The following is a 60,948-nucleotide window of genomic DNA, read 5'->3' as shown; positions in this document are numbered from 1 at the left end:
CTAAAATAACACAATTATTTTAATTTGTAATTTGCTGCCGCATGTATTTTAAAAGTTCAAGCTGTGTCCCTGAATGAAGAGAAAAGCATTTAGCAAAGCTCAGGGACAGAGTTTTCATCTGTGATAAGAGATGACAACAAGGAGTGGGAAAAATATGTCAGTAAATTTGTGATTAGCTGAGAAATCCTATTGTAGGAAAATTGATTTTTTCTGGGAATTTATTCTTCTGAGTAATTCTGGGAGAAAAAAGTGACACCATCTTTTGGAAATGTCAAAGCTAATAATTTTAACTTCAAAAAACAATACAGGATGTCTGTAATAAAAGACAATGGAATGAAGGTTGTAATAATCATCATGAAGATGGTCTGTTTTGCTGCTACATTCCAGGTTACAATGGTTTCTCAGGATGTGGAAGATGTAGCTTCACAAACCTATGGAGTGTACTCAGTGGCTGCATCTACACTGACAACACTTGTGACTATTGCTGGAATACCTACAGGTGTGACAAATCTGCAGGAGAAGATGTGTAGAGCAATTCAGATGTTGCGGAGAACATGGCTGTCCACGCTGTGAACCAGTCAGGGGACTTTTGCTTGACTAGCTCAGGTCTGGCCCTTTGGACAGCCTCTGTTAACACCTGAGTGCAATAGTAGTGTTCTTAAGCAGATTTTCCTGTTCAGTTTCATCCTATTCCATGCACTCCAGGGTTCTGGGATGCACGCTCTGGTAGGTGGCACCTGGCAGGTTATCAGTGAGGAGGTGCCCTCCTCCCATGAGCAAAAGGCATTGCAGGTGTAGATCTGCGCAATCACATCCTAAAGCAGGGTGCTGCAGGCCATGATGCTTCAAGCTGGGAGCAGACACTGTTGTTGTATTCAGGTGGTTACAAAACTGTACTTCAGTACCTACAAACTTGGTCTGGTTCCATCAACCTGAGCAAGTGAGAGCAGGAGACTTGAGAGGGTGGCTCTGTGTGACACCCTTTCTGTGAATGTTCAAGTCCCTCTACCCAGACCTCATGGAGAGATGAGGAGCCCATGCAGCAACCTGAAGCTGCCTCTTCAGTAACTTACTGAAGCACACTGCTGTCACCTGCTTTAACCACGTCCCCCTGCCGCTCCCATCTGGAGGCGCCTGAGCCATGAGGCGGCACCGGGGGCACTGCTGCTGTGGGGCTCCAGCCAGAGCATGGCTTCAACTCCTCAGGTGATTCCTGAGCCTTTCCTGGAGGGCTGTGAAGATGGTGAAGGGCCTTGAGGGGAAGCCATGTAAGGAGCGATTGAGGTCACTTGGTCTGTTCAGCCTGGGGGAGACTAAGGGGAGACCCCATTGCAGTTACAGATTGAGGGAAAGAGGAGGGGTAGGCACTGAGCTCTTCTCTGTGGTGACAGCGACAGGACTCCCAGGGAACAGCCTGAAGTTGTGTTGGGGAAATTGAGGTTGGATGTCAGGAAAAAAATCCTTTCCCCAGGGGGAGGCTGAGCCTGCACTGGAACAGGCTCCCCAGGAAAGTGGTCACCGAGCTCAAGAAGCATTTGGACCATGCTGACAGGCACAGGGTATGACTCTTGGGCATGTCCTGTGCAGGGCCAGAAGTTGGACTCAATGATCCTTGTGGGTCCCTTCCAACTCGGAATATGCTGTGATCTTACACAGGGTATGAAACCCGATGCCTGCCCAGATTTGACCTTATGTTGCCCGTACGGCTCTAAATCACAGGGAGGTGAGGACTCCGCAGTTACAGAGACGACTTCTGCTCCCTGCCCGGCCTCAGGGGCCCCGCACACTCGATGGGATCCCGGCGGATACCAGAGCACGCTGTCCCGGGAGCGCCCGGGAGCGCCCCCACGGGCGGCGGCGCGCGCTGCTCGCTCTCCGCCGTCCCCGCCGCGCGGGGGAGGAAGTCTCGCGAGCGCGGGCTCGCGGGGCGGCTCGCGCGCTGCTTGGCGGCTCCCGCCGGGACGGGCCGGGCCGGGCCTCGCTCCCTCCACCGGCCGCGCTCCAAGAACCGAGAACCGCAGGCCGCCGCCTCTGCCTCCTCCTCTGCCGGAATACCGGCTGCCGCCCTCGCCTGTCCGCAGCGCGCAGCCCGCCGGACGCCAGCCCAAGCCTCGGCGGAGCGCCGTTTCCTCACGGCGGGGATCATGTCCGCCGGGCAGCCGCCGCTGCCGCCGCAGCCGGACGAGCCGCCCGCTCCGCCGCTGCCACCAGGCGCCAACATCGGCGAGGCCGCGGGGACGGGGCCGCCCTGCGCCGCCGGCCTGGCCGGGGGCGACATGAAGATGGAGGTGAGTCGGTTTGGCCCGGCAGGGTCCCCCCGCTCCCCCGGCGGCAGGTGGGATACCCCGGGCCGCGTGGGGCCGCGGGAGACAATGGAGGAGCGGCCGTAGGGCCGCACCTGGCAAGGCCGGGCCGCGCTCCGCTCCCGCCGCCTTCCCTTCTACCCTCTCTCTCGCCCTGAGCGCGGCCCGGCGCGGTGGGAGGTGTCCGGGGGTGTCCCATCCCTCCGCGCCCCCTCCTCGCCGCGCAGGTGGTCGCGCTCATCCTGCCGCTGGGACACGGGGAAGAAAGCGCTGCGGCCGCGTCACGCCACTTATTTGTTTTCTAAACGGGGCAGCAGGAGCCCTCCGCGCACCCGCAGGCTTTCTGTCTGCTCCTGCTTCCCCGAGACCCTGCCCGGCCTTTGCGCTTCCTGCTCCAGCGGCGAGCCAGCCCGGCGTCTGAAACGCATGGGCGATGTTTGTCTGCTGAAGTGCTTCAAAACTTTTTTTTTTTTTTTTTTTTTTTTTTTTGAGTGGGAGGAAGACGGTGTGAGGGTTGTGAGAGGGGTTGTTTCGGCAACAGGTGCATATATTCCAGAAATTCCAAGGGGTTGGAAGTGATTGCCTGGAGATGCTAATTCTATCGTAGCATTTTTTCTTTAATGATAGCAGGAAACTGGTCGGTCCTGCTTTCAGCGCTGCCTATTTTGTACTCTTGAGTCACGCTGGGCTGTTCAACATGCTTGTTCTAAATGAATTTGCAAATGCCATGTTTGTCGGATGATCAAGTAGCCAAAGCACTGTGGGAAATAAATCTTGCTCGAACCTGCAGAAATAGGGCAGTTCCAGGCTGGAGTTTAGCGTGTGCAGGCTGGAAACTTGTGCTCTCGCGGTGCCCGTGTGCGAGGGCTCTCTGTGCTGCCAATTCCGTTCCTTTTTTACCTTGGGAAGGGATTTCCTAGCGTACAGTGAAGTTTGAGTTGGAATGCCTTGGAGCCCTGAGCATCTGAAGGACTGTTTTCTCTGGTCTCCAGCTAAATTGCAGGGTTCTGTCATCTGTGCAGCAGATGATGAGCTCGGATGGCCAGTGCCGCTCTGCTGCTGTGCTTTCCAGGTTAGGCATTGTGGGAGAAAGGGGAATTGCGAACAGAAGTTCAGGTGGTCTTCTGCTTGTGCTTACTGGGTGTTGGCTCAGTCCGGTGATGGATGAGTAAGAGGATTTGCTTATAACTTCAGAAAAGCTTTAGCCACAACTTCTTATGCTCAATTCTTTGTATTCCGACTTGTGAATTAAACATTTGTGTTAGGATTTTTCTGTTTCCACATGCCTCACCTGCCAGAGGCTTGTGAGGAAATACCCACTGACGAACATCCTGTGTCTTGCCAGCCTTTGTTTCATTTGTTCCTTACTTTTCCTGTTCCTTTGTTCTGTATTGGCCAGTAAAGATTGAATTTAGCCCCATACTTACTTAACTCAGTTAAATAAACGGTAAAAACACTTGAGAGCATCTCATTTGTTTCATTTTCTCACCCTTTCATGAGTCATTTTGTTATATGTTACCTTAGCATTGTTTATCAGGGAAGGATCATCTCACTGCTTTTAGTTTTAACAACAGAAGATGAAAATGCATATGGGGTGATGATGTGGAAAGAGTTAAGCTAAGGGCAGAAAAGACAAGGATAAAAAAGCCCTGATCCAAAAGAGTAATTGAAGGCAGTATGTTAAGGATTTGGCAGGAAGGGCATGAGGGAGGACTGCTCTCTCCTAGCCAGCTGTTTTTTCTGTTGTTAGCAGTACCATGGGTGATAAACATTATTTAATTTAGTAAACTACGTAGGAGAAAAATACAGTTTCCTAAACTCCTCCTCAGCTTTCAGGACAAAAGTGCAGTGTGGATTCTTGTTTAGATTTGTTCTTTTAATACAGAGTGATGAGGGATTGGGGTAATCTGGCAAAAACCTTGAAATTACATCAGAGCTGGTGGTTTCACAGTCTGTATCAGAGCCAGCTTCAGCTCAGCACCCTAGAAGTGGCATGCTGATCTCCTGGACCACAACTGTCTCCCTCATTCACATTGATGTGATGCTTTAATGATGGAATTAAATCAGATTACAGAGACCCAGCTCTGTCCCTCACCCTGTGGCAGGGATCTTCGATTCATCTCCAAGTAATTGCATAGGAAATAATAGAGAGCTGACTACTATCTATCCACATCAGGTGCTACAGCCAACTTTTGCTGCTTTGATAAAATGTGAAACAGGCGCGTTCTCCTTTAGATGGGTATCTTCCCTTTTTTAGAAATATTTCTTCTTAATTCTTTTTCATCTCAGGAGTCTTTTGATGATGCATCTCCGGCAAAGCAAAAAGAAATCCAGGAAACAGATCCTACATATGAAGAGAAAATGGTATGTAATATTTGGCACTGTGTACAGCTATTCATTAGTACTGAATTATTTAAAATAGATTGGATAAATAGTACTCCAATTATTTAAAATAGATTGGAGTTTTCTGTTTGCTTGTTTGAAATATCTTAAACGGATTTATAAAGATTTGTCTAGGGATTTAAAAATATTTAAGTAATTTGAAACAAAAAATATTCAGAAGAACACTCATGGGGCCATTCTCCTTTCCAGCATTTTAAAGTTACCTGCAGAGCAGTCCCTCCAAGGGGGATTATAAAGAGTTGAGCATTTAGCTTCTCAGTCAGAACTGGAAAGATTCTCTAGGAATCTCTTTATGAAGCTTTAATTAGAGTCTTCAGAAAGGAGAACATTTGTTATTTTCCTTGTTTTTTATTTTTTCATAGCTTTTATATATAAAATGCAAGAGATGGAGTTGTCTATTCCTCACCATCTCATTGCAGTTTCTTTCTCAGTTGCTCCCTGTTTGCCTTTCTCCCTGTTTGTAATTCCAGTGTCTGTGACTCCCTTCATAGGAAAGTGAAACTGATTCTTATAATTTGCTGCTTCCTCTGTTATTTCTTCTTTCCACTGAAAATAACCCTGTCATCTTCTGCATATTTCTTTGTGCTACTTTGTGGCACACTGAAGGATGTGAATTTGGAATCCTCTCCTTTAGTCTTTAGACAGACACAATAACAAGGGCAATTGTGTTTTAGAGATGCATTGAAAAAGAAAATGGGAAGAGCATCTCTGTTGGTATAAGGATAGCTCAGGGTTGCAGAGTACAGTTCTTTACTGTGTGCTGTCTAAAAGACATAGAGAATGTTTTTTAGTCCCTTAAAAGAGCATCCTCAAGTGCAGTGAAAGCAAGTGTGGGGATGTGTGTGCAGGGCCAAAGCTTGCAGAAGATTCCTTACTTAAATCTTAGAATGAGGAACCTTCTACAATGCAGTCTGCATCACTTCTACTTCTCTTTTGTACAGCCAGTAAAAAAAAAAAAAACTTAAAAATAAGGGTCAGCAATTTGGATGGTAGTGAGATCTTACCTAGTTTAAACCTCAGACATTCCTACAAAGTAAAGAAACAAAACCTATGAAGAATAGACATGAAAACTTCAGTTTTGTGGATGTGGATTGTAGCTCTGTCATTCAAGCTTAAAATACCCTTAGAGCGAGTCTGAGTCCTCTGTGGTACATCGAGATCTCTTTTGTGGTCTCTTTATTCTCTAACAGTTAGCCTTCCTGTCTCTTCCATAGTGCAGGATCTGCTCACACTAAGGAGGAAAACACTCACAGAGCTGCTATTGCTCTTGCAGAAGCCTGGAACATATGTTCCTTTTTACTAAGAAAACGGACTTCCTGTAGCTTTGCTGCAAGTTGCTAAATACCAGGTTATACTACCAGATGGCAGAATGTCAGAGTGGTTACTGTTAGCCTTAGTAGTTACTGAAGCTGGTTTTGGCTTGTTTGTCTGTTCAAAGTTTTGGTGTGGCCTTGGCAGGGTGTGTTGATTCCAAATGGAATCTGTCTCAGTGAAGCTGAACCTTTCAGATACTAATATTGTCTGCTGTAATTTTTCTTGCAGAGTAGAAATAGCAACTCCTATCAAAGGGGGCAGCCTGATGAGTTAGGCTGAGCATATCTAAGGTCTCTGCTACTGAAACAGATGTTCTGGCTTGTGGCTATGAGCTGTTCTGTCCTCACTGCCCCCTTTGATGCCAACTCTATTGCTTATCTGACAGCACAGGGATGTGCTGTATCTCACTAAGTAGGCAGGTCACCAGTGCAGTAGGGAGCAATTGTTGCCAGTTTGGTTAAAATGAATTAGTAGAATGAAGAATCCTGTGTGTGATGCATAGGGGAAAAATTCTAGGAGTGGGACTATCACTTTTGATTAGAGTAAGTTGTTAAAGGGAGTCTGGCCTCATCTAGTGAGACTTGTGCAATCTTTGTGCCAAAGTCAGATTTTAGTTTTGGCCACAGGTCTGTCTCACAGCTTTGATCTTGCTGCATAGCAAAGATGAACCTTGGCCTCACAAAAGAGTATTGAATCTGTCAGCAGCAGGTATATTGATGTTACTCATCTCTTCTTTGGTGTTGTAGTGATGTGTATAAAGTAAAGTGAATCGATATTGAAAAAATATTTGTTTGCTTTTTCTTTTGAATTAATACATACTCGAATGTCTCACACTTATTCCGTTTAATTTTCTTTTGTCACCAGCAAACAGACAGAGCAAACAGATTTGAGTATCTATTGAAGCAGACTGAGCTCTTTGCTCATTTCATTCAGCCTGCTGCTCAGAAAACTCCAACTTCACCTTTAAAAATGAAACCTGGACGTCCACGAATAAAGAAGGATGAGAAACAGAATTTACTGTCAGCTGGCGAGTGAGTGATGAGACATACTATAAATAAGATTTTATTGTACTTTAAAAGTGGAAGTTGAACTTGCTAAGCTTTTGTCCTGCGTCTGTGTGTGTACGCCTTTTTTTCAACTGCCCACCTGTAAGTTGAGGATTGCTTAAGGAGTTACAGGAGATTTGTGTTTATGCTTTCCAGCATGAAGAAAAGCAGGGGCAGAAAAGTAAGGCAGTCATGGCTCTAAATTGTAAGAGCTAATGGAGAGCATCACTATGCAACACCTTGCAGGCAGCTTGAAAATTGTAAGTCTAGAAATTTGGATTGCCTTCATTGCAGCTTATGTGGCTGCAGTGTTTGGCAGGTGCAGCAGAACTTAAATGCGGTGTTGTTCCCTGTCTTGTAGTTAAAAGGCCAGTACTGATGCACACATTAATCCCTGTCCAGTCAGTTTGGGCTGATATTTGAGCCTGCTGAACATGAATTCTAGTGAAGAATGTTGCTAGAAATTCATTTTTGTGTTAGCGTTCTGTATTGCAGTATATACATTGATGTACATTGTCACACTACGACACGGAAATAACTCGCGCACTCACTCTAAGATCCAAAAGAAGAAAAAGAGGAAGTTTTATTTCTGACCTCGCAATACATAGAATTCTGAAAGTGACAGTGGATTGGAGGATGAAATTGCCACCTCTCCAAGCACACTGGTCCAACGAACAGTCCATCAATTCTCTCCTCCCACAAAGAAGAATGCAAAACAGTCATTATTTACATGAACAGTACATGAGAAACTCTAGTAAAAATATGTAAATATCAGAAGGCATAGAAAACCTTTAAAAGAACTGTAAAACTTTTCAAAGAACAGGGCAACAATACATTAAATTTAATTTTGCAGCAACTTGATGTCTTTTCAGTTTGTCCACAAACTTTCTACTTTCTTGGACTTTTCCAGCTATCGGCACCGTAGAACAGAGCAGGAAGAGGATGAGGAGCTGTTAACAGAAAGCTCCAAGACAACAAATGTCTGCACTCGATTTGAAGAATCTCCATCATGTGTGTTTCCTTCCTTTTTTTTTTCTCACCCCTGTTCTTTTTCTTAAAAATGTTTAAAATAAACTTGATTTGCATACTCTCTAAGGATAATGAAATAACGTGGTGGGACAGGAGAGGGAGGAAAAAATCCAGCACTGAGCTAATGGTACAAAATGTATTATTGAGGAAATGCTTATTTTCATTCCAGCTAGAACGATGGTCCAGTGAGTCTTGTCCCTTAGAAATCCAGTTGCTATGTTTCAGTTAATAAGAAAGAGTTTTTAAGTCATCTTATTATTTTTACACGTGTAACCTATATTCTGATATAAAGCAGCTAACAGCTTCCAATTAATTTAATAGTACTCAGTGTTCTGTTGTTGTAATGTTTGACTGTGTTCTGATTTTGACAGCGATGATGGATTTAGAATTTCTATGTGCTTTGGGTTCTTGCAGAAAACAAACTGTTGCAGCAACTTGCAGAAACAAAATTAATATGTTGCTGTCTCCACTCTGCATTGTCCTTGAATTTATTACATGAATTTATTACTCGATTTTGTTCTGTAGCTTTGGTAATCACTATCAGTTAGCAGTCAACAGGTGGTGAAATTCTTTCTGAAGTTTTTGTGTATATTTTAGTCTATTCTTTGATGTCTTTTAGATGTGAAATGGGGAAAGCTGCGCGATTACCAGATCCGAGGACTGAACTGGCTTATTTCTCTGTATGAAAATGGCATCAATGGCATCCTGGCAGATGAAATGGTATGCACAGAGCCTGTGTTTAGGATCACTTAAGAACACATGCAATACAATGCCATTTTAGTCCAGCAGTGTGTATATATATGGGAGTTTTAATAACACAAAATGCAATATATAGTTAGCCAGTCTTATTTTTCTACTGTGTTTAAAATCATTAATTATAAAAGTATCAAAGGTATTTTAATTTAAATAAATAGTGCAGGCAGGTTTCGAAAATAGACATATGGAAAGGGAATCTGTCAACCTTTAGGAACATGAAGTTGGTGGAGGGGAGTTGTTCCACAGAACGACATGTCCTCTGTTTTCATTCTCTCTAAATTGCAGGTGTTTTGTTATGGTATTCTTCAGCTGCCCTTGTGAGGAGAGCGTCATATGAAAAGAGCATCAAACGTGGAAACAATTCCTATTTTTAGGGCCATGTGTAGAAACTAGCATATGAGTGTCCTCTATGGACTGATGTCCACAGAACAGCTACAGGAGTGGGAATTCTCTTGAAAAAATGATGCAAAGATAGACATAGCTAGAGAGCTGTGTTAAAATTTCTCATACATCATGACCATGGACATTTCAGTTGGCACTGGCCATAGTAGCTTTTGCCTGTGTTTTCTATTCTTTTTCCCGAAAGATAAGGGATGATTGCAGAAGAAATTGTAGTAGTTTCAATTGCAGGTGGTTTTGTCCCCTTAACAATTTTAGTTGTATCTCTTTTTCATAAGGAGTAGAAAAGAAGAAACAAAAGACTAAAATCTAATTAATTTCAGTGTATTGCATTTCCCATATCTTGTAATTTCTGTGTAATAAAACTTAAAGACAAAAGAGTTTAAATTACTGTTCAGTAACATGCTTCATTTTTAAATACATCAAGGTCTTTTTAAACATACATGCTTATGAATAGAGGATTTTTTTTGGCTAAGTGGAGAGGGTTGTTTTAACAAAAACACCTCAGAGGCTTTATAAGCCCTTGGATTTGTGGTATTCCAATATCCATTTTGTGTTAAAGAGATTAAATATTATTAAATATTTTTTTGTTTATTCTTAGGTATTAATTGTTTTGAAGTTATTAATGCATTTCACACAGCCTATAAACACTTTTCCACATCTTGTACCCGGTGCATTTTGGTTATTTTGAAGACAAAGGCTCGAACTTTAGAAACAGAAATGACTTGTGCTGATGGCGCTTGGGGTTTTTAATTCCCGTGCATTTGAATCATATTTTTGAATTACTTAAAGTATAGGAATGATCTGGTTTTTCAGTTTTTCCTCAGTTTTGTTTTATTGAAAATTGTATGTTGAAGATACCGTGTTATACCAGACTCTCAGTATTTGTTTTCTTCTTTGAGATATGCAGTTTTTTACACTGGTTTGGCTCTTTCCTCACAGGAACTGATGTAATTTCTGGCCTGTGGAAGCCTCCTTTTAAAAATTAATTAGAACATATTTACAATTATGAAGCATTAATAACATAATATATACAAAATATGACAGCATATATGACAGTATATAATATTGTGGTGACAGTGTTATTAATACTTAAGTAATTTAATAAATTAAAAATTCCTAAGGGTTCTTAATTTATTCACTTTATGTCAAGTTTAAGAGAATACCTAAGTCCAATTTTTAAAGTTTGACCTCTAAATAACCTGAGTACACCATAGTCTACGAAATAAAGTTTTGGGAAATAATGTTTCCTTGTACTTTTAACAAGTTGTCTTACTTGAAAGGTAAGGCAAAATTCTAACTTCATAATCCAAGGTTCCAAAATTATACTCTTGCTACTTTGTTATAATGAATTGTGGGAAGCCCTGCAAGCTTTTCCTAACCAAGACTTTGATACCCTTTTTGTATCTCCCTCATTCATTTGGGCTTCTGTGCCTTCCACACTGTGCTCAGAGCTCACTCTTGGGTTTTCTTGAAGGTTTTCTGAGAGGTTTTCTTTTTTCTAACACATTACTGTGTCTTACAGGGTCTTGGGAAGACACTGCAAACAATTTCTCTTCTTGGCTATATGAAACACTACAGAAACATTCCTGGACCTCACATGGTGTTAGTTCCTAAGTCCACTCTGCAGAACTGGATGAATGAATTCAAGAGATGGGTACCAACACTTCGAGCAGTTTGTTTGATTGGTGACAAAGACCAGCGAGTAAGTTGGGCTATGGTAGTTTTTTCTGTGTGTTCCTGTGTAAATCCAGCATGTGATCTTGCTGTCCTTTCCCTTTCCTTCCTGGAGAGGGATGTTACTTGGATTTGTAGTGGTTTAAGACTTACAATGCTGCCTACTTGGAGTATAACCAGCTTAGAATTCATGTGTGTGTTGCCCTGATAGTGCTTCATCACTTTATATTCATAATTTCTTTTTCAAAGATTTACAGTCTCCTTTTATGAAGGCAGGACACGGCCAGGAAAATTGTAACAGTGCTGCTGTGTTCTTTTTGCTTTAAATTTGACAAAGCTTCAGTAACCAGCTGTCACTTTGTTATCTAGGCTGCCTTTGTAAGAGATGTGTTGCTGCCTGGAGAATGGGATGTCTGTGTAACATCATATGAAATGCTTATCAAAGAGAAGTCAGTATTCAAAAAGTTCAACTGGAGATACCTTGTTATAGATGAGGCCCACAGGATTAAAAATGAAAAATCAAAGGTAATTTATTTTACACTGAAAAAGAGATCTGTGTGGCTTATTTAGGTGGTGGTGTGGGGACTAGTAATGTTTTATATTTGGTCGTGTCTCAATGTCCTTCAGTTATCAGAAATTGTGAGGGAATTCAAGACTACCAACCGGCTGCTATTAACTGGAACTCCACTTCAGAACAATTTACATGAACTCTGGGCACTTCTCAACTTCCTTTTGCCAGATGTCTTTAACTCAGCTGAAGTGAGTATTCATTTCTGCTAATCAAATTCATTTTGCTGGTTTTCCTGATTTGAAAATAGACCTGGATATGTATAGTTAGTGGTGTCAGTTACTTATAAGTGATAGATTGAGTTAGAAATACTTGTGTTATAAAGCTTTTTGTAAAATAGGCCAAATAGGGTAATTTGTTCTTTTACTTCCGGGCTATATGAGAGTTGTATTCGTTCACCATTGTGATGCTATTGCACCTTGAAAGGAAGCCTCTTAAAAACTGATGATTTTGTTGATACAGGATTTTGATTCGTGGTTTGATACCAACAACTGTCTAGGGGATCAGAAACTGGTGGAGCGCCTTCATATGGTGAGTCCTTTTGCCTTTTGTACAAGTGTTATGTTTACCTAAGTTAAATCCTAAGCAGTTCTTCTAATGCTTCTTATGACAGACTATTTGGATGAGAGAGATTATTCCACAAATTTTCAGTCAAGCAAAATTAAGTCAAAGGACACAGAATGATACGAAAAGTGATTTTGACCTAATCTTTGAGTCTTTCAAATAAAGCACATGTATAGCAAATAATTTCTCCATATAGGTTGTCTTTTTTCAGATTGTCTAATAATAGGTCTTGTATCTGTTATAGAGAATATCTGCTCTTTGACTTGTCCATTGACCTGATCAGTGTTTCAGTTTCCAAAATGCATGTAATGATTGACCTCTTTCAGGTGCTACGACCATTCCTTCTCCGTCGCATCAAGGCTGATGTGGAGAAAAGCTTGCCTCCAAAGAAGGAAGTTAAAATTTATGTGGGCCTCAGCAAAATGCAGCGAGAATGGTAATTAATGCATGTGCTCGACTGGGCTGTTGTTAAAGCTCAGAAGGAATGTGCTGTCTGTGACTTGAAGGTTGTGTGGAATTCGATTTATTCTCTGTGGTGTACTCCCAATTTATACCTATTTCTTTGTGACACTGCTATGACAGAACCGTGCATTTCAGGGAGATTTACCTGATTAAATGAAGGGTAGGGTGAGCTTTTGACAATTACTGTTGCTTAAAGACTTAAGGAAACTTGCTTAACTTCTTGCTTAAAGAAAAGGAGGCTCAGGAGGAACCTTTTGGCTCTGCACAATTCCTGGATGGGAGGGTGCAGCTAAGTGGGGTCGGCCTCTTCTCCCACGCAACTGGACAAGAGGAAATAGCCTCAAACTACACCAGGAGAGGTTCAGGTCAGACATCAGGAGGAATCTCTTAATGAAAAGGGTTGTTAAGCATTGGAATAGACTGCTCAGAAAGGTGGTGGATTCACCATCTCTGGAGTTATTTAAGAAAATGCTGGACGTGGCACCCAGTGCTTGGTGGTGTTTAGCTTTAGGTTGGAACCGGTGATCGCAGAGTTCTCTTCCAACCCAGTCGATACTGTGACTCTGTGCTACATTTCTGACTTGCCCAGAGGCAAAAGAATGACACCCAAACCATGTCCCATGGCTGCCATGATGCTGAGGGCAGGTTCTGTCTCCCACAGTCTTCTCCTGGCTTACACCCATTCAAACCTTTCCTCCTCCTCCCTCTGCACCAGCAAAAGATGCAGCTTGTGAATCATCTCCTAGCTTCATTTTAGACTTCATTTTAGAGTGAACAGAAGGGTTTTTGTCTTTCCTTGCTGTAGGTATACCCGAATCCTTATGAAGGATATAGATATCCTGAACTCAGCTGGGAAGCTGGACAAGATGAGACTGCTGAACATCCTGATGCAGCTGCGAAAATGCTGCAATCACCCATACCTCTTTGATGGAGCAGAGCCTGGCCCACCTTACACAACAGACATGCATTTGGTCACTAACAGTGGCAAAATGGTAGTTCTGGACAAATTGCTACCTAAGTTGAAAGAACAAGGTATGCATCTCCTTTCTGGGGTTTTGAGAGTTTTTTGGTTCAGTGATGTTTTTGTGTATTCTGAGCAAAAACCAGCAGACTTTAGCCAGGATTATTGTTGGTTTCTAGTATGATACCAGCTTGGATCAATAGTCCCATTATGGCTTTTTGTGCTGAAGTGGTTTGATTACTTTCTTTTTTTTTTTTTTTTTTTTTTATCCCAAAATTTTTTTCCAATTTTTTGATCCTAAGTTGAGACCATAAAAACATCATTTGATTGGGGCTTTAAGTTTTCTTTCTTAGTCTTATTACTTATTTGAGATATAATTATGTAGTATTTTAGCCACACCTTTGATTTGCCATGAAGGACCATTTCAGATTCAGAGTCCTCATACAGAGTTCAAATCAAATCCTGGGTGAAATGTTGGTCTTTCTTGCTAGATGTGATTTTGAACAGCACCTGAGGTTTTTCTGTGTATTATATAAACACTCAGACATGGGGGAACTCTTGAGTTGTTTTAAAGTTATTTGATAGTAGGGACAAAGCTTTGAAATGGATTACTGTAAAACTCGCTTGCCACAGAGTTTTTGACACTGGAATCAATTTTTAACTCACTATTTTTTGAGTATGCTTATAGTAGTAACTTTACTAAAGAAGATGGACATAAGTTTGTAAGTGGGGACACTTTGAGGAAAAATAAAACCACGTCCAAACCTCAGCCTTCTGTAGTTTAAAAATAAACTGTACTTTGTATATTGGTAACATCCAAGCAGCTGTGGCCATATAACTCAAGACTAAAAACCAAACAATTCAGTGGTTACTGTGCTTTTTCGATCTTGATTTCTTCCTGTTAGGAGGTTTATTTATGAGGTGTTGTAATTAATACTGGCCTGGTCTCAAATCGAATTATCATCTTAAACAAGAGAGTTCAGATTTAACCCTAGAGTCCAAAGAGCAAAGGGAAGTAGAAACTTTTTTACATCCTGTGTTTTACTTAAATTTCTCCAGTAGACTGGAAATGGTTGAGTGTGTATACCTAAAGTACTGAATATTTCCTTTTTTTTTTTTTTTAAGTTGTTCTTGGCAGGTAAGTAAACAGACAAGTACTTAAGAAGAATTCACTTTATTTCTGGAGATCTCAAATCCAAAACAAACAAATACTTCAAAATTTTATTATTTATACTCGATGATGTTTTTATATTTGTGTTACCGCCTTACTCTGCTGTGTCTGGGAACTTTTTCTTAAGGAGTACAACACAAAATGAAAGGGAAAAGCCAGCCATTAATTACACAGTGACATATCAGAGTAAGACAAATGTGTCCCATGGCATGGATGTGCTGTGCCAGCAGCAGCTGCAGCCCTGCATTGTAGTTTGGGGTCTGAAATTCGAACTACTTTTCTTCTCAGTATGTGGAATTGCCCTCCTTCCTTTTCTGGTAGTGCAGACTGGAGAGTTTGTTTAATCTTACATTTTGGTGAAAGCATAAGAAACCTTTTTACCCAAACAGGCTCAAGGGTTCTAATCTTCAGTCAGATGACAAGAGTTCTAGATATCTTGGAAGATTACTGTATGTGGAGGAACTATGAATATTGCAGACTGGATGGACAAACTCCTCACAATGAGCGACAGGTATTTACAATTTTAAGGATTGTATTTATGTAAAAATACTACTTGTAAAACATTTTGTTTAACTGATGTTCTTTTCATTTATTTAGGCTTCCATTAATGCATTCAACGATCCTGACAGCTCAAAATTTGTGTTCATGTTGAGTACACGAGCAGGAGGTCTTGGAATCAATCTGGCTACTGCTGATGTTGTAATCCTCTATGATTCAGACTGGAATCCACAAGTAGATCTCCAGGCTATGGTAAGATTCCAGATGGAAATTTTGTTTTTCTTTTCTTTTTCTCACTGAACTTTGCTAGAAATGTGTACTTCCAAAATAAATCGGTATTTTCCCATTTTAGCACAGGTGTAGGATTTGTAAGACCAATTTTCACTTCAAGTGCAGCTTCCACTTTGTGGAGCCATTAGTCCTTAGTCACATTTGAGTTATACAGTGTTTTATGCAGTGGGAAATGCTGGGTGTATGCTACACCTCTTAGTATTGTTAAAGGCAAATAGCCTACTTGGATAAGTAAAAATGAACTAAATCTCAGTTGTTAATCCCGAAACTATAAAGCTTTAAAGCTTTACTGTTGTGGGGAGTGGAGGTGAATGTGTTTGCACTGTTTTTCCTGTGATATTGAGAATATGATAAAGTTGATTTAAACTTTTCAAAAACTGCTTTTGTGGTGATGGTAATGGAAGGATCTCATTTTAGCAACTGTCTTTAGGGGTTTTTTAAAGTAGATTTGGATGCATCTCCATTCTGGATACATGTCAATGACATTAGTGACTACCTAAGAAAGCAAAGCTATTTAAAAACTGCCAGTGTTTTTTTTTTTTTTTTTTTTTTTTTTTTTTTTTTTTTTTTTTTTTGGTTTTTTTTTTTGTTTGTTTTTGGTTTTTTTTTTTTTTTTTTTTTTTTGTTTTTTTTTTGTTTTTGGTTTTTTTTGGTTTTTTTTTGACAAATGAGGCCTATCCGAGGAAATGTTTTTAATTATTTCAGTTAACCTGTGGGGTCTCAAGTACTCTAGCAAAAATTACTTCAAAAGAATGATGGAACTGGTGTCTAATAGCTCAAGTGAGGCAGTACCAGCTATCACTACAGGTGTATGTTGAGAACACTAATTTTCACAGTGGTTCATATTTCACTAGTCAGGAGAGGCAGGGTATTGTATTTTTCTTGAACTATTCATGGCACTACTGAAGGGTTTTGAGAAAGGCAGCTTGTGGTCAGCACAGAGATGATTTCTTCATGCTTTGATTCTACAGAAGGTTGCTTAAGGTCAGAAGCATCCAAGTCTTCTTCCTTATGTTATTTAACGAAAAACCCCAAAACCTGCTATTTTTTAGCTATGACACATAGAGACAGACTCACTGTCAATGTTACTGAAAAAAAAACCCAAACTTGCACTATAGATAAAATTGTAATATATTGGGTAGCCATGGATAGTTACTTAAACATTTAAGTAACCTGTGCTGTTCTGTTTTGTAAATTCATGTGTTGGAAATAATGAAAATCTTAAACCTAAGTATATTGTCATACTGGAAGGCAAGTGCTGAATTTTTTGTTACTGTTTTGGGCAGGATCGAGCACACAGAATTGGCCAGACCAAGACTGTCCGGGTGTTCAGGTTTATTACAGACAATACCGTGGAAGAAAGGATAGTGGAGCGTGCAGAAATGAAACTCCGCCTAGATTCCATAGTCATCCAGCAAGGCAAGTATATGAAGGCACTTCGTATCTAGGATGAAATTCCCTTCTTCTCCCATTGTAAACCATGGTGGAATCAGCCAGTAAGAGCCAGTAGGAATGTTGCTTTTGCCTCATCTGAACTCTGAAAAGAGTGTGCAAAGGCCTCATCCACTTGAAAATTTGTTTTACTGTAGGAGTAGGCATTTACTCACTAACTTTTTGCTTACCTCCCTAGTGGGATATAGTCAGATTTGTTTTTTTAAAGCATTCAGTTTCTTATTTAAACTGGGGAAATGAATGCCTTTCCTTTTTCTAATAATAGATGGAGAAAAGTAAGGTAACCTTAGTTGACTTGCTTGGAATCAGTAATATATAGCTTGTATGTAGAAATATAAGGGGGAGAAAAATCCTGTATTGCTCCTTCCATAACATAAACTCTTTAGTGAGTTGCTATCCTCAAGCGTTTTTATCTTTAGGAAGATTGGTGGATCAAAACCTGAATAAACTTGGAAAGGATGAAATGCTGCAAATGATCAGACATGGAGCAACACACGTGTTTGCCTCAAAGGATAGTGAGATTACAGATGAAGATATTGATCACATTTTGGAAAGAGGGGCAAAGAAGGTGAGAAGGTTTGAAAAGGGGAAGCCCACCTGTACATTTAAATGTGATGGCAAGATAGTGAGTTTCTGGATGGTAACTTGATTCCAAGCTGGAGAGAAAAGGGGTTTTGCTGTAGAGGGTTTTTGTGTTACTCAATCATGTTTGTTTTTTCTGATGTTGTCAATAAGATGTTTTATAGTCAAGTACCTTCTAGAATGGCTCCTCTTCTTTCTGGCAACGGGATGTTTTAAAATGAAGTACCTTTCAGAGTGGCTCCTTTCTGGAATGAGATGTTTAATAATGACATGTCTTCCAAAATGGCTTCCGTTCTATCTGGGAATGAGATGTTAAATAATGAAGTACTATCCAAATGGCTACTGTTCTTTTCTGTATCTCCTGTCCAAGACTGCGGAAATGAATGAAAAACTTTCAAAGATGGGTGAAAGCTCCCTTAGGAATTTTACTATGGATACTGAATCTAGCGTGTATAATTTTGAAGGGGAAGACTACAGAGAAAAACAGAAGGTAATGTTTTAAGTTTCTTTTGGATGAATGCACTGAATTGCATGTTTTAATCATACATATTTAGGAGATACTGGGTAAAATACAGTGTCATCTATGAAAATAGTTTAAATAAAAACACTTGTAACACTTAAAATAAAGTAGATCTAATTTTATCTAAAACTTGTAGCTGGTCTGATGATCTTGCAAGACTTAATTTTTGGTTTTGGGGGTGGTGGGTTTTGTTTTAATAGTTGGCATTTACAGAGTGGATTGAACCACCTAAAAGAGAAAGAAAAGCCAATTATGCTGTGGATGCTTACTTCAGAGAGGCTCTTCGAGTCAGTGAACCAAAAGCACCCAAGGTGAGTTGGCTAATCAAAATAAATAAATTTTTTAAATATGCATGGAAAATGGCTGAAGCTGGAAGCAACAAGTAGGTCTTTAGTCATAAAAACTGCTCTGTTCACTTTTATAAAGTGGAGAGACTATTTAAATTTAGAAAAAAATTGCCAAAGGACTTGAGACAAACTTCTGTGAGAAAAAATAAGAAGAGTATGAAACTTGAAAGATGTTAGGGAGGGTGAGATCAAGTTTTTTCTGGTTCTTATTTAAGCAGCTGTAAATTTTCATGTGGAAGATTGATGCTTTAAACACATGTGACTTTTTCACCAGCCACCTCCTCCTCCTCCCAAAAGACCTCTCTTCCCCTTCTCTCACTGCTCTTTTACTTTTAGAATTCTTTGTGGTGGTTGATGTGTCTTGCATAGCGTGACTTTTTACCCCAAGTTAAGACAGTGCATTTTTGTAACAATAATGGTTTTTGTTTGCTCATAAACTTAAATCACTTCTTACAAGAAAGCAGATTCTGGATGTGAAAGGGAGCAAATGCAAACTTTGTGTTTCAGGCTCCACGGCCTCCAAAACAGCCAAATGTACAGGACTTCCAGTTCTTTCCTCCTCGCCTGTTTGAACTATTGGAAAAAGAGATTCTCTACTACAGGAAAACAATTGGTTACAAGGTAACTGAAGAATTTCCTTGACCAGAGGGATGGAGCAACTCTGAGAGTTGGAGTTGTTCAGTCTGGGGAAGAAAAGGCTCTGGAGCAACCTGATTGCAGCCTTTCAGTACCTAAAGGGGGCTTACAGGAAAGCTGAAAAGGGGCTTTTTACAAGGGAATGGCTTTAAACTGACAGAGGGCAGGTTAAGGTTGGATATTGGAAAGGAATTCTTCACTGTGAGTGTGGTGAGGCACTGGCACAATTTGCCCAGAGAAGCTGTGGATGACCAGTCCTTGGAAGTGTTTAAGGCCAGGTTGGACAAGGCTTTGAGCAGCCTTGTCTAAGTAGAAGGTGTCCCTGCCCATGGCAGGCGGTTGGAAAAGAGGTGATTTTTAAGGCCCAGTCCTTTCTGTGTGATCCTCTAAATTCCCGCAATGGAACAGTTTAATGCAACAGTTGGAGAATATATACTTTTCTAGCCTTTCACAGTAATTTAAACGGAATAAAATCATGTTCAGCTGTAGAAATTATTAGGTTATATTAACAGGAAGGTTATCTGTGGAAAATTAATTCAGTTTTACAAAGTGCAAAACATTTCAGGTACCTCGTAATCCTGATCTCCCAAATGCAGCCCAAGCACAGAAGGAAGAGCAGCTTAAGATTGATGAGGCTGAACCTCTTAATGATGAAGAGCTAGAAGAAAAAGAGAAACTTCTAACCCAGGTATTGTTGGGTCTTCAGTGAGACTAAAATCAGCCAAATCTTGTTTTTTGTTTCACAGCGTGATGGGAACATTTCTTGGTCATTGGTTGGCATGTACCGTAGTTAACACATGTGCAAATTTTGGTTCTGACTGAAAAGAGTTTCTAGCATTAGGTTTGTCATAAGCCTATGTCATAGGATATCTTTGAGGAATGTGCACCAAGTTAGCACTTGGATTCTCTTGAATCCTAGTCTGGCATTGACTATAGACTGTGATGTCTTTCTATGGGACCTTGCAGAATGGCTGCAGAGCTGGGTGTGCTGCATTCCACATTATTTAATGCACATCTTCTGGCTCAGTTTCACACCCATATGGAAGTGAATCTTGGAGACTGAATGGTCAGTTTTCCTAAACTACATCTGGTAGTGGGTAGTTCCCCTCACTAAAAGAGGATGTGAGCTGAATAGGTGTATAATTAGGAAGCGTGTATATTTAAATAATATAAAACAGGTGAATGCCTGGTATGCCTTATTTGGATATTGTATTTATACGTTGTATTTTGGCAGGGAATCGGAATTACAGGACAGGATTTCTTGCTTGCGTAGTAATGAGCTGGAACAGCTCACTGTGGAGATACCAGAATCACAGAGGTCAGGAATCAGTACAGTCCAGTAAGCTGTGGCTAAACCACAACATGGCTAGCAGAACTTGCTACTTCCCACTACTTGTAAAAGTTACTGCTAATACGAAATGAACCTATTTTGGCTCATGACTTCAGCAGTGGTACTTGTGTCTCTGCTGAGCATCACCATCACAAGATGGCTTTAGTCCTTCTGAGGGAGAGTGACCAGGTACAATGGCTGAGGGTGTCTGTGAGGCACCCGGGAGGCCTTTTTGACAAAACAAAAGCCATTACACTGCTTGCTTCACTTAAGCTTTTTTTTTTTTTTTTTTTCTTAGAAGGCAATCCCACAGAGAGACTATTAGGAGGAGGGATTAATTTTGCAGCTGAAAATTTATCAGAAATTACTAGGTAACTAAAGAACTAGTACTAGTCATTTTGCAATATTTAAATGGAGAGACTACAGTGACTGCAGTATAAAAACAGTTTTACCAAATTAAACTGCAGAGAAAGAAAAGGTTTAAAACTGGAATGATGGAAGCATTACAGGCAATTACAAGAAACCTATTTAATCAAATTTGGAGATGGACAAATCCTGTAACTCTGTGCAATGTTTCCTCTTGATTGCTGTGTAGGGCTTCACTAACTGGAATAAGAGAGATTTCAACCAGTTCATCAAAGCCAATGAGAAGTGGGGCCGTGATGACATTGAAAATATAGCACGAGAAGTCGAAGGAAAAACCCCAGAGGAAGTCATTGAGTATTCAGGTAACTTAATTCTTTACTCAGCTCTGAGAGTATCTAACTCTGCTTGGCTCATTTGAGCTGCCTGAGAACATGGTAACATCTTACTGCTGAGATTTCTTACATTGCTGTTTAAGATTTTTGGGGTAGAATTATACTGATGGATTTTGGATCTGCTGGTCTGTCTTTTACCATCATTACTGCCTGCCTAAGGCTGTACTAAAATGCACACATAAACTCCTGCTCAGCCACTTCACTATATCCTGAATCTAACTGGGTGGCACTGTCTTCAGTTCTTGTTAATTTTTGCTAAAGGAAATGCTGAGAAACGCTGCTCAGCTGGAGAGATTTCCCTTTTCCTTGTATTCATTAACAAGAAGTTAACCTTTACTTCCTCCTTGAGAACAGAACACAGTAAATACATCATGATTGAACATACAGTGACCACTGGTTTTTGTAACCTGAGTCCTCTTGGCTACTTACCTCTCATGTCTTAGAACTTTTTTTTCCACTGTAGCTACAAAGTCCTGGCACTACATTTCTAAAGGTATAGAGCAGGTTGAAAATGTGAAAAATTCTTCTAAAGAAACCCCTTATTTAAACACCTAATTGTCTTTTAGGCACTTGCTTGTCTTCGGGCACTCAGTTGCCCTCTTGCTTCTCCTGACAAAACTGTATTCTGTTACATCTGTTTCCATTTGAAGAAGCTTTTTTTTCCTTTGAGGAGACTGACACAAAATCTTTCTGGCTTGTATTGTACCTCACTTAAACTGAAGATTCCTATATCTACCCTCTTCAAAATAGCATTTGTAATACTGCAGCACATGGTAGCCAGAAGGGAAGGTTTCTTACCAGCTAAAGGCATGCCTGTTGTTACACAGCAGTAAGTTCTGGTAAAAGGAAGGAACAGCTAAAATCCTTTTTTAAGGTTAGATCTCTGACTTTTACAATGCATGATAAGAAAACTAACCAGTTGTTCTTTTCTTAGCTGTGTTCTGGGAAAGATGCAATGAACTCCAAGACATAGAGAAGATCATGGCTCAGATTGAAAGAGGAGAAGCCAGAATTCAGAGACGAATCAGCATAAAAAAGGCTCTCGATACAAAGGTGGGTTTGCTTGGCTTCCTGATTTTTTTCCTGGTGCCAGTGAGGGGAGATACAGGACTCCTGTCTGGACAGTGCTGCTGATGTATGACGACATCTTGGGTGTGACATTGGCCTTTTTGCATAACATTAAGCAATTTCTTCCTATGGCTTTTCCATCCCATGGAAGTGCTGTGGTCACAGCCTTAGCTATGATCTACCCTCGTGTTTGTAACAGTCTTCGGTATTACAGCACACAGTTCAGAGTGCTGTGTAACAAACTCCACATAGTACAGGCTCTGGGGAGGAGCACAATTCCTTTTGGACACATGCAACTGAAATAAGGAGACAGAGGGATGGAGTCAGGGAGAGAGAGAAATGGAGAGAGAGAGAAATGGGGGGAGAGAGGGATAGAGAAATGGAGGGAGAGAGGTAGGTGGGGAGAGAAAGGAGTAGAGAGATGGGGAGAGAGAAACAGAGGAAGACAGGTGGAGAGAAATGGAGAGAGGTAGCAGGAAATAAGTAGAGATAGTGGAAGACAAAGGGAGTTAGAAACATGAAATGAGAGAGCACTTTAAAAATACTAATCCAGCAGAGAAGGCTTTTGTTCTTGTCTGTGTTTCACCAAATAGTATTTGGTAGTGAAGAGATTTATAGTTAATTAAGACACTTTATTGGAATTTTCTCCCCGCTTCAGGTTTGCTGAGTTAGTTGTCTTCTAGGGAAGAAGTGTCAGACTCAATAAACCAGAAGGCAGCTGAACCATGTGCTAACTCTCATGTACCTTTTTACTCTTACTCTGCCTTTACCAGTTCCTGAGGATTTGTGTTAAAAAGGATCGTTGCCATTTGGATCCTGAACAGTCTTGCCTGTTTTTAAGTGTAGTGAAAATCTGCCATTAGTCAAAAGATTACAAAGCTGTCTGTTGTCTAAACCAGAATTTGCCAGTTTAGATAGCTTTAATAGATGCACTGTCCTGAACCTACAGGCATTTTCTTGTGAAGACTTAGCATGGGAGATCCTTAAAGATCTAGGTTTCTGTCCTCATATGATTTATTGCTTTTATACAAAAGACTTCCGTGCTAATTCTCACCTATTTCTTAGCTTTATGTGGTCTTATTTCTTTTGTTCAGATTGGGAGATATAAAGCCCCTTTCCACCAACTAAGAATATCCTATGGTACTAATAAAGGGAAGAATTACACTGAAGAGGAGGATCGCTTCCTAATCTGTATGCTTCACAAACTAGGATTTGATAAAGAAAATGTCTATGATGAATTAAGACAATGTATCCGAAACTCGCCGCAATTCAGATTTGACTGGTTTCTCAAGTCCAGAACTGCAATGGTATATATATATATATATATACGTTTATATATATATATCTACATCTCTTTTTTGTTCATGAATACCTATCACAATAATAAATTAATTTGTTAATTAATTGCTTCTGAAATACTGAGGTAGGTGCATGGGAACGAGGATTTACCTCTTTATAACTTTCTGACAACTGTGTGGGTGTCAAATGCAGCCATGGCAAATGGGAGGAGTAGTTCAAAATTCTAAGGTACCCTTTTCCAATTTGAGTTAAATATAAATGTGTTTTACAAAGCAAACATATGCAATCAAATCCATCCCTGTGAAGCCAAACAGTAAGTATCATAAAACATTTACTTCTTTGTTACTCTGAAAAGATTCAGTGAAACACTAACCTATTCACCAGCATTTTTAATATTCTAAGAGGATTTTTACATTTCGTGGCTGCGTAAGGTACTGATTGAATGTTGTGTAATGCAGGAGCTGCAAAGGAGGTGTAATACTTTAATCACTCTAATTGAAAGAGAAAACATGGAACTGGAAGAAAAGGAAAAGGCAGAAAAGAAGAAACGTGGACCGAAACCATCTTCGGTAAGATTTAAAAGGCATTTCTGTGAAAAACCTCACTTGAAAACAGCATTTTTTTAAGTGTCTAGGACAAGTGATAGCTAAAGTTATTTGAAACCAACAACTTAGAGAGCAGTGTTAAAAGCTGCCTGAAGTTCATGTCAGTGTTCAGCTAGTCCAGTTGAGGATGTCAAATAAAGTAAAAAAGGTTCTTAAGTGTAGCTCACATGCTTTGGAGCAGATCATCTTGTTAAGTTTTGGATCACTGGGTTGGTACACTATATAGATTTACCCTGGTGAGTACATCAGGGATGTATTTGGCTTTTTGATTTATATAATCTGCTAAATCATCCACAGATCTATTTACAAATGGGCCTCTAGAGCTAGATTTGGGAAAACAGCACATATGCTTGACAGCGCTCTTTGCTGACTAAATTCAGAGTATTGCTAATATGCAGGCCTATTTTGTAAATAAAATACCACCTTTACACATTTTCTTAACGCCAGTTGTTCAGGTTGTTGTCTAGAGCTGTTGTAGCAAAAACTTAGAGGCACAACTTACTTGACAGATGTGCAGAAATCAGTAAGGTGATGTAAGTGACCAGTAAGTGATGGATTATTAAGTTTCTTAGACATATTCACAGAATATCTAAATGTGTATTTAGAAATACCTTTTCATAATAGGAAGCTTTATAACATCCTTACTTGTTTTTTACACTTTTTACCTCTGTGAAATCGTGCTCTTATAGATTTGGAGAATGACAAACAACAGCAAAGATGTGCATATTTACGATATGCCACATTTGCAATTTATCACATTTTAAAGCTGCCAGGGTGTCAATCTTCTCCATCTGCTTTGTTTTGAAACACATTGCTTGCTTACAACCTTTCTTTATGACAACAACTTACTATAAAATCTTACCTTGCAGGCACAGAAGCGCAAAATGGATGGCACTCCTGATGGGCGTGGGAGAAAAAAGAAGCTAAAGCTGTGAATGCAGAATTTTTTTAATCTCTAAATTTAAGAAGTAGTTCTTTAATTTACGGGTCTTCATAAGATGTACTGTATAATGCTTAACTGTTTTAAAGAACATTGGGTTCATCTGTTTATTGAACTAGAACATAGTACTTAATTGTAGTTTCACTTTTTTAAATGCAACAGCTGTGCTGAATTTTTTTTACCATTAACACTTGGAGTAATAAATTGTCTTCATTTATTAATAAGGCTTCTTGTGACCTCTTTTTCCTTAATATTTCCACTTCAACACATATTTATTTAGTCATGCCCCAGTTTCGTCTTAGGTTGTTGTGAATATTATGAGAAATAGAACTGTTTAGTAGTGTTTTCTTGGTTCAAGCCACCACTCAAACTCTATTTCTGGAAACTTTGTGCCTCTGACTTTACCTTTACTGAACTAACTGTACCAATATATTCAATTACTTGAAATTTGTGGAAAGGCTGGTTATTTACTTTTAGAATAATGATTGGAACAAAACTGTTAACACTTTTTGCTTAAAATCTGTGCCAGAAGAAAGCTTGGTGAATCATGCTGAGGTCTGCACTTCATTAGAATGACCTAAGCGTGGCAGTATTGGGTCTGTTGGCAAACAACCACGAAGTCAGAGCAAGGAAAAGTGACAATTTGGGAAACAACCCCTTCTCTCACACACTCAGGTGTGGTAAATGCAGAGATGGTTGTGACTGGAGTGAAAGGAACTGGTCCTGACTCCAGCTGTGCACAGCTGTACTTCGCAACTCTCATTCTGCCCTGAGCCAGTCAAACAGTGCCATGCATGAGTGATCCCTACATTGTCCCTTCCTGGTGCTGTGTCTGGCATCTGCTGACTGAGATGCCATCATCTAATGTAGCATAATTTTGGAATCTATGAAGAAAACAAACAAAGCAAAACGGACAAATGCTCATAAGCTCTGCTCAGTTTTGGCCTGGTAAGATCACAAATCTAAAAGACAGCAGCTTTGTGTAAACAGAAATTATGAAAAGTCAGTTTTGCTGAAGAGTCCCAGATGCAGCACAGTTCTTACTGGCACAGGACATGAGTTTCTGTTTGTCTGTGACTGGTTTGCAAACCTGCTGAGAACAGGGTGAGTAACCACACTTGCTCTTCAACAAGTCCAACAACATGATAATGTTGCAGTGTTAACAGCCAGGCCACAGCATGTCATACATTGAATTGTCCTAGCAGCCCTTGAAGAAAGCAGTTTACCTGCTTAAACGTAGCATACCCTAAAGAAAAATGCTTTAATGCTGAAGCCTTCCTTTAAAAACATCCATTTTCACCAAATCCCCCCAACCAAATACTATCAAAAAACCCCAAAAGAAACCATGACCACTTGTTTTAAATTAGTCTAAATAAAAGCTTTAAGAGCAAACAGAAGGGAAAGATTGCGTAGTGGGAAAAAACATGGGATAAAGCAAATGAAGCAGCACTTCATTTGTAATGATTGTCAAGTGTCCAGATGCAGTAAGTCAAAGGAACTAAACCTTATTTTCCCAAGTGGTGTCCTACAAGTTAGAGAAAATCAGTTTGCTTTCAGTAAGTAAGTAAAACAAGCAAAATATTTTGCTTGTAGATTATTTCAGTGTTTTCTGAGTGTCATCTGGAAAAAAAAAAAAGCTGCCTTTTCATAAGTATTTGCTTGTATTTTGATGTTATTGTCAATCAAAAAATAGGGTATTATTGTACAATATGGGAAAGCAGTCATCATTACTATTCTGAAGGGCTAGAATCTGTTTAGGAATGTTTGAAAGCACTTGGAGCATTGCCATATTCTTTTTCCAGTGTGTATTTACAATACAGTTTTAATTCACACGAGCCATATGCGTACTCTCCTTGCACCCAACTGCAATTACAGCCTTACCTGTGAGAGCCTCCTGTCCCTATGGAGGGAGTCCTCATTAAAATTTGAGAAAACACTGTCTGCCAACTTAAAAAATAGCCCCTAACACATAGAAATCCCCAACAAACCAGAACTCCCCTCATGCACAGTTACTATAGACTAGAGAACACCAAGTAGCAGATTCATCTGGACAGAGGTCCAAAGTCTGCTGTGAAATACATCTTAAGTCAACAGTGCCTCCAAGAGGCACTTGGAGAACGGATTAATCTTTCCTTAAGGCAGACTGCTGAAGTAGAATAGATAATATATGTTCTAAGACAGTTTATTTCTCCTTAGTGTGAATGCGGAGAGGCTATTGCATTTATCTAACAAAACACACGTCTAATTTAGGCAAAGACTCCACTCCAGAAGACCCAAAAGAGACTAGGGGAAATTGAATTAATTTGATTTAAAGCAGGAGGCACGACTCTCTCCTTTGATTTCATTTCATATAGACACCAATCACTGTTTTTTATGTTGCAAGAAAATCAAGTCTAATTCAATTGTTTTTTTCCTATGCAAAAAAGCCCTCAGGATTCTAAAAACGCCTGCTACCATTCCCTGCATGCTTTGCGTACCAGGATCTTGAATCTAGGTGAGTCAGCCAGGCACCCATACCAGACATCCATCCCTATTTCTGGTGGTCTGGCTGTACTTGGGCACTGCCAAGGGCAGAGGAACACCTCAGTGTTGCAGCTGAAGGAGTCACAGAGATTCTGAACTTGATCCACCCACAGACTTCAGATCCTTGTAAAGCAGATTAACACCTTTCACGTTACACCAGTCAATCTAAAATTATTAAATCAAGTTATAACCAAGCTGTTCTCAAAAACACTCGGGAGAGGAATTGCCTAACTTTAAGTGTATTTATTTTTGTATGTGAACACAGTGTGTTCCATGACTATCACTACTGGTTTATCATGGGTTTTTGTTTTATTTTCTGTTACAATTCTGTTGCAATTCATCCCTACAATTATGGCTCTTACAATGCAGTTCTTTTTAAGCAAGTTCTATCTTCTCTTCACTAGAGGGCACCCCATAACCACATATAAGCAACTACCAGCCTGATAACATTACAGCAAGTAAAATAAAGTTCTTGACAGGACAGCTGAGTTTTAGACTGATAAATGAGGGACTAATTAAAACCAAAATTATTTCTGGTCCAATACTACTGTTACCAGAAGTAATCATGGTTTTCATGATTGTGAGGAGAGAACAAATATGCAGTGTTTGTCTGCTTCCAGATGTGTCCTCTGAGCTTAGTGTGTCCATTCTTAGGCTTCCCAGCAGCATGGGGAGGTGGGTGTTTGACAGGATTCCAATCTGTAGTGGCCTGTGTCTCTCTGTGGCTTGCAGAATAGTTCCCTGCTCATCCCTTCCCTGGTGTTAAAGCCATGGCCTAAAGCACAGCTGCTTCACCTCTTCCACCAAGTGTTTGTGCTCCTGTTTCATACCAGTTGCCCTAAGTGGGGTGGTTCACAAGACTTCACAGAATGCTCCTGTAGCCTCCTCCCCAGCAAGAAATCATTCTCCTCCCTCCAGAGTGTGAGATGCTGCAAGTGAGTATCACAAATTGAAATGTAAATGTTTTCAATCCTATTTCTGCCTTTTTGAGATTTTTTTTCCTTTTGCTGAGGGCATCTTGTTGCTTTTTCATATAGAACTGTATTTTTAGGACTTTTTTTCTCCTTTTCTTTCCTTCCTCTGTCCACAAATGCCACCATTCATGTGAGGCCCAATTGGTTGTCTAAAGGCATGGGTCTAATGGCACATTTGTTCTGAAAATTGAATCAAATATCCTGGAGCCTGTAGCAGTGGCCTGGTTTGTCATGCTCTTGGCCAATTCTGGAGCTAAGAGCTGACTTGAAAAGCAGCATCACCACTGGGAGAAGGGGAAAATTGATCTCTTGGTTCTCCCACTCTCAGCTACATTTAATCCCCATGTTCGGATGGTTTACGTTTAGAAGCGCTGCAACGACTCCCAGTCAGGCATTCCAGGTTCTGAGTGTAGCAAGTCCCTGGAGATCTTGACCTCTGCTTTAGGCATGAACTCATGCAGATGGTGAATGTCTGTTTGTTCTCTTCCAGAGAAGCTGACTCAAACTGAGGCTTCGTAATGGAACCGACAGACAACCAGAACCGTGACAATAGGCAGGAATTAACTTGATGTAATCTTGGCTTCCCAGGTGCTGTGATGAATGCTGTGATGGTTTAGAAAAAGAATTCCCCCTCCAATGCAAGAATCAGAATTCCAGAGTGGGACAAATGAAGTAAGGATTGTCCTGTCAGTGAGAGTGGCTTCAGAGCACATTGGTATTTTCAGAGCTTCTGTTACAGACCCAGGCTTGAATGATGGCTGGGGTCAGGGCAGGTTCTCTGTTGAACTTTCTGAAGCCAATTTCTTATTACTGAAGCCAGGGCACACCCTTCTGCAGTTTGGGAAGCTTTGGGCCTAGGAGTATTTTCCAGTTTCAGTCTGGAGGAAAGTGCGAGTTGTGTTTTTTTGGGGTGGGGGCGATTTGTGCGAGTTCTTCTTATGGAACTTGTTTGAAGATGATGAGGACTGAGGTGATGTTTCATGGCAGACATTCAGTTTCATCTGCCATTCCGAACAGTCGGGTGTGTTTCCTGGTGACATATCAAATGTAGAGCAGCTGCAGCAAGTACAGCACTACTTTTAACTCTCCAATTCTGAACTGTTTCCCTCTGGAGATGGAGAGGCTGGGAGTTTCCCTGCTCCAAGGCTCCTGGTGCTGGATGTGTTGGTGCTAAGCCTGGGGGTGCAGTTCTCAAAGCTTCCAAAATTCCCTGACCTTAAGGGAACTGTGCAGGGTTACGAGTGACAGCAGAGCTCAGGTTTGCAAAGGCTTTGAACAGCATCTTGACAAACACCTTCAATGGCGAGGTCAGACATGGGCAGCAATTGTGTTGAAACGTGGACGAAAAATTAAAACCCCACAATTCCTATAAAGATTTGTAGGGACAGTATGTTTATTACAGCGCTGGACGCGTGTGAGGGATCTTTCACCTTCAAAGGACATGCATGCCCCTGAGAGCTCCCAATCCCTTTTTATTCCTCTTTACTAGTTTACATATGCATAGAGTTTAACAATAGGTTCATGCATATTCATTCTGCTGATTTCGCATTACACTTACAGGTAGCCAGTTTTTTATCAGAATGTACAGAAAGAACTCCTGTGTCACCCTGCCCTGTCTGTTTCAAGGTTTGAGGAGCCTCTCTTATCTCTTCAGCTTGGAAATTCACATTCTTTCTCCTCAGCTGGGGCAGTTTTACTAGTGCTGCAGAGTTACTGTGTCAGGATCTGTGATATTTAAATGATCCTGAGATTGTAAAGTCTCTGCCTTTCAGCCCCGCTGCCAAAGGAGTCGTAATTCGTCTGTGCTGGTTTTAAAGGCTGTTTATTTCTTCTTATCTAAAATATTTTCTCTCTGACCTGCAGCAGGTCTGTCTTGCAGGACAGCATGCAAGGCTCTGCCCCTCAGTGGGATGTTACAAACATTATATACTAGAAACTATGTGTGCTATATTTACAATAACGTGCCAATTTCTATCACCCATGGTGAACAGTGTGTCCCCAGCCTAAACCAATAGAAAAATGCCAACACCACAGTGAAACATGGAGGGCATGAAGAAGAAGAAAAAGGACAAGGCACGCCCAATTTCCTCCATCTTGCCCCCTTTGAACCCCTTATCTAGAATCCTAAAATTCTACTTTTGCACCCCTGCCACACTAATTACTACTTATATCAAACACATAGATCTTGTAATTCATCCTCTAAGATTGAAAACTCTTTTCCATGGACAGAGATCAGAGACAGTGTCTCTCGGGGCTCTGTACAGGGGGACTCCTGACCCCCTGCCAGGGTCCCAGACCTTCCAGGGCAGCCAGAGGGATGCCCTGGATTCCCACATTACCGGACTAAACAGCATATTTAACTTATGCTAGCAAGCTCAAAGCGGCACATTTCACCTAAATCCAAGTGGATTTCTACCCTGTTAAATTTTCACTCTCTTTCAGTGTCTCCAGGGTTGTGGAGACTGGGAGATCTACAGGCTTATCTTAAAAGATTGGACATTTCAGTAGAGAGACGACCCATCTACTCTGAATTAGGAATGTCATCCAGTGCAAAAACCTGATTTTTTGTAAATAACAGCCCTTCAGTATGAGATGAGACAGCCGTGCCTTTGCTCTAGGGATGATTAAACTTTCAGGAGCTGATTATTGGTGTGGTATTGGAGCAAGTGCCACTGCTGGGGCAGATGAGGCTCTCCCCTTGCAACCTCGGGAACTGGGGAAGTTGGATTTGCAAAGAAGAATTTAGGAATTGTATGTATAGAGTAGAATGTGCAGTAGAGTAGAAACAGATATCTGCATTCACTGTGCTTGCATGCTTTTCCTTCCCCAGTGTCCATAAATATCAGAGCCAGAGTTTCCCTCATTTTGCAGTAGTCTTTCACAGACCAGGTGCAATCTACAGGATCTGGTATTCCATAATGGGATCCAGCTTTACTGGTGTTTTGATGTGGGGCTGGTGGGATTGAGTACATGCATATGTGGCTGAGAAGGAACAGAGGGATTTGACCTGGTGTTTTCTGAATATCTGACATCTCCTTTCTAATTACGTTGATGGGATGGATTTAAATGTAGCTACATGATTTTCCAGGGAAGCAGCTTTCCAAATGTCTGTTTAAAGTAGAGAGTGAATTTCCAAGGCTGTTTATAAAGCGGACAAAGTTCAATCCTTGAAAGTGGCAACACCTTCAGAATAGAGGATTTTGTTTGACTCGCAAAGGGGGAGACTGGGGTGAGAGGTCTGCAGGAGAACTGGACTGGCAGTTTTTCCCATTAATCACTGCAAGTGGATTTGCCAGCTCATGTGCTGATCACCTCCAGTGAGTGCTCCTCCATTTGTTTCACCCTTCCCCCCATTCTTGATGGCCTGGATCAGGAGTAGCAATCCCTGAGAAGGATGTGTACTGTCCCCTGTGTGTCTCATTGCTCTGGGGCACAGCACATGCTGGACAGAACCGATCTGTCCACTGTCAGTAACCTTGTGGATTTCAACATTGTTTTCCTGCTGGACATGTGACCTTGTGGGAAAGTCCCAGTTTCTGGACAGAGTATAAGCAGGGGTTCAAGTGTTAACTCTCCTTTCTCTCTTTCTGAAAGCTGGAACAACAACAGAGTCTTGCTCCGCATTCCGGAGCGAGACAGGCAGAGGATGCAGGTGGCTCCACAGGAGAAAGATCCATTCTTGGAGAAGACTCCCCTCTTTGCCAAGCCCTACAAGGTAATGGGAGTGGGGTGCAGGCTGGAAGGAGAAGAGGAAGGAGGCTTGGGGTGGGAGAGGGGAGCTGTGTCTTTTGCATGGGCTGTAGCAGACTTGAGCCCGATCCCTGCAAACACAGCATCTTCCCATCTGCTGCACCGAGTTTGCCTAATTTCCCTTGTGAGAATGCATGGCAATTCCATGAAGATGCCAAGCAATATCTCTTGCTGAGCTGGCTCTCTTGCTTGGGGTGTTTCTGACATTTCTCTGCTCTGTTCTTGTGCTGCAGACCGATAAAGAAGATGAGCTGTCCAGGCGCATTAAGAACCTGCTGGGCAATGTGGACTCCAAGGTGCTCCTGGGCCATGAATCCCCTCTGAATCCCATATTGATTCCAAAAAAGCCCAAAATCAAGTCACAGACCCGGAGTCATAGGCCAGCCTCCAGTAAGACAAACCCATATGAGGACATATAGAGAGAATTCTCACTAGAATCACTGGGCCTCCCACCTAACCCTGAGCAGAGCTATGATGACAGTGATGAAGGTCACTCAAATCAGAGGTCAGAAGACAAAGCTCCACAATCCAAAATCCTTCCTGAGCGTGTCAAAGTCAGTGCAATTGTAAGGGCCTTCTGTTGTTGGCAGTCCCTCAAGGCCAAGGGACCAGCACACAGGCCCTGCCTGGTTCATGGCTCAGCTTCCACAGAAGTCAAAGGCACTTGGTTCCCAGCTGCATGTTGGAGTTTTGCCAGGCTCATCCTTTAGCCCTGGGATGTTGCTCTGCCCTATAGAATGTAGGAGCCCATAGTGCTAAGCCATGGCAACTGCACCAGGAGGGCCATGGAGATGGTTTTCAAACTGTGTTTGGCCTTTGGAAGGAGAAGGAAGAGCTGGAGGCTGCAGTCAGCTTTTCCTGGAAAAGGGTGTTGATCAGCTGCAAAGGACTGGAGGCAACATCTTGTGGAAAATGAGAGGAAGCTGAGAGAAGTAAAGCACTGCAGGGCCTTGCCTTCTGCAGGAGCCATTCTTAAGTATCAAGTGCCAAAAAGACAAAACACCATTCCAGGTCTCAAACTCTTGAAAGTGCAGAGTGCTGCAATCAGCCCTCAGGCCACCAGCAATGGGCAGTGTTTGTTCTTGCTGCTTGGGGGCCCAGTTGAGGGAGTATCAGTGTGAAGAAAGGAGCAGGGATGCTGCATCTTCCTTGATGTGAGGGAGGAGAAGGAGTGGGTGCCCAGAAACAGCATTTCTGACAAAGGCTGGAGTCCCTGCGGGCTTCTGCCGTCAGCTGGGGGTGGACTCAGCTCTTTGGGGTAGCCCAAAGCCAACTTCTCTCCTTAGTGTCTCTGGGCACCTCTAGAGAACATCCATTGGTCCAAATTTGGCTGCTAAGTCTATCACTTTGCCAACCAATGGGAGAGTGAGAAATACTAGTTGAGGATTTGCAACTCCTGCAGGGGCAAGAAGAGGATGCCTAAAGTCAGGCAGAATTTGCATAAACTGTGTTGCATCATTCCAGATGTGTCAGAAGTCAGTGTCTTGTCCAGACTGCTGTTGCCTTCAGAAGAATAAGGAGTCTCATTTTATCTGGGTGAATAGGAAATAATTCTCTTTCTCTAGAACTGGCTTACGAGAATTGGGAACTATTATTTCTGACTGTTTTGGGTTTTTTTTTAACTAAGGAAGCTTTCTGCTCAACTACTTTAAATGCAGAAGGAGCCTGTGCCTTTGAAGACAAAGCTTAGCTGCTTCAAAGCACAATTCCATAAAGGAAGGAGACTGCACAAAAATATTTACATAATATTAATAACAATAACAAAAAGTAGTAGTATTAGTAGTAGTAATAATAGTTTAAGAATTGCAACATTTTGTCCTGATTTCCAGGTTCCAGAGGGAATACAGACATTTTTCTCAGAGGAAGAGGAAGTGATCATGGGGATTGCAGCTGTTTTTCTACCTGGCCTCCTTTATTAACTCCCCTTCAGATGGGCCTTTTGATCCTTAGCAGTATTTTATTATTAATGGACTTGCATGACATTTGTGGAGCTGTTGGTACCAAATGCTGGCTGAGTGCATGCCAATTAGTAAAAAACCGAAACAAACTCCTTCTGCCTCCCTCGTTCTTGTTTCAGAAAAAGGAGCCCATTGAGCCAAGAAAAAAAGATCAAAAAGAAGCCCAGTGTCATCCACTGAAAAAACTTTGAAGGCTGGTTCTTTTCTATAATCGATCTCTGTATTTGCTTATGTTTTGCATACATTAAGGAAATGGCTGGGGAAAAAATACATTGCTCAGCTCCTGTTCACTCAGCAGATGTTGCCCTCCCTGAAAGTGTGTTTTGGGGTGGGCTGAGGAGAAGTAGAGATAAAACCTGGAGTTGTAAGATCAGCCTTCCTCTCAGTCTTTGAGCGTAACACTGTCTAGAGCAGTTCAAGAGCTGGACTGACAACTCATGCCAGGCAGCCAGAGCTGCTCCTCCCTCAAGCTGGGGGTTGCCTTTCCTGAGCTCCCCTTGTCCAAAGGCTCTGGACCTGCTGCCTCCTGTCTGGGCTTCCAGTTTTCCATTTGGGAAACAAAGGGAAACCTGCCCCATGCTTCCAGCACGGGCTGTTACTGAGATGCCATTGTGCCTGGGAGTGTGTCTGAGTGGGCCAATGTGGCAGCAAACTTCTCTTTCCTCTTTTCCACTCTTTTCAGTAGGCTCTGTATTTGTAGAGCTGTAACATATTTGAGCCAGAGGAGACAGATAAATGGAAAATGCTTCAGGGACTCACACTTTTGTTACAGTTGTGATCTCCAAATGTGATGTTTTTTGTGAACAATTGAAGCACATAGTCTGTGTGGAAGCACAAACCCCATTTTATCTCGATAGTCAGCAAAAGCATTATCTGAGAGTGTTAGACACAAGTGGGAGTGCAAAGAGTGCTGACAACCAAGTCAGTTTTAGGTGGTGCCTAGACCAGGAACACAGACATGCCTTTAAATCTTCCCCGCTTGTTGCACTGTGCTGAGTTCCCTGAGCTAACCTTGCCTCCCCCTCTCCTCTCTGTTTTTGTGAACAAAACAGGTTGTGGAAAAACCATCTTCTTCGCTTGCTTCTCCAAATTACACTTGTGTTCCCAAACTAATCTCTAAACCAAGCAAGGGGAAGAACAAAACTACTTTTCATATGACAGGGAGATGGGAAGGAGTTCCTGGTTTCTCTTGTAGCTGCAGGCTTTGGATGCAGCTGCCTAGGGCTGCTCTTGAAAATTGATTTCAGTTTTGTAGGATTTTCAGTTTTGAAAGATGCCATGTCAATGGAATAAGTAAGTAACCTCCCACGCTGCTACTTTCTAATTTTGTCTCCTGGTGGTCTTGCAGAGCTCTCCAGTCCCAGCACAAGAGGATGGCACCAGCACAGCCCAGCAGCTCGGAGTCAGAGAGCACCAGGGACTGCCACAGCTCCTCAGTCTCTGCACTTCCAAGAGCACCAGCACCCGAGGTCAATGCAAATCAAGTGTAGAGGCTACTCCCACAGCCCCTTGCCTCACACTGTCTGCTGTCTGAGGGCAGTCATGACAGGGAGACCTTAAATACTGTCACTGTGCAGGTGTCCCCTTGAGACCTTTATAGCAGCATCAGGCATTTCTTGCCCTCTGTTTTGTTTCCATACTTCGTCATTCATAAATCCTTCCTGGACATCTGGTGCCTAACCGGGCAGTGTTTCCCCTTCTCCTTTGGCATCACTGTCTAGCCCTTCTGGAGTTTCCACTCCAGGACTAATCCATTCTGCAGCTGAGAGGTGAAACTTTGAGTGCATATGCTGAATGATCCTTCTCTGTAGTAGGTACCTCTGGGCGGTGGGCCCCTGATTTCTCTTCATGGGTGTTTTGAGTACTGGCTCTGTAACTGGAAAATTCCTTCTTTCATTTTCTGCTTCTTTCAGTCCTGTCAATGCCATATTTTCTTATACTGCTTGCTCTCAAAGATGAACCTGCCTTTGATAATACGGTCCTCCAGTGCTGAAGCCTGGAGAGGGAGGAGGAGGAAGAAACAGTGAGGCTGCAGCCCTGGATCTGTGGTCTGTGTGCTGGATATTCAGCATGGGAGAGGTGATTGGGCAACAGGGCTGGGCTGCTTGGCTCTTGGGAAACATCCAGTGAGCTGTGCTGCATGGAGGAGAGAGATTCAGCCAGACAAAGGATCTTGGGAAGGCTGATCAGGGGGCCTTTGCTGGAATCTCATCCTTTCCTCCAGTTTTTGGTGAAACGAGCTGTGGGGAGATTCCTGCCCTGCAGGGACCCTGACAGTGAAGAGGTCTAGAGCAGAAGAAACTCCTGTTCCTTTTTCCTGTGACCTCCCTGGAGATCCCTTAGGAAAGCCATTTCTTCCAGGCCAGGATTTTGGCTCATTCAGTGTCTAAGTCATGTGTCACCTGTGGCTGGGAATTCCGTATTGATGGCTTCTTTTCCGGGCAGCACTGAAAACTTGAGGCTTCCAGCCTGAATAGCTAAGCAGATCCAGTGCAGAGTGACTTAACCCACAGGGGATAACTGTGCAGGGACTCACTTTGCCTTCACAGAGACACTGAACAGCTCTGTCCTCTCTTCCCCAAAGCAGAACCTTCACTCTCCTGTGTCACCCCAGTCCCTTTAAGGCATCTTTTCAAATGAACTCTGAGAAACCTTAAAAATACAGCACACATGAAGCCCAGATGTATCTCTTGTCCTTCTGTGCCAGCTTTTACCACTTCTCCCAGCACCTGAGCAAAGCTGTTTGTAAAGCCAACCTTCTTGTTCAAGTCTTTAAGAATCCTTCAACCCCAACAGAGAGCCTTGTATTGCCTGCACTGACAGACTTCATGGCAGGGCCCAATTAAGGAGTGTCAGTGTGCAGAAAGGAACAGGAATGTGGCATCTTCCTTGAAGTGTGTTTAAAAAGGAAAGAAAAAAAAAAAAAAAAAAAAGTCTGGAGCCAAGAAGCAGAATTTGAGGACAACTCAAGAGCATATCTATTCTTAGGTAGAATGAAGAGGCCTCCCTTGAAGTTGGCTAAAAACAGATGAAGAGTCTGCTCTTTCTTGCACGAGTTCCATGTGTGGTTGATTTCCTTGTGCCATAAATGCTCACCACAACCAAAACATACTTGCAGAGCTGGTCCATTAGCTGGGCTTAGTGTGAAGTTTGTGGTCTCTGCTTTAGTCCTTCAGAAAAGCTCCTGTGCCTGAAGGCCTAAACCTTTTTCTGTGCTCAAGTGCTGTATGTACTAAGTAGTAGCATGTATTTCCAGGACCCCAAGTGATGATGGTCAACTGCTTTGCCAAGCAAAAGATCGATCTTGGCAGGAGGATCCAGCCTGGATCCAGCCCAAGTTTCCCGAGCAAGAGGAGTGTTCTGAACTGACAGCCAATCACCAACTGCACCTTTCAAGGGTTGCATTTTAGCCAGGGTGGGTTTTTTACTTCAGAAAAATTAGTCTGATCTTAACTGGGTGAATTACAAATATTCCTCCCTCTCTAGAACTGAACGGGGAATTTGACTACAATTGAGAACTATTCTTTCTAACCTTTTTTTTTTCTTAACTAATGAAACTTTTTGCTCAACTCTTTGAAATTCAGAGGCAACCTGTGCCTTTGCAGTCAAAGTTTAGCTCCTCCACTAGAAGTTTTAGGGAAGTAATATTCAATAAAGGGAACAGACTGCAGGAATATGCTTACTTAATATTCATTAAAAGTCAGCAATGGAAACAGTATTTCCTGACTGCCAGGGAAACCAGACATTGGTCTCACAGGAGGTGACTCTGGTGGCTTCAGATTTTGTTCTGCCTGGTCTCTGTTCCTTACTTCTCTACAAATGGAGCTGCTATTTCTTATTAGGATTTCATTATGAATGGACTTGCATGACATTTCTAGAGCTGTTGGTCAACAAATGTTTGCTGAGTGCATGCCTGTTTGCTATCAATAAAATACCAATAGAAATTCACAGTGCTTCCCTCTTTCTTGTTTCAGCCCATCGTGCACATGTATGAGCAGTCCATTGAAGGAATATTGAAGGTGGGTGCTCTTCAATACCACATCTCCACAGGGAAGCCTGTACAAATACATGAAGAAGTGAATCTCTCTGACTCTGGGAAGGGTGAAACTCCCTCTGTGTCCATCAGCAAAACTCCTGTGAGCTGCTTCTCTCCTTCTCTTTCCAGGAAATGAACAGGCCCCTGTCACCTCTCCTGCCACCTCTTCAGTCACCTGCTAGAACAGAGACTTCCAAATTTCCATTGCAGGCAAAGGTGACCCAGGCCATTTTGGCCAGGGCTTCTGATAAATTACAAGAGATCTTTTTGCTGAGCATTGTGGAGTGCCCATGTTCCAAGAGTTCATGGGATGCTACGCAGCACAAGTTCAGTCTTGGCAGAAGGAGCCTGCCTGGAGGCCAGCCTGAATTCCCTGACCATAAACATTGTTGTGAGCTAGAAGCCAAACATCATACTGCATCTTGTGTGGGGTTGCATTATACCCAGGTGTTTTTGGTTTTTTTTTGCTTCAGTACAACAACAAGTCTAATTTTATTTGTGTGAACGACAAATATTCCTGTTTCTTAAGAACTGGCTTAGAAAAATTGGGAACTATTATTTCTAAATTTTTTTTTAACTTATAAGGCTTTATGCACAACTCTTACATGCAGAGGCAGTCTTTGCCTTTGCAGGCAAAGCTCAGCTGCTTCAACAGCAACTTAGGGAAAGTGCAGTTCCATAAAGGAAGCAGACTGCAGGAGCTATCAAAAATAATGATAATAAGAATAATGACAATAATGAAAAAATAATAGTAATAAAGAGTAGGAGTAGTAAGAGTAATAGCAGTAGATTAGAAATTGAAACAGTTTTCCCTGACTGCCAGTTTCCAAAGGGAAGATGGACATAGTGAAGGAGGAGAAGGAGTTGGCAGTGGTGGGTTTAGCTCGCTCTCTGGTCCTGATCACTGTTATTAATGCCCCTTCAGATCAGCCTTTTCATCCTTACCCTCATTTTATTGTTAATACACTTGCAAGACATTTGTAGAGCTGTTGTGTAGCAAAGGCTTGCTGAGTGCCTGACAATTAGTAAAAAACCCAAACTCATTCTGTTTCCCTCATTCTTGTTTCAGGCAAAGAAGCCCTCTGATGTGCCATTGATCGAAGACATTTTGAGGGTAAGTGCTCTTAAATGGAAGATCTCTGTATTTGCTTATGTTTTGCATACATTAACGAAATAGGTGGAGACAAAATACATTTTGAGAGCTGCTTCTCTCCCTCTCTTTCCAGGAAATGAGCAGCTCACTGTCACCTCTTCAGACACCAGCTAGAGCAGAGACTTCCAAACTTCCATCGGCAACAAAGGTGACCCAGCCCATTTATGCCAGGACTTCTGATTAAATACAAGAGATCTTTCTGCTTAGCAGAAGTCCAGTTCAGCTGTTTGGAAGCCCTTAGAATGTTTTAAAAATATTTATTCAAAAATGCACATGCCTGTAATGTGCCATTAACACAGTCTTGCTGTCAGTAGATGTGTTGTTTAGCTACATGCTAAGCTACTTTGTCCTTTTATTCTAGGAATCCCAACCTGATGGATCTGCAGCACAGAAGCAGAGTAAGTAGAAATGCAAAAAAAAAACCCCACAGTTCTTTGCGTGCTGACAGGTAATTTTGTGTGTTACATGTGGTAAAGACCATCAAGTGTTCACACTGATTTAAGCAGCATGATTTCCTCTGCTTTGCTGAACAGGGATAAATTTAGAAATGGCTTAAGAAACTGTAACCAATCATTACCTAGTCCTCAAGGTAGCAGTTCAGCAGAGGACAAGCAGTATATAATTAGGAGATTCCCATCTGGAGTGAGGAACAATCTTGATGGCAAACCACTCCTGGAAGAAAGTGACACACTAATCTGGTGCTGAGAGACCTCAGGGTAAAATACACTACATGGTAGGCAAATAAGTGAAACTTTTTCATTTTTGCTTTCCAGAGCAGGCTGACACAGCTTCAGAAACCTTGCTGAGTTCTCAGCCAAGAACAGCGTAAGTAACCGGACTCTGTCCCCATCTCTGCTGGGCAGTTACTTAAAAGAACCTGGAATGTACAAAAATTTGGGTTATCAGTCAGACTTTTCTCAGAAAACTTCATTGCAGGGAATCTTCACCAACAGAAAAATTATTGTTTCATGATGGACTCATGAAATGGTTTAGGTTTGAAAAGACCTTGAAGATCTTCAAGTCCTATCGTTAACTTAGCAATGCCAAGTGCATGAAACCATGTCATGATTACAATGACTGTGTTTAAAACCAAAACAAAATAAAAGTGAAGGAAAAAACCCCAGTCTTCATGTACAAGACTGAAGTTTTCATATTTTTTAAGCTGTGGTGCTTAACGTCTTGTCACACTTTGTACTTCTCAATCTACTAATAATGCATTTGGCTGACATAAATGCTAAGGGATACCAGCTGAATCTGATCATTCCTGGATATGGTTTTGAAGCCTGAGAGGACTAATAAAGCTATAGCTAGAAAAACTGTGTAGATCTAGCAGGGATATTTGAAAGTAATCCCATTGTATACCTTTCAGCAAGTGCCCTTGCATAGGTTTTCTAAGAATTTTCTAAGTAATTTTATGTTCATTTGAAATGAACCACATATACAGTATTTGACATGGACTGTCTAAAAACCTCACTTTATATGCTAACAATGTAGCTACTTGCAGACTGGGCTGAAGATGAAATTTCTATAGCCTATTGGAATTGTGTCTGTTTGTCTGAATGGGTGTGAGTTGGAGGTTTGATTATTCCCAGAGGGGTGTTTATTCTGGTGCTTTGTATTTCAGGTATGGCAGTGTATTCTTCTGGCATTCTCCCCTCTGCTCTTAAACACAAGGTTCATTTTAGTTTTGAATGCTGCCATGTCAATGGAATAAGTAAGTAACCTTACCCCCTGCTGCTTCCTAATTTTGTCTTCTGGTGGCCTTGCAGAGCACTCCAGTCCCGGCACAAGAGGATGGCACCAGCACAGCCCAGCAGCTCGGAGTCAGAGAGCACCAGGGACTGCCACAGCTCCTCAGTCTGTGACAGAGACATCAGCTCCTGTGACAGTGAGGAGGACAACCTCCTCATGATTCACATGCTGGACCTGCCAGCATGTGAGGTGAATTGAGAGACCATGGAAAGGCTGCTTCCACAGCCCCTTGCCCACTGCAGGGCTGGTGTCTTAGGAAGGATGCAGATATTATACTTCTCCTCTGTTACCAAATTCTTCCTGGTTTGTCCTGGAAATACTGATTTGTAAGACCCCTCTCACTCCAGTCAAGGCTTAGGTATTTGCCACTGATGGGTTTATGACTTTTGTAATCATCACATATGCATCCATGGTGCTCAAGGAGCAAGTTAGTGCCTGTGGCCTGTTAGTTTAGAGTCAGTTCTTCACAGGCCAAAGGCCAGACTTTACGACCTCTGGGCAAGAGTCCCTGGGCTCTGGGGAGCTGTGCTAGGACAGAAAGAGCCAAAAAGGCATCAGTCCTGAACCCTTCTTTTCTCTTTTTGTTGGCAGCCTGAGCCATCAGCCTCTAAAAAGTGGCGCCTTAACAACCTGGTGACCCAGACAATGTGAGGATTAGTGGCAAGAGAGGGTCCCATGGAAATTGCCCATGGGAATGGATGTGAGGAGGGTGTGAAGCAGGAGTTGGGCATCATCATCAATTCCTGCCAGCACCACTCCAAGGCAAAGGAGCCTCCTCACAAAAGCTGTGCAGGTGGCCAAGGATACTTACAAGAGCTCCTGCAAAGTGGCCAAGACATCTCAAAAAAGCTGCGGCAAAGTGCCCAAGGATTCTCACAATAGCTCTGACCAAGTGGCCACGGATCCTCAGAAGAGCTCTGGACAAGTGACCAAGGATCTCACAAGACCTTTGGTGAAGTAGTGAAGGATTCTCAGAAGAGCTGTGGACAGGTAGCCAAGGACCCTGAGAAGAGCTCTGGCCAGGTGATCAAGCAATTTCAAAAGAGCTCTGGCCAAGTAGACAAGACTCCTCAGGAAGCTCATGTTACAACCAAATACAGTTGCCTGAAGTCTTCTCTGCACATCAAGGAGGCCTTGCCCAGGAAGATTCTGGGTATCAAAAGGCCTGGCCAGCCCCTGGTGCACAATGAATCCAAGAGAGTCCAGAAGGTGGAGGGTGAGCCCGGTCCTTTGCAGGTCAAAGACCAGTCTTCCAAAGATCAGATGAAAGACAAGAAAACAATGAAGCCAAAAGCTAATGACAAAAAAGACCTGAAGCCTGCACTTCACAGGCCCTCTGAGAAGACAAAGGACAAGGGCTCCCACCAGGCCAACACCACAGGCTCTTTGGACCCCATGCTCCTGGGAGATGCTCAGGAACGTGACACTCTGATCCCCAGTGGCCACAGGCCTGAGGATTTGCACAAAGAGAAGGTGCCCTTGTCTCCTGGGGAGAAGAAATTGTTCCTGCCTTCAAGGAAGGCAGACTTGAAGAGGAAAGCCATGAGGAGTCCTGAGGAGTCCCCTGGAAAGAAGAAGGTGAGAGGGGCAGGGGGAGGTAGGTTTGGACAATGACCAAGGTGGTGTTTGAAAAACCCATGTGGAGTTCCCACTTCATAGGTTGCCAGTAGAACCTTCTCCTGTAAAGGTGTTATCAAACCTCTAAGGGGAATGTGAATCAAAACTTTCCACAGCTGTTTCCAATTGGTCACAAATCCCCTCCTGAGCAAATGAAAAGCCCTGTAAGCTGTCTAAAATGCTTTGGTTTTTATAGTGTTTTCTTGCAATTCTGGTTTCCTGAGACAACAAAACCCCAGCCCTCCTCTGTCAAAGGAGGTTTTGGCAGCAGGCTGTGTCAGCTTGTGGCTGACTAGGCCCTGCCAGCACTGCTGGGTTTTTCTGGGTTTCAGCCCAAGTAGAGCTTTGTAAGGTGGCAGTTGCCCCTTCTTGTGCTGCTACATCAAAAGCAGTGTGGTACCTGAAGCACTTGGCACATGGATAAATAGGCAAAAAGATTGTTTGAATTTCCCTGGAGCTGCTGTGATGCCACCAGTGATGCATAAGAGGTGGCTGTGTGCAGTCAGGGGCTTTCCAGGGACCCCTTTGCAGAGTCCCTCAGCCATTACAGTGGCTTTCCCTTGAATTTCCAGACAGCCCTTCATTTAACTTGCTCCCAAATGTTTTTTAGGAAGCTGCCTCCCAGGGTGGACTAGGTCAGCTGCACAAAGAGTTGGCTGCAGGCCTTGTGGTTAATGGGTACTCCCTGTGGACTCCCTGACTGCAGGAAATGCCAACTCAGAGCCTGTATCCCAGACATGAGGGCAACCTGGAAGGAGAACTCATTGAGAGCAGCCCTGCGGAGAAGCTGCTCCATGGTTCCATGTTTTTCTGTACTCCGGGAGTGGGAGAAAAGGTCCTGGAATGCTTTTGGCTTCCACCAGGCACCTGGTGGGTAATGCCAAGTGATAAGGGAACTTTTTACAGTTTCTTGGCTTGTAGCAAATGATTTTCACACTTGATGTTGTAAAATTTTAAAATATTTTAAAAACCAGTGCTGCCAGTCCCTCTTCTAAGAGAGACTTTCAAGTTGTTGTTCCTGCCATCTCAATACAACCTTTCATCAGTTTCCAAAAGCAGCTTTTGAATGCAGCCTTTGCCTGTCAGACTTCTTCAAGGAATTTTCCAACTACTCAAATCGTGTTTTCATCTACATCTAAAGCTGCTAAGCATCACCGGCGTGGAGGAAGAAGGGGTCATCGCCACTATCAAGTTTGTGCAGTGCAACGAATCAATGTAACCGTACAAGTTTTCTGTCCTACACCTAACCCCTCTTAAGTTTCCCCATCCCGGTAAAAACATTTTCAGTACTACTTAAACTGTTTTAAAGTAGAATATACTTTATGTTAAGTTAGAAGTATGTTTATTTAATTGTGTTGTCTCAAGTCTGATATTTTACTAATAGTAAATTATTTCTGACTCTTCCTAATGTAATTCAATGTAGTAATTTTTTAGAGCAACAAAGTTTTAAATATGTTGATTTTAAATTGAAATGAAATTTTCTAATTGTTTTAGTCTTTATCTACAAGTGATAAGTTTTGCTTTTGTGCCTGAAACAATAATATGTTTCTCTTGTGCTTCATATGTTAAGCTATAAATTATATTCAGTAAGAAAAGTAACACATTTTAATAAGAATGAAAATGCAAGTGAAGATGTCACTGTAGAGCAGGACGGTAACGAGAAGACTGTCGCTGTAGAGCCACAGAAGACTCCAAGGCAAAGGGTAGAGAATCAACTCTGATTTATTTCAAATGCACTGCTCTATATATAGAGAACATCATGCGGACTAATTTCATTGGTCTTAGAGTAAAAACATCTCACACCAGTGGTGTGCAGTGAATGACGCACGGTGGCAGAACATATCTATAAACAATGTGAACAACAAGATAGATTAGAGAATTATTTACATTCTTTCCCAACTGTCTCCCAGGCTCTCGCCTGGTTAGAAAACCTCTTTCTCTCTCTGACTGAACTGAGAATATCCACATGAAGAAGAAGGTGTGTATAAGGTATTCAATAGTAAGATGAGGAATGATAGTGCAGAATACCTAAAAAGACACTCTAAAGGAAAAGGCAGGAGAAAGAAAGGGAAAAGAGAAAAAAAATAGTGAGAAAAAGAGTGAAGAGGAAAAAAGAGTGGTTTACTACTAATATAAAGTATTGCATTGTGTGGGAAATGGATTTGTAGAGAGTTCTCAGGGCCTGACAGAAGGCCCACACAGTATGCATCTGTATGCAAACCTTGAGATAAGAAAATGCTGACTTAGAAATGCCATGGAATAGGACAGATATTGTTGAGAAAGAAATGGAGCTATAGAAAGGTTTCAAAGGATGGCCTTGCAAATAAGACTAGATACTTTGGAGAAATAGAACTATGAAAGATGCATTGTAGTAGGACCCACAACAGGTAGTTTTAGATTATTGGCTTTAAGGTATCTACAGCATGGCGTGGCAAAAAGCTGATAGGCCAAGAAATGCCTATAGTGTATTGCAATTAGGAAATAGTTGGCTTCTGATTGTGATGGCATGAATTATAACATCTGTATTGTCTCACCCTTCTCATGATACTGAAAATGGAATAAAAGTTTTTAAAACGCCTCTCAGTTGCCCCATCTCTGGATCAGGAAAAGAGTATTGTCCGACAAATTGGTGTTCCTGTGTCAGAAGCAGGTAACTCGGCTAAACTGTCCAACCTGTCTGAAAGCCCCAAGATCATTTTTGTAAAGTGCTGCTGAGAGAAGTGCGAATCCCAGGATCATAACTCTTGCAAGAAGAGAGAAGTTGGATTTCTACCCTCGTTGCTGGCTCGATCAGTGCATAGATCTGACAAAGACTTGCCTGTTGTTCAACATCAGGTAAACCTTGAGGAACATGTTAGAACACAAGATGTCCAATTTGCCTAGAGATGTTTGTAAAAACCTTAAAGATCTGGTCAAATTTAATTCCTGTAACATTTCAAAAACTGAGGTAAAGGACTTAGTATTATGCATTCAGAAAGAGTTTCCAGCTGCAGATGACGCTACTATGTTATCACTCCCTCTTTGGGAACTTTTACGACTGAAACTATACAATGCTTTTACCATAAACAGAGCTCAGACAGCTGCTAGGTTGCTAGTGGCGTGTCGTACAATGATCAATATGTTTAAACATTCTACTAAACCCTCTGCTTCCTCAGCTGCATCCACGCTTCCCCCAGACACTCAGGCTGAGTCCCCAGACCCCCCCCCCGCCTTTGCTTTGGCCATGGCCTGAGACCCTGAAATTCAGACTTGGGCTGTGACACCTCTGCCCCTGCCACCATGGCATGCCCCCCGACTTCCATCATTTTCCGAGCCATGTCCGGCTTTTCCCCTCTGCCCCCCCAGAAAGCAAACTCTTTGCTGCTTGTGAGAAAAAGCGGGGAAGAGAAAGAGGGAAAAATTTCTCAGTACTGGTGTCTCTGCTAGCAAAAAAGAGGATTTTAACATTACAAAACAGACAGGCTTTGGTCACCTTGAAATTCTTCGGAGACAGTCTGTGATTTACAAGGCTGTGAGGGAGGAAAAGGACAGTGAAGATCCTAGTGATTTTGAAGATGTTAACCTGTTACATGCTGGTCCTGCAAAAAAATAAAGAAAGCCTGCTTTACAGAATTTGATTCGGGAAATAATTCAAAGAGGCTAGCTGATTGGCCTGAGATAAGACATAAAGTCATGCAAGATAAAGCCATCTCCCAAGTGATCCCAACTTCACGATGTGACCTGGCAACTTTGAAATTAATACATTTTTTTAAACTTTTGGCATTAATATATTCCCACAGGAGTTACTGGTACATCACAACAAAGGCAAGACTTTTTAATTATAGGCAAGTGAAGTAGGGATTAATAATTAAAGGGTGGCTGGACAAGAACAAACACAGATCCAAGCCAATGTGGTTAATCCTACATTCTCCCTTTATTGTTTACAGACAGTAGTTTTTATACACTTCCAGATAGTTTACAATCGTGAGCACACTCTCACTGGCAAGCAAACATTGTTTGTTCCTGTCTTAAGGTGGCTAAAGTTTCACACTGCAAACCTATTGTCATGGTTTGACACTGGTGCAATGCCAGCGCCCCCATGAAAATACACCTTCCTAAATAATTGCTGTGAGATGTGATCAGGAACAGAGCAGAGCAGGCCCAAGCTTAATAACAAAGAAAAGAACTTTATTAAACTACTACTACTATAAAACACAGGCACTAAATCCTGGATGAAGACCTTCCAAAACACTCCTCCTCCTCCCACCTAATTTCCAAACAAACCCAAAAGTGAGACACCACTCAGGATCCTGATCAAATTGCCACCCTTCAGATAATCAAATACTCAGTCCTTCAAGGGAGACAGGAGTCTCTCCTGTGCCACAGACCCCCAGGAAACACAATTGCCACCCTTGTGTTTCCATGTCACACATGGCAAACGCTCAGAGAAAATCTGCCATGGTGACACTCTCCTTTCCACGTCACAGTGCTCCCACCACCGTGCATGGACAGACTGCTTATAGGGCTCCTTTAAGGATGCTTTGCCATGGACCAAAAGAGACAACAGTTCAGTTTCTCATTTCGGGACTACAGTCCCCCACCATTTTCCCCTGGGGCTGAGGGTCCAAGAACAGAGGTCTTCTTCTCCTCTTCTTCTTCCTCGAAGACAGAGGGCCTCTTCACACCTTCTTCAACTCTCCTCTGTTCTCTCCACTCCTCTGTTGGTAATCACTGAAACAGGTCTCTTGGCTCACCAACACACCCCCCTAAGTGCAGCCTCTGTCAGGAGAATTTGGTTCAGTCTATGGCTAACAAGAAAAGTCTAGCCACAAGCCACTCCATCATCTCCTTCCAACTCAACAATTTCCTCTTCCATCATCTCGGATCCCAGACTGTCTCTCTTCTACTTCAAATCAAGGAGGAGTAATATTTTACAAAGCCTTTATTTCCCAGGAAAGGGTTAAAAGTTCAGACTCCCTGGATGGCTGAAATCTCTGCCCAGCAGCCGATTCCCAAGGCCAAGGCTGGGCGCCTTCCCCCCCACTCCTTCTCCTCCACCGGCAAAGTTACAGGTGCCGTCCGGACTCTCTGTCTCTTCCCTCTGGGGGGGGGGGGGGGGGGTGACAAAGACATCTCCGCTTCTCTCCACCCTTCCGTCCACAGGAGCTGGCTTGGTTCCAGTCCTTCTACCCCTCGGCTCACCTCGACCAGGCCTCATGGCTTCCCCTCCCCCACCCAGCCCCATGGCTGGGCAGGGGAGATCTGCACAGCACCTTGACCGGAACCAAAGAGAGCGAGCTCTTGAGAGTTCTTGCTTTTAACCCCCTGTGTTCTCAGAGGCGTAGCCACACTTTCAGTGGTCACTTTAGGTGCCAATATCCAAACTTGACCACTGATTGGTTTGACCCAACTTCCTGAAAAAATTCACTTCCATGTCAAACCACGACACCTATAGTAATTCACACCTAGATAGCTCAGTAAATTGTGTTATACCTTAACATAATTTCTGACTGCGCCACAAACTTATTCCTAACTGCGCCACAGACTTTCAGGCCTCCGAGGCCCACATCTGAGGCCTAGGCTGGGGTAGCTCAACCTTCACTCTAAACACATAAGTCATGAACATCTAGATCGTGACCCATTTCTCTCAGAAATTGCTTTACAGGCAAGGACAGTAATAAAATTCTTGGACTTTCAGTTTGTCCAGCTGTCATCTCAGGAAATTGTAATGAAGAGCTGATTATTTCAGCTCTTGCTTACAATGCTGCAATGGTAATTGAACCAAACCCAATAATATCTATTGCTATTACATTACCAGTGAATATAAATAAGCAAGTTGTATGCCAAGAAATGCCCTTTGAGAGTTCTGGCCCGGTCCCTAATGTCTTTTGGATAAGACGTGTCAGCAATGAACAGCCAGAGCTGATGTGCAGTCTGACACACCTTGGTAAAACAGTTCATATTACAGGTATGCTGGACACAGGGGCAGACATCACTGTGATTTCTCATGCATCCTGGCTGAGCAATTGGAATCTGGTGACACCCACGGGTACTCTCACAGGAATTGGAGGAGCTACCTTGTGTCTGCAAAGTGAATTCATTATTACTGTTACAGGTCCTGAGGGAAAGACAGCAACTATCCATCCCTTTGTGGTGCAGAAGCCCATCACAGTATGGGGGATAGACGTGTTGTCCCAGTGGGGAATGAAGATAGAAGTGGATTTTTAATGAAAACCACAGCAACGCCTGCCACTCTGAAGTTATCATGGAAAACTAATTGGCCAATTTGGATTGATCACTGGCCTCTTGAACAGAAAAAAATGAATATTCTCAAAAAATTAGTAAGTGAACAACTACAAAAAGGCCACATCCAACCTACAAACAGTCCCTGGAATTCCCCAGGTTTTAGCATTCATAAAAAAGACTTCTGATTACTGGAGATTGCTCCACAACCTAAGGAAGATCAACGAGATCACAGAGGACATGAGGCCTCTGCAACCTGGACTTTCCTCTCTTTCAATGATTCCCAAAGACTGGCATGTTGTTGTCATTGACTTAAAATAATGTTTTTTCAACATCCCACTGCATCCAAAGGATGTTCCTTGATTTGCCTTTTTGGTTCCAGCCATCAATAGAGGAGAACCACAGCTCTACAAAAAAAAAAAAAAAAAAAAAAAAAGACAAGCACATCGTTGTGCTCCAGAAAAGCCCTTTTTCCTGGCAGTGTTAGGAGAAAAAATGCAAATATATGGTCCCATATTTCACTGGGATTCTTCTGAGACATTAACTAAACTAAGGATGACAAACAACCTTAATAAAAGAGTTTTCATTTTAAAAGCTCTCTTTTATTAGTTCTTTCTTTTTTTCTTTCTTTCTTTCTGTGGTCTTTGTTTCTTTTTCTTCTGTCTTATTAGGTGCTCAGGGACATTATCTTGGATTTTTTTGACTAGAAGATGCAGCACATTTGGCTTATGTTTTTGCTTTGTTTGTTGTTTTTCTTTGTAATATAGAACTCATCATACAGATTAGATTATTTTGAGACTTACATGAGATGATGTACAGGTACATGTAAACAGGGTACATACAAGAAATTAGTTTTGACATATGTAAGAGGTAAAAGGTATAGATAAGAAATTAGGTTTAATGTAATGATCAATATGACACTTAATTAAAAATCTTTTCTTTCAATTCTTTGCTCTCAACCCTTTCAGACAATACCCCTTTCCTGACCCAGTTAGTGAATATGGTCCAGTTCAAGTCTAAGGAGACATCTTGATTTGCTCTTTGGGTCAGTTAATGTGGAACATCTTGCCTTAATTATCACTCTCTCACACCAGCCTGGTGCATCTGGTATCTCTATAGCTTGCTTACAGGAGCTTCTACCTCTTCTTAAAAGTAACTGTGTTTTAAAGTAAAAATTTGTCTGTGAGAAGAAATGTCCTGGAAAAGATTTCCTTGCAAAGTAAAGGAAGCTAGCATTTTAAAATGTTTATGTTATTTTAGTTACAAATAACAACCACACAAGCAATGTGAGTCTACTTTCCCAGTGTCCTGCTGCTTGTCCAGTATGACAGCTGCTTAGCAGGGACTGTCTGGGGTGTGTGGAGTGAAAATATTTTTTTAGAAAAGATAGATCTTATCTATTTTTAGGTTCATTAGGTGGCATGGACCTTTGAGGTGTAGGCAAAAATCAGTTGAAGAAGTGTCTGCTATGGAAGCAGTAGAGAGATTCCCATGGGGTGCATTACAATAAGGATATGTCCGACCACTTTATTCCTGTCCTTATTCAGCTTAGCTGGTTGATTTAGCAGTTTATACATAAAGCTTGTAGGCTTCGTACAGTTTTATGCCCTCATAATTGTCTTGGGGTGATGTATAATGATAAATGTATCCATTATCACCTGTGTCCAAGGATTGCTACTGTACCATTCAGACTACACGGCTGGGAATTTGGGGGGATGGGGTAGAAAGGTTTTGCCTCCGTGCACAAATTTTTAAAAGCTGCCCTGGCAGTCCTTCTTGCTCCTCACAGTGTGGGGTCAGAGACACTGTGAGACATTAATTTTGAAGAATTAAGAATTTTAGGAAAGCTAAGATGACAGTTAAATTAGATGTTGCTGAGTTAGTGGAAGTAGATAGATAGGCTTTGTTCATAGTTAACAGTAGCCGGATCTTAGATAAGATATCCAGAATCTAGTAAACTATGTTTGGGTAGCTGTGCTTATCATGAAAAATAGAATATGATAAACAGATTTGAGGGACACAAAAAACAGTTGCAGACTTCCCACACTCGAGGAGTCCATCGAACACAGGAAAACTACAAGGATTCATTTGTCACATATGCATTGAAAAGGCAGAAAGGTCAGAATAAGGAAGACTTATTTTACTTCTTCATTTTGGAGACCCCTCCCCAAAATGGACCCCCGACTCATTTCAGGGAACAAAACTACATGTGCTTAATAGCCTTTTTGCCAATTAGCATACGAAGCAGAGCAGAGGAAGTGACAGGAATATGAATATGCCTTCATGTTTTGTGTATTCAAGACTTCTGTAAATAAAAGGGCTTTGTAATGCCTGTGATTTTTGCAGTGTGTATTAGGGAGTTATCCCACATGCTGCCTGGCCGTTGTAATAAACATACACTTTCTAACTTTAAACTGTTAAGAGAGTTTTTTTCCATCTCAGTTGGATATCGATATTAGATCGATATTCATATTTTAGTAAATCAACTGTATGAAGAGGCAGCAGAAGCCCTTTCCAGCCTCAGGGAGGGGGAGGGGGAGGGCAAGCCACTGACAGGCCATGGCACCCCCTCTGCCATGGATAAGCTTTTCCAAGGGGAAAACCAAGGCTTATGCTCAGCAGAAGGCTCTGTGGGAAAAGCACAGCTGCAGGCTGGACAGCTGGAAGTCAGTTGTGGTGTGAGAGACGGTTAGGAGTGAAGAGAGAGTCAGCTGAGTGACAGTTGGAAGTGAGATTGTGATTGGCTGGGGGATCCCAAGGACTGCGTATGAATGGGAAGCTGATTGGGTGACTGGACCTGTGGACAGCAGCAGTGCAGCTGAGCCAGCCAAATGGATACCCTTCTTCTGCTAAGTTCTGTTAAGCCTTAGTTTGGTTTCAGTTATGTCCGGTGGAGATTAAAGGTATAAAAGGGGGCCGATTTCTGCAATAAAGTGATCTTCACATGCATGAGGAGGTCTGTGTTGCTTTGTTCCCCATTGCTGCAGGCGTTCACTGCCTCTGACCAAAGGCTGTTTCACCACACACCCAAAGCCTCTGTTCTCCCCACCCTTTGGTGTCAGGGTCTGTGCAAGCCTGGCAGTTGATAGCCCTGGGGCTGTGGTCTCTGCTTCAAAGGTGTAAAGCTTGATCCCTCTGTGAATGTATTCTTTTCTCCCCAGACTTGAGTTTGCTTTATCTTAACTCCATTAGTGATCAGTGTAGGGCCTCAGTCAGAAGGACAATTCAGGGTATGGTGGTTTTCTCTGCAGCTTTTGTAATACAGTTTTGCTATAATAGGCAGAATTCCTTAATGAAGATGTGTAAGTCATAAATGATAATATTTCAGTCTCCAGCAGAGGTGCAAGTGGCTGACAGAGTTGTTAAAAATACATTGCAAATGGGTTGAACATAGAGAAGCAAAACAAATAAAATATATATGGCATTTTTCTTTTTTAACTCCTATATGGTAATTTTACAAAAAGGCCTAAGTTTGACCCTAGGATGGGCAGACACACAAGCTCTTCTCTCAAGGTGTTAGCTGCAGATGACTTCCCTTTGAATGCACCCAGAGGCACATTTTATATGGGTAAACCATCAAGGCTATGGCACTCTTTGTATTTCATGACTGGGTTCTCTACTCCTCAGTTATCCCAGTTATCCCAGTAGTCCCAGTGATGGATCAGGGCTTTAAATATTTTGCTTTAGCTAAAGGTTCATTGATGAAATCCCCTCTGACTGCCCCCCTGAACTGTTATGCTAGCTCAGTCTTGGGGGACGGCTGAGGAGCAGAGCTTCAGAAGCCAGGAGAGAGAGGCTCAGTTTCCATGTGTTTATTTCCAGGGGAGAAGGAGGAAAAAGAGACCGAACAATGGCAGAGTGGGTTTTTATCTAGGTTCTGGGAGGCTGGGGTCATCTGGCCTCTGGCCAATAGGTTCCCTCTAGGGTTTAAGGGTCATTCTAACATTCCTATCTGTGGGGGTGTACTGCAGGGTGATACCATTCCTTAAAGAACTGCAACACCTCCCTCTTTTCTGTTTTAGAAGGTTACAAGAACATTTGATTCATTTTGACCCTAAGCGTGGGTTTTCCCACCATTTACAGTCCTTGGGGTAGGTATGCTTTTTTTGGTTTGTCAACTCTATGTGGTTGACTTGTGAGGTAGAAATAAGACTTGTGATGGCTCTGAAAATCACACGACGTACTATCCCAAACGCTATGGTTACAAAGAAAAGGATAATTACAAATAACATAATTGTTCTAAATATAGAAGTCCACCATCCAGTGATTCCCCAACCCTTGAACAGTTCTTTGAACCAATCTTCAGATTCTTGCTTCACTTATCCAATCATCTTTTTCATGTTTCAAAGGGCAGCATGGATGTTTGGAGCCTTTGCAGTCAGGTTCATGCAGCACAGTCCTTCAAATTCCTGGCATTCATGTCCATGCAGTAAGAGAAGGAAATCTATAGCAGCACGGTTTTGCAGCGTGGCCTGTCTGGTAATTTCCTCATCTTCTAGGAGAGAGCTGATGACGGTAGATGTTAAATTTGCCTTTTTGACCAGCCAGCACTCTAGATGTCCCAATTCACCTAGAGCTTTAGCTGCTGCTACCCACGGAAGGAACAGGGATACAACAACTCTTTTTGATTTTGACCAATGGAAAATATCTGCATTACAATTTGGGTCCAGAATGTCTGCACTCCTCTTTTGAATTTTGTTTGCCGATTTGTTCTTGCGAGTCCATTCCCCTATTAAAGTTTGGTTGGGTGTCAATACAGACAACGGCCCTATTGTACATGGTCCTCCTAGAAGCCGAGATGGAATTCTTGCCCATGCTCTGTCCCCACAAACCAAGAACAATCCCTTAGGGAGACCTTTGGGACTTGAATGTGATGGATTGTCTACTGCAATATGGCTTATATTACGACACCACCTTCTTGCACTAAACTCTCCACGATATTGTTTTATAACATGGTACTCGTTAGTGTTAGCAGTTTGAGGGACACCTGAAAAATGTATGCAGTAAACTGCAGGGGAGGATCCCAATAACTCTAATTCTTGGGGTTCCTGCGCTACCTTGGGCAAATTCCACAACCACTCCTCTAAGCGTTTCATCTTCCCCTCAACATGCTTCTGTTGCTCTTTTTGTTTTCGGGGAGTGGATTCTGGAATTTCATTGGACCTGTTTGTCCAAGCCTGCTGGAAACTCTCCAGCCTGCAATGGAATTCCTACCAGACAGGTGGACATAGGATTCTTTGCTGCTGCCGTGGACAAACATGTTTTCTTGCTGAAGTGTTTGAGCCAAGGTCACCCAGATGTTTTGATGCGGCTGAGGGATGATCCATGTGTCTGCCAAACTGTTCAGCATTAGCAAGATGACAACTTGGATGGGGTTCATCACACGATTAAGTGGAAGGGATATTTTCTCTAAAAAGGAAACACAAACATTTTCAGAACATGTTAAAAGTTTCTATTTCTGCCGGAAAGATCACTTAGGAAGATTCTCCTTCCTCCATCCGATGGCGTCTTCTCTTTGCAGCATTGGCTGCTTGCTTCTCATCCCCTTCTGTCTGACCTGGATTCTTGGAGACAAAAGGTTTTACCCATTTCTGGGGAATCCACCGAGGGCCTGAGGGAGTAGTCACACACGCATAGCCTCGGCCCCAGGTCAAGAGCTCATAGGGTCCCTTGGTTTCCCAAGTTTCTGGATCCCTAATCAACACCGGTGGACGCTGAGACAATTTGAGCTGTTCACCACTGTTAAAATGCCGTGTCACGGGTGGACTCATGTTTTCAAATGAACAATTCAGAAAATTGATGGTAAACATGGCTTTACAGAGCTTCTCCCATGCAGACATCCATGCTGTGGAGTTGCTCTGCCTATCCAAGACCTTCTTTAGCGTCTGGTGAGCACTCTCAACCACAGCTTGACCTGTGGGGGAGTGGGGAATGCCAGTCTTATGTTCCACTCCCCACTGCTGGACAAATTCTAGGAACTCCTTGGAAGCATACGCTGGGCCATTATCAGTTTTAAGTGTGCGTGGAACTCCCAGTACAGAAAATGCTTGCAATAGATGTTGCTTAGCATGCACTGACCTTTCTCCTGCATGAGCTGAAGCATACATTGCGCCTGAATATGTGTCAATGCTTACATGAATATATTTGAGACGACTGAAACTAGGAATGTGTGTGATGTCTGTTTGCCACACTTCACAGCTGCCAAGGCCTCGGGGGTTAACCCCTATGCCCATCGATGGCATGGCCTGAAGCTAGCAGTTGGGACAGTTGGCCACAATGGCTCGGGCCTGACTCCATGTTAGCTGGAACTGTCGAACCAGGCCAGGCACATTCTGATGATAATGTTGGTGACTTAACTTTGCCTGTTGGAAGACATCAGGAAGATGTGCTTTCTCAACTGGTGCAGCAAGGGAGTCTGCATGGCGATTCCCCTCTGCTATTTCGCCTGGCAAATCGGTGTGTGACCTCACATGCATCATAAAATACAGGTGCTCTCTGTGGGAAATTAAATGAATCAGCTTTGTGAGCAAATTAAAGAGTTGTTCATTGTCTATTTCTTTGAGCACTGCCTGCTCCGCTCTGGACACTACCCCTGCTACATAAGCTGAATCTGTTATCAGATTAATTGGTTCTGAGAATCTCTCAAAAGCTCTTACCACTGCAGCCAGTTCAGCCACCTGGGGAGATCCCTCCACATACTCAACATCAGCTTCCCAGTGCTGGCTCTGTGGATTTCTCCAAGTCATCACCGACTTGTGGGACACCCCTGATGTGTCCGTGTACACTGTGAGAGCCTTGAGTGGTCTCGAGCTCCTCTTTTGCTGAGGAAGGAGGTGGAATTCCTCATTAAACAGCTTATGAGATGGGGCATGGACCGATATTTGTCCCCTGTAGCTGTCCAGAGATAACTGGAGGCTGGCATTGCTCTGGAGCAAATGCTCAAACTTCTCATTAGTCAATTTCTCTGAAGAGTCTCTTCCTTCCTCTGCAATTTTAAATGGAAGGTGAATACATGCAAAGTCACAACCTGCCAATTCACACAATCTCACCCTGGCCTTCCAAATCAGCTGTGCCATGAGCTCCTGTGGCTCAGCGATGGTCTTGGATCTTTGGTGAGATATGAAGACCCATTCTATTATCAAGAGTGGATCTTTTTGTCCCTTAACCCACTGAAAAATCAAGCCATGCAGATGTGGCAGCCTTCCTAGAATAATAAATTGAAAAGGTGCGTTTGGCTCATACCGATGAGCCTGTTTCTCTGACAAGGCCTTCTGTACCTTTTCAAGTGCCTTCTTTGCCTCTGGGGTCAGTTCCCTGGGAGAGTCCATGCCCCTCTTCCCCTTCAATAACTTTAAGAGAGGACCTAACTCTTCATTTGTGAGGCCTAGCCAGGGTCTTACCCAATTCAAAGATCCACACAAGGAATGAAGGTCTGCTAGTGTCTTGGGGTTACAATCAATTTCCAATTTCTGCGGAACAACGGTCCTTGCAGTGATTTCCAAACCCAGGTACTTCCAAGGTGGCATCCTTTGAACTTTGTCTTCCTGCATTTCAAATCCAGCAGAGGTTAAAACCTTAACCACTAGGTCAAGCGTGTGTTAGAGTATTGAGTCATTGGGGGCACACACAAGTATATCATCCATGTAGTGAAGGATGATAGTGTCCCTTCTCTCCGCACGTACTGGAGAGAGTAATGAGGCTACATATTGTTGGCATATGAAACGACTCACTTTTAGGCCTCGAGGCAAGACCTTCCAGTGATAGCGTTTCATTGGCATCTTTCGATTGCCTGTGGGAACTGAGAATGCAAACCTTGGGGCATCTTCAGGGTGCAATGGAATTTGAAAGTAACAGTCCTTGATATCTAGGATAGCCAATTGCCAATCTCGAGGGAGCATTGTTGGATTAGGCATCCCTGGTTGGAGTGGTCCCATGTCCTCTACAGTTCTGTTTATTTCTCGGAGGTCATGGAGTAGTCTCCACTTGTCCTTTCCCGGTTTCTTTATTACAAAGATTGGGAAATTCCAAGGGCTATCTGTCTCTTCTATATGTCCTTTAGCCAATTGTTCCTCCACCAGTTTCTCCAGCGCCTTGAGTTTCTCTTCACTCATTGGCCACTGCGCCACCCACTTTGGAGTATTATCCAACCATTTTAACTTTTGGGTGGGGCACCTCACAGTGGCTATTTCTAAAAATCCTGGGGTGTCGTAGGAATGACCAATTTAACTCCCCATTGGGCCATGGTATCTCTCCCCCACAGTGGTGCCTTGTAATCTGCAACGAATGGATGGACGCTGGCTAATTTTCCATCCGGTCCCTCAATTTGCACAACGCTTTTTGAAATTTTCGCCAGGGTGGTACCTCCTATACCCTGAAGTTTGCCTGCCACAGGTTGCAGTTCCCACTGTGGTGGCCACATGGTCTTAGGTATTACTGTGATGTCTGCGCCTGTGTCTAAAACCCCCTTCACATGGAAGCAGTCTGATCCACAGGCTAGGTTACATGCCATCGAAGGTTTATCCTCTCCCAGCACTTCTGCCCAGTAAATTTCTGGTGGCTTCCCTTCTGCAGTAATATCTGCTGGAACAGGAATAGCCTGGGCAAGAATTTGACTCTTTTCTAGGTAGAATGGTGGTTGTGAACAGCGTGCTAACAGCATTAAGCTTGTTGTTTTTCCCTTAGTATTCATGAGAGCTATCTCAATTTCCATGGGTGTGTGTGCTGTGTCCCCAATTACAAAATACTCACGGTCCATGGGGTTAACCTTTGAGTCTTGTGAGATGTTAGACAGGTCCACTATAATGACTTCCCGATCAGTAGATCTGAAATGAAAACCTTTGGTAGTCACCAGGCAATATCGGCCTGGTGGCTGCCGATTCTTATTAATTTTTACATTTTTGTTTTTTCGCCCTCCCCCACCCTGGGTCTCACCCTCCCCCTTAGCTGTTGAGAGAGTGGCCTTCTCCCGTGGGGGTCCTGCTATATTTATATCTTTGCGCACAGTTGTATTGGTGGTGGGAACGCGCTGTTTAGTCAGTTTTTTGTTTGTTGAACTTTTTCTGTGTCTGATTTTGCGGGCAATTTCTTGCGAAATGGCCTGGTTTCTTACAACGATGGCAAATGATGTGTTGTAGCTGGTCTGATGACATCGGTTTCATCTTTGGTCGAGGCATCTCTGTTGCAGCAGGCTGTGTATGTGCCGTCCCTGTACTTCTGTCAGGATTACCAAGCAGCTCTGCTTTCCTAGTACAGGCTTCAGTCATCTGTGGAAGACTAGGTGATGGATCTAAAGGAAGGCTCAGAATAATTCTCCAGCAGGTATCGTTTGCGTTGCTTAAGGCCATTTCCTTAATTAGTTCTGCTTGTATCACTGGGTCTGATACCTGTCTCTCCACTTGTGTTCTGAGACGATCGACAAACTGCAAAAAAGTTTCTGAAGGAAACTGTTTAATTTAACATAACTTCTTTTGGCTTCCATTGTTGGTAACTGATAAAGTGTTTTTTCTGCTGCAGTACAGATCCTATCTAAAATTTGCGTAGATAATGCTCGAGTTTGTTTCTCTGGACACTGCCAATCTCCCTCACCACATAGGTGATTCATCGTTAAAGGGATTCCATCATTATCCTTTGCTGTATTAGGATTTTGTTGTAGTTCCTGTAAAAGTGTTGTTAAAGTTTTCTTCCACTAATTCTCCCATAAATCATACTCCGAGGGAGTTAATAAACACCTAAATAGATCTTTAATATCATTAGGAACCATTTCATTTGAATTAAAAGTTGCTCTCATCATGCCTTTAAAAATCTCGCTTGACCTCCCGAATTCTCTTTGAATTTTGCATACCTCTTTTTTATCTTGATAAGATAGTGGCTGGTAGGTTCTGTTACCATTTCTCCTCCCAACATAAACTACAGGAGCTACAGATGGTATGCTGTCAGTAGCTGGGTCTTGAATTGCTACAGTTGCAGCTCCCCAAGAGACAGTAGGTGTGCTCTGCCCTTCCCCCCGGGGCCTGGCTAAAGGCTGCTCCTGCCCTGTGTCACTGTGTCCCGTCCCCCCACCGGTTGTGTGGGCTACATTCCCTCCCCTCCCCTGTTTCCCTGGTAACCCGGTGATAAGCACAGAGAGGGAGGGGGAGGTGGGGACAAAGGTGGCCAGCAGGGATTAGGGAGGGGGTAGGCAGCCGGGGCGGGGTTTTGAAGGCCTAAGGAATTATGGGAAGATGTCAAAAGGGGCCTTTGTTCTCCCCCATGTGCTCAGTAGCAGAAGCTGAATTTCCACTAAATTCCTGAGGAAAGCCAGCTGTGAGCGAGGGATACAATGTAGATGATGTGTTATATTGTGGAGGATCAGAGGTATTTTGGGTTGGTTTAATCTGGGGGTTTGTCTCTGGCTGTTTGCTTTTTTCTGCTTCTAAAAGCTGTTTTCGGGCTTGTAAGAATATTGGAATAAACAGAGAAGCCCTATTCTTCCCATTTTCAATTTTTAACATTAATATGTGTCCAATCTGATCCCAAAATAAAACTGAATCCATATCCTGAATATTAAAATCTGGTATTTCTGTTATTAGCCAGCAAACAAATTCTGATATCAGCTTTTTTGGAAATTTAGCATTAATTAAAATATTATTAAGATGTGTTGTTATATTCTTCTCTAGAACAGACAATTTTTCACCCATCTTGATGTTTTATGTGCTGTATGTTCACTCTCTTCCCTAACGTAAAGCAGGACTTTTTTCCCTTACTCCCGCCATTTGGGAGAAGGGAGGGGGGGTGGGAGGGGCCGCGCTACTGCGGGGGGTTCCCTCTCCCTGGGTTTTTTGGTCGTCCCCGGCACAGGGGGGGTGCCCCGCCGCGTTCCCTGGCTTTGGTACCCGTCCCCGTTCGTTTACCCCCGATTTTGAGGGCTGGTTGGGTCGGAGCGAGCCCCGCCGCTCCTACCTCCGAACCAAAGGTACACGCCCACGTTCAACCACAAGCGGCCGCCTTGGGTCCTAGCTGCTGCCCGCCGCCGCTTTTCACCGTCCCTGCCCCCTCCCCGCTCCCAGGATGCGAAACGAGGGGGCTTACCACTTCTGTCGGGCTGTGGGGGTCTTCCTGCCAATGTCAGGGGTCCCAGCTTCAGATCGGCTCTTCTCTAAATGCAGAGAGGAGTTCCCGATCCTATCCTGTTAACTTTTAACCACTTAAATGCAACTAAAAATTAAAAGGTACCTGAACAGCCCAAGAGCTAATGAAATCCTGAAAAAAGGACTTCCAGCTACGCCATGGGCTTTTAAAAGACTACGTTGGACGCCAACTGAATCAGTCCCCTCAGACTGCCCCCCTGAACTGTTATGCTAGCTCAGTCTTGGGGGACAGCCAAAGAGCAGAGTTTCAGAAGCCAGGAGAGAGAGGCTTTGTTTCTATGTGTTTATTTCCAGGGGAGAACGAGCTAAAAAAGACCGAACAATGGCGGAGTGGGTTTTTATCTAGGTTGTGGGGAGTTGGGGCCATCTGGCCTCTGGCCAATAGGTTCCCTCTAGGGTTTAAGGGTCATTCTAGCATTCCTATCTGTGGGGGTGTACTGCAGGGTGATACCATTCCTTAAAGAACCGCAGCAACAATGGTCTCCTCGATCTGAAAATCTCCACTGTGACACAATGGCTCCTTGGTTCCATGTGGCCTTACCTCTTTGTTCAACCACCTTCCATCATGTCACAAGGGTCTCCTTGGTCTGAAAAAGCTCCACTGTGTCAGAGTAGTCCCTTTTATCCATGCGGTTCTGTCCTGTCACAATGGAATCCTTGCTTTCCTACAGTCACAATAGATCCTTGTTTCCATGTGGCCTTTCTCATGGGTTCAATTATCTCCCATTATGTCACAAGGGTCTCCTTGGTCTGAAAAAGCTCCACTGTGTCACAGTGGCCTACTGATTCCATGCGGTCCTCTCCTGTCAAAAGGGAATTCTTGCTTTCTACCTGTCACAATGGGTCCTTGGTTCCATG

The 60,948-nt window shown here is 42.7% G+C and overlaps 2 protein-coding genes and 1 long non-coding RNA gene across 9 annotated transcripts; 2 read left to right on the top strand and 1 right to left on the bottom strand.

Moving 5' to 3' along the window:
- Nucleotides 1-2,018: 2,018 nt before the first annotated feature.
- Nucleotides 2,019-25,203, top strand: SMARCA5 (SWI/SNF related, matrix associated, actin dependent regulator of chromatin, subfamily a, member 5). 3 transcript variants are annotated; one of them, XM_068188012.1, is made up of 24 exons: nucleotides 2,019-2,288; nucleotides 4,593-4,667; nucleotides 6,885-7,051; nucleotides 7,977-8,077; nucleotides 8,715-8,815; nucleotides 10,776-10,955; nucleotides 11,297-11,452; nucleotides 11,555-11,686; nucleotides 11,958-12,026; nucleotides 12,386-12,495; nucleotides 13,327-13,553; nucleotides 15,043-15,164; nucleotides 15,251-15,403; nucleotides 16,729-16,861; nucleotides 17,314-17,462; nucleotides 17,847-17,966; nucleotides 18,197-18,307; nucleotides 18,851-18,964; nucleotides 19,545-19,667; nucleotides 20,905-21,037; nucleotides 22,002-22,120; nucleotides 23,230-23,442; nucleotides 23,893-24,003; nucleotides 24,909-25,203. In XM_068188012.1, exons 1-24 carry the CDS (start codon nucleotides 2,145-2,147, stop codon nucleotides 24,972-24,974), a joined length of 3,129 nt encoding a protein of 1,042 aa, XP_068044113.1. In that variant the 5' UTR covers nucleotides 2,019-2,144; the 3' UTR covers nucleotides 24,975-25,203. The 3 variants fall into 3 exon arrangements, with proteins under 3 accessions (XP_068044113.1, XP_068044115.1, XP_068044114.1); XM_068188013.1 differs by having other exon boundaries at nucleotides 2,063-2,288; nucleotides 16,729-16,865; nucleotides 17,318-17,462; XM_068188014.1 differs by lacking the exons at nucleotides 22,002-22,120; nucleotides 23,230-23,442; nucleotides 23,893-24,003; nucleotides 24,909-25,203 and adding an exon at nucleotides 20,214-20,297 and having other exon boundaries at nucleotides 16,729-16,865; nucleotides 17,318-17,462.
- On the top strand, nucleotides 13,993-41,909 carry LOC137472695 (AF4/FMR2 family member 1-like). 5 transcript variants are annotated; one of them, XM_068188017.1, is made up of 11 exons: nucleotides 32,066-32,191; nucleotides 32,460-32,780; nucleotides 35,533-35,653; nucleotides 38,159-38,203; nucleotides 38,350-38,436; nucleotides 39,290-39,334; nucleotides 39,447-39,521; nucleotides 39,735-39,771; nucleotides 40,147-40,198; nucleotides 41,143-41,314; nucleotides 41,717-41,909. In XM_068188017.1, exons 2-11 carry the CDS (start codon nucleotides 32,698-32,700, stop codon nucleotides 41,774-41,776), a joined length of 777 nt encoding a protein of 258 aa, XP_068044118.1. In that variant the 5' UTR covers nucleotides 32,066-32,191; nucleotides 32,460-32,697; the 3' UTR covers nucleotides 41,777-41,909. The 5 variants fall into 5 exon arrangements, with proteins under 5 accessions (XP_068044123.1, XP_068044118.1, XP_068044120.1 ...); XM_068188019.1 differs by lacking the exon at nucleotides 39,447-39,521; XM_068188021.1 differs by lacking the exon at nucleotides 41,143-41,314.
- Nucleotides 15,253-16,732, bottom strand: LOC137472696 (uncharacterized). The gene is made up of 2 exons (XR_010998373.1): nucleotides 16,153-16,732; nucleotides 15,253-15,963 (listed from the first exon to the last, which is right to left on the bottom strand). It is a non-coding gene; the product is annotated as an uncharacterized lncRNA (long non-coding RNA).
- Nucleotides 41,910-60,948: the final 19,039 nt, after the last annotated feature.

Source organism: Anomalospiza imberbis, chromosome 4 (assembly GCF_031753505.1).
Source record: "Anomalospiza imberbis isolate Cuckoo-Finch-1a 21T00152 chromosome 4, ASM3175350v1, whole genome shotgun sequence".
Taxonomy (NCBI): domain Eukaryota; kingdom Metazoa; phylum Chordata; class Aves; order Passeriformes; family Viduidae; genus Anomalospiza; species Anomalospiza imberbis.
The sequence above is the reverse complement of the archived record's forward strand: the minus strand, read 5'-3'. Positions and strand labels throughout refer to the sequence as shown.

Excerpts from the sequence above, each read along its gene's own strand:
- LOC137472695 (XM_068188017.1), top strand. The coding sequence starts at position 32,698 with ATGATGACAGTGATGAAGGTCACTCAAATCAGAGGTCAGAAGACAAAG. Across the intron at positions 35,654-38,158 it reads CAAGAGCACCAGCACCCGAG|CCCATCGTGCACATGTATGA; the intron begins GTCAATGCAAAT and ends TTCTTGTTTCAG. Across the intron at positions 38,437-39,289 it reads AATTTCCATTGCAGGCAAAG|GCAAAGAAGCCCTCTGATGT; the intron begins GTGACCCAGGCC and ends TTCTTGTTTCAG.
- SMARCA5 (XM_068188012.1), top strand. The coding sequence starts at position 2,145 with ATGTCCGCCGGGCAGCCGCCGCTGCCGCCGCAGCCGGACGAGCCGCCC. Across the intron at positions 15,404-16,728 it reads AAGTAGATCTCCAGGCTATG|GATCGAGCACACAGAATTGG; the intron begins GTAAGATTCCAG and ends TGTTTTGGGCAG. Across the intron at positions 22,121-23,229 it reads AAAAGGCTCTCGATACAAAG|ATTGGGAGATATAAAGCCCC; the intron begins GTGGGTTTGCTT and ends TCTTTTGTTCAG.